This window comes from Tubulanus polymorphus, chromosome 9, assembly GCF_964204645.1.
Source record: "Tubulanus polymorphus chromosome 9, tnTubPoly1.2, whole genome shotgun sequence".
In the NCBI taxonomy this organism is placed as follows: Eukaryota; Metazoa; Nemertea; class Palaeonemertea; order Tubulaniformes; family Tubulanidae; genus Tubulanus; species Tubulanus polymorphus.
Genome location: NC_134033.1, coordinates 3,067,968 through 3,128,915, shown reverse-complemented (window position 1 = coordinate 3,128,915; position 60,948 = coordinate 3,067,968). Strand labels below are relative to the sequence as shown.

Here is a 60,948-nt window from a genome sequence, read left to right as displayed (position 1 = left end):
GGTCCAAGGCCTTTTGACAATTTAGGGGTCCCCCAAAAATTAGAATTTCTCATTTTTGGGGCCTCGGATCCGAAAAATTCTTTCAGATTTGTAATCAGCACCCCAGAATACATGTATATACTGAATTTCATCGAAATCGGAGACAAAAAATATTTGACCCCTGACCCTCATTTTGGGGGTACCTTAGATTGCCATTTCTCTGATACACTGGTAACTAGACTTAACTCTAACTCTGTATGTTTGATTGATGGCCTTAAAGCTATTAAGTTTCATGTATATTTTTAGGATGTTTGTCATCAATATGGTGGAACTATGATCAGGACTACATCAGATGGTGTGGGCAGTGTTCAAACTCAGCGACAGTATAAACAAACAAACGAACTCATATTGGGAGAACTTGACTTCAGTTATAGTGAACTTTATGTCCACGAGGACAAAATAATGACATTACTGCTGATGGGATAAATATCTGTTTGAACTAGAAACTGTAAACGGCATTCTAGATAGAAAACAAGAGGAACATAAGTTCAGGTGATATGCCATCCTATCCTCTCTATCTCTTTCTATCCTCTCTCATTCTCACTCTCTCCTCACTCTGTTTCACTCTCATCTCTCCTCACTCTGTCTCATTCTCACTCTCTCCTCACTCTGTTTCACTCTCATCTCTCCTCATTCTGTCTCATTCTCACTCTCTCCTCACTCTGTTTCACTCTCATCTCTCCTCACTCTGTCTCATTCTCACTCTCTCCTCACTCTGTTTCACTCTCATCTCTCCTCACTCTGTCTCATTCTCACTCTCTCCTCACTCTGTTTCACTCTCATCTCTCCTCACTCTCTCCTCACTCTGTCTCATTCTCACTCTCTCCTCACTCTGTTTCACTCTCATCTCTCCTCACTCTGTCTCTTTCTCATTCTCTCCTCACTCTGTTTCACTCTCATCTCTCCTCACTCTGTCTCATTCTCACTCTCTCCTCACTCTGTTTCACTCTCATCTCTCCTCATTCTGTCTCATTCTCACTCTCTCCTCACTCTGTTTCACTCTCATCTCTCCTCACTCTGTCTCATTCTCACTCTCTCCTCACTCTGTCTCATTCTCACTCTCTCTTCACTCTGTTTCACTCTCATCTCTCCTCACTCTGTTTCACTCTCATCTCTCCTCACTCTGTCTCATTCTCACTCTCTCCTCACTCTGTTTCACTCTCATCTCTCCTCACTCTCTCCTCACTCTGTCTCATTCTCATCTCTCCTCACTCTGTCTCTTTCTCATTCTCTCCTCACTCTGTTTCACTCTCATCTCTTACTCTTCTTGTCTCATTCTCTATTACCATCTACCGGGTTGAAATGGGAACTAGTTCCTGTCTCGCCCGGTAGATGGCATTATTTTTTTGATAAAATTTGCTTAAGCAATGGATAAATATGAGTTTCTCTGTGTGCTGTCAGTACGTCCCTATAGCGTAGTAGGTAGGGTGCTGGACTGCTTAGTCGAATCATCGGTGGTTCAAATCCCATTTTAGTTGATATTAAATATTGATGTTTCAATAAAATGTTGAATTTTACTTTTGCAAACAAGCTGTAAGAAATTCCTACTTTGAATTTGGAATAAATTCTTTGATTTGTACTTTGCGTTTGTCCTTTCCTATTTGACTTTGTCCTTTCCTTGATTGTGTGAGAAGTTGTAAGCGGAAGAGTTCTTTCCGGAGCCCGAGACAGAGATTTTTAGTAAGACGAGCATTTTATGTATATGGACGTTTATTTATTTACGTTACTTTATAACATGCGGCAAAACGAAATAATGACGGAGTAGAGTCTGCGTCTCGAGGTTTGGAGATGGTGCTTTAGTCGGAGTAGAGTCTGCGTCTCGAGGTTTGGAGATGGTTCTGTAGTCCGAGTAGAGTCTGCGTCTCGAGGTTTGGAGATGGTTCTGTAGTCTGAGTAGAGTCTGCGTCTCGAGGTTTGGAGATGGTGCTTTAGTCGGAGTAGAGTCTGCGTCTCGAGGTTTGGAGATGGTGCCTTAGTCGGAGTAGAGTCTGCGTCTCGAGGTTTGGAGATGGAGTGGAGTCTGCATCTCGAGGTTTGGAGATGGTGCTTTAGTCGGAGTTGAGTCTGCGTCTCGAGATTTGAAGATGTTGCTGTAACTCAAATATAGCCGGCTGAAAAACAAATCGGATAATCGTCAAGCTATTGAAGAAGATTGAATATGCAAAATGTAAGGATGGGTGTAGTTTAATATAATTACCTTATCTTAATGTAAAGATACCGAAACAGCAAAATGTGGGTTGATGCGGTTCCCAATGCAGCAGCAGCAGCAGACTAGTTAGGACGTTGCGACAAACGAGTTGTGTACATGTAGTTGTCAGTAGTAGCGAACTGGTTTCGGTTTAACCCTAAAAAGACACAATATTCATAATGTATGAATGTGCGCGAAATAGAACATCGGAAATCAGCGACAACAGCAACTAGTCTTCATCAGCAAATTAGCCGTAATCTGTTTGTAGTTGAAATCAGACATCAACAGCAGCAGCAGCAGTATCGGGATCTCCACCGCAATCATCAGCATCAACAGCCGCCAGTCTCATCTTGCGTTCTCAATCGCAAGGCGTCACAAATTCCTTCACGTTCCAGTCTCTCCTAACATCATCAGCCGCTTATCAGTAGGTTGTTTGCTTGAAGCCACACGTTCTTCACGCCTTGTTGCAGAGCTCTTATAGGTCGACCTTCATCACTGGACATCGGTTCTCGGACTGGCACCGGGCGGCTCGAACCGCGCTTCTAATACCTACGTCAACCAATCAACGACGGTGCATAATCGATGCGACCGGAATGGATCAATCAGAAAGCTCGATCGCGCATTCCTGTGACAGACCCGAGTCCGTGACGCTAATCCGAAAGAACTATTCAATTCGTGCCAAACATTTTCAATGGGGCCTACAGGTCATCGAGTTTAATTCGACTATTCATAGAGGCACATATTGTTTAAGATAGAAATATCGAATGCTTCGATTTTTGCCTAAAATTGTAAGCTGAAATTTTATCTAAACTATCCAACAAACTTTAGTGTAGATTTCCCTTCTATTTACGTCTGGTTTTGAACTATAATACCGGCTCAATTTTACTATTTTCGAGTTTTGCTTTAGGATATCGAAGTTTGCTTAAGGGTTTGTGCAGTGACGCGGCACTATTGTGTAGTAGAGCGTATGGCAGGTCTCCAGTGAGTGATTCTCTATTGGATAGAGTCGTTTTGAATCCGAATTTATACACAAGTTCACCAGACATCGCCGCGTACACATCTTCTTTAACCGAAATCTGGTGAAGTTAAAAAAATTATCAAAGTTTTATCATCAGTTGAGAAAGAACTGTGATTGATCACCGCGTGCGCTGCTTGTACCGAATAGTCGCTTGGATTTCTTCAGTTCGAGGAATTGAATAAATATAAAAAAATTTCCCAAACCCTCACCACTAAACTTAAAATAACAAACTAATATTGTAAAAAAGTCGAAGGTCCCTGGGGGAATTACTCCGCAGCCTGGACCGGTATTGTGGGATAAATAAATAATTCAGCCAGAAACGACTGAATTAAACATAATTTACCCCACACCAGTTATTTTGTAGGACTCACGCATTAGCAACCTCATTCCAGGGAGGACAGTACTCTCGACTCGCCCGCTTACCGGAGATCATTTGCCACATCCTGACCCGCCTCCTCCGAGACTCGAACCCGGGCCACAGCGGTGACACGCTAGTCGCCGACCGACTAAGCCATCCGGTCCGCCCGATTGTGATTGGAAAACATTCTAACATGTAACTACGTGTAACCATGTTACATGTAAATGTAACCATCGATTTCAAATTTGATTCATGCAACTGATTTCATGATGCTGTATTTTGTCGAGATACATTTGGTTGACGAAAAGTGGCTTAATTACATCAGCAAACTGCAGAATTTCTTTTCTATTGCGTCTGGCAAATCCGGTAAAATCCACCGAATTACTCATTAATTCGTGTAATTTGTATTTATCTCGGATTTAGCTTTAACTCACAACTGTGCCACTGGGTCCAGCATGTTTATCCCCGTATCAACGCGGCGAACCATTCGTTTCGGGATTCGAACCCAACGGTAGAGTAGAAATTTTGAATTATTTCTGTTTAGGAAATTAAGGTTAGGTTAGGTTTAAGCTTAGTCGAAGAAATGACGGACCCTCGTTATAGCAAACTGAAATACAGTGGACTCAATCTTAACTCGAATCGATTGTGATATCAGTGATTTGTGTTTGAATTCCAATTAAACAACGGAAATCTGATTGCCAGCATCGAATGCAAGTATTCCAATATTTGTTTTCGGAGTTTCAATGCTTATTCGACTTCGAGTAAGAGATTCGAGTAACGAGTAATCTAACGATTTATCAGATATAAACAATCGAAAACATTTGTTTCATTGCATATTGGGTCATACAATCCACATCGTATATGTTGTAACCGCTTTAATCGTCTGACACTCAAACCATTCTAGATTCTGTATTTAGACGCGAGACAAATATGAAAATTATTGAGAAATAACTAAAATTGTGGCTTTGTCACCTGACACTCAATAACACAAAACTTTTGCAGGGATTTACTGAAACTGAAGTGTCCGTTCAAACTTTTAAATTGGCTTTAAGTGCAAAATATAAAACCAATTCTAAACACATTTGACCTGGTCCAGAGTTGATACGGGCAATTCGGCAGTATAGGAAGGTTGGCTAGACTATAACGGGCACCGAGGAGTCGAGTAAAGGTTTGTGAAAGGTTGCCAATATATATATATATTTGAATGAAGTGTGGGTTTGACTATTTCACGGAATGGCTTCTTATTGTATTAATGTTATAAATGTGTAAGTCACCGGTTCCGGAGATTGTGGTTCTAAACAACGCAACAGATGTCGCCTTCGCTAATTTACACTTGTCGTAGAGTTTTCTCAGGAGACTCACGAGATTAGCTCGGTGGGCACAGGACGGCGCTCCGGCCCACAGACTGATGGAGGTTAGAAACTGACTTTCACTGAGATGGTTATTGCGCTTTGCGTCCTGTCAGCGGTCAACTTCGCTCACAGATCCTCAAGCTCGTGCCACTAATTTCCCTATTAACTGAATTAATTACTGTAGAGATTGATTTAAAAGTTGAAATAATGTGCCTATAAGTGGTATCTGGCTGATGAATGGAGATGTCATCAACTTTAGCGAGCAGAGCCTCATCGGAAATGATTTTGTCCCAGAAACCGTTTTTACATTCGAATAAACTTTGTACAATTTTGAATAAAAGTCATGTAGGAATCAAGGTTTCAAATTGGTCATTTTATTTAAATCTGCAACAAGTGTAAATTACGAGTCTCCTTTATTTTAATAATTCTTGCTCAGTCAAACGTATAAAACCAATAAACGAAATACAATACATCGAAATAGTGAAGCTGATCTTTGAGTGTATACCTGGCTTAGTTGAATAAAAAGTTTTATAATCAGTTTATTATCTTCGGTTATGAATATATCCAAAAAATGACATCTGTTGAACCACCCGGTAGAGTTTGGATGGTGTAACGACGCTTTGCTCATCCGCTGGTGCTGTATAAGGACTTCTCTCCGCTGCTGGTTCAAGGTTCCGATAATGATACATTTGACAATGTCGCGTTCCTCTAGGTAAGTGAAGTGTTTAGCGATTTGAAATAGTCAAAACCAAGATAGAAACTTTCGAAATAATGCATTTATCTATAACCATTTCGAATTCTCTTGAACTTCGAGTGTTTGGTGTGTTGACGAAACCCGTTATTTCGGTATTTCTATGAAAAGTTCTTAAACCCGACCTAAATTGCAGAAATCGAATCCTTTATTTCAAACACTTTATTTTCATTGAACACACACGCAATGAATTTCAGTATTTACACCTCGCATATCTTCAGGTATTCCACCTCCTCACAGCGTTATTCACTTATACTACGACACCCTACAAAACAAATAGCATCAACATTTTAAAAATATGCAGGGCATATTTATGAAAAGGTGGTTGTGGTTGTTAGGCTTTAGACACGTCAGTGATACCTTTTCAACGTGTATTTCTAACTCAAATTCGTTTTAACAGTGTCTTAATCTCTAAACCTAACCCTAAGCAGAACGCCGTCCCCAAATGTGTGGAACTGCATCACGAAACGGCCTAGATAGTGGAAGGCGATGGAGGGAGACGTGTTCGCGCCGGTGGAGGGAGACTCCGACTATTTCGTGTTCACTCAAGGAACAACTCGAAAAAACTTCGTATCAATTGCATCAGGTCATTTTCAGCTTCACTTCAATGTATTTTACTGTTTTTATACGTGTGACTGAGCAAGAACAATAAGAGAATAAGTAATTTACACTTGTCGCAGATTCAACCAAAATTACGAACTTAAAACAGAACATAATAACATGATATGATTTATTTGTCACTTAAAGATAACAATGAAATAAAGAATGCCGAGTTAACATCAATAAGTGAGGGTGCAGTCACAGAGCTCGCAGGCTGTAACAACTTAGGACCAAGCCAAGTGGTTTCCACAATGGTTTACCACGGTAATTTTATTCAAAATCTGCCATCATTTTTTCTAAGAATACTCTCACTAGCTTTATTTACTTGCAGAAGCCGATTCGTCGCTGGAGACCAGAAAGGGCCATCACAAAATAGCTATGTCTTCATTCATTCGGCTCGGAGAAAGTAAAGTCAACATCGCTTAAGTCCTCTTTAGTTGGGAGAATCGTTAAGATGATGACTTACCGAAAGAACGTATTACAAATTACTCCAGAGAATTGGAAATACAAATACTGATGTAGTGTGATGACTTATCTGATAATGACTTAAGCGAGGTTGAGTGTGTAGTGGCAAGGTGTTAGGTATGGTAAACGAGGGGATCATCTGTTGGTCGGAAATTGAAATAACCATTTTAGTAAAAAAGTCTATTTCTGTCATGAATTCGCCGGTGGGCCGGAGCGCCGTCCTGTGCCCAACGAGCTAACCTCCTCGGTCTCCTGAGAAAACTATACGACAAGTGTAAATTAAGCGAAGGCGACATCTGTTGCATTTTTCAGAACCACTCTTCGTAGTAACCGCGATCCCCAGACCCGGAAACTTACATATTTATACGCATTATTACAATACGAAGCCATTCCGTGAAATAGTCAAACCCGAAATTCATATGACTATTAAATCTACTCGTTATAACCGGATTAATCGTCCTTGACTGATCAGAGATTCCATTCTTAACTCCAGGCAAGCAGACGATCAAAACTAATTTGAATCAATGATTTAGAACAAAATTGCGATATATGTTTGATAAATGCGACCACCTTCCCAAGCCTATAGCTCGACTACTCTCAGGTGCTGTATAAATGTCTCGGACGATTGAACCGGTTACAAGTCGGTTTTACAAGTAATATTTCATTATCCAGTTTTATGGAATAAATTTCAAGATTGCTTTATCTGATAAATTGTTTCACATAGGACTCCTCTTAACTCAAATTTGTCAAAACCGGCAAGTGGAATTATCATTTCAAACTTTAATACACATAATTTAGAACCATTACAACAAAAGAATATCAAGAATATCAATCAGGTTTTTCTAACACCTCAAACATTAATCACTGGTCAGAAATTAATTCGAGTTAAGAGGAATTTTAGGAGTCTAATGTATCTGAAATTGCTGTAACGAGGACCAATCTGTTTGATAGATAGGCTTAAACTCGACCTAACCTAAGTTTCCTATACGAAAAACTATTAGAAATTCTACTCACCAATTCATGGATTACTTCGATCAGTTATCTGTTTGTTTCTTAGAAGATATGACATCCAAGCAGGCTACAACATTCTACTGGTCTGTTGGTCCAGGTTGGTAAAGTCCAGCACGCAGACAGCAATCGGGTCTGGAGTAATCGAGGAATGTCTGAATTCCAATTATGCATTTGTTGATTTAGTCCGCAGCAGGTATTGACAGCAAACAGGTCCCGAGTAAGCGAGGAAGGCCTGAAGTCCACTGTGTATTAGTTGATTAAGTCCAGCACGCATTGACAGAGGAAGTAGAGCTCCTCTGAAAAAAACGTAATGATCACCGTTATGTTTTTTAATTTGACTCCATACAATCCGTTATATCCAGTATTAAAAAACCTACAAATCTACTCACCACCAATTCAATTCTGGAGAATCATAGATTATTTTGAAAACAGCGTTGTTTTAGTCAGCCCCGCGGTATTGGAAGCAATGAGGTCCTCAATGAGGAATGGCTGATCTGAAAAAGAAAACAATTTCATATTTTACAGTTTCAATTCTGACTGATGAATCAATATTCAAGTAAAGAAGCCCGAGCCCTTATAGCTTATAGATTTACAAAATCCCGTTTAAGATTCAACTCACCTAACCTCACGTAAGGACTGGACATATATGTGCGTGTATAGTGAATTCAACGTGCGTCAAGAATTAATCCTCAAAACTGGTTCAATTCAAATCGAACACGTATTACATGATTTCAAAGACCGAGGACAATAACATGACACAATATGAGCTGAGTTTGTCATAATGGGACACGAGCACCACTGACTACAAAATACCACTGAACTACAAACGCGTGGTTCTATGATAATACGTACCACAACCTCTGTACTATTCTTACAAACTGAAACATGTTCATTTCAAATACAATGAATAAGAAGTGGACCAGTGGGTATCAATAATTCATTAGCTGGAGGATACATCGGTCAAATATAAGAAGTGGACCAGTCCTCATTAGAATGCACAAGAAATATCTTAGAACAGTTCGCACTACATTCAAATAATCAATTTCCATTGTTTATGACTCGAATTGTCGCTGAATTCGAAGAGAATTCTTAGAACTATTAGCGATAGACTGTAAACTAATGCCTCGATCAAAAATCATTCCCAGGCCTAGCTCATTCTCAGACCTAGCTTATTCCTAGACCTAGCTCATTCCCACCACACCTAGCTCATTATCAGACCTAGCTCATTCCCAGACCTAGCTCATTCCCGCCAGACCTAGCTCTTTCCCGCCAGGCCTAGCTCATTCCCAGACCTAGCTCATTCCCAGACCTAGCTCATTCTCAGACCTAGCTCATCCCGCCAGCCCACGAATTGTTATCGCGGGATAAAACGAAAAACTACCGTATTATCGCGAAAATGAACCCACAACATTTCGGTTTTTACTGACAGCCAACATCAGGAATCTGTTAGAAATAAAGAGATGTCGCGCACGTAATGTCGCGCTAGAGAGTCGCCATATACGTAAACAAAAACAAAAGATAACCACAGTATTTACGAACGTTCTTAGTTAAGTTCAACTCCCAGAGTTAAGATCAGTATTTCGATACATGGATTGTCAATGTTCGAACTCAGTATGCTCGCGTTCCCAGCGGTACATGCCCTGTGGCGGTTCTCGATGAAAGTTCTGTTCTGGTTGGTGTAATAGGCCAAAAACACCGGGGTGCCTTTTGCTCAAAAGTTGATTACAGTTAACCAATGGATGGTCAGGCGTCCCGAGGAATTTTCATAGGGGTTCAAATTAGCATCAATCCAGCATCCGAGCACAATGTCTGGTTTTTGGTGGACATCCCCCTCAGTAACTGGCCCCGGAAAGTTCTCTCTCCTCTCCGATGACGAACTAATGAGAAATACACGTCTTGTCTTTCGTAAATTTGTATTTATTGATATCAGTCAGTATCGGGAGTCGTTTGAATGCAAACTGCTGGCTGCTGAACACCGAAATCTTGGTAATCCAAATCTACAAAAAAAAAATCAATTGAAAATTAACATACCGGTACGTGAACTGAACAGAGCAAGGCGCATCTTTGAACGATGGGTGTAGGTCGACCTTGCGATGCGACGAGATCGTCGCGTTGCGTCACAAGTGGCTGCACAAGTCGGTTGCGACGCGATTGTCAGCGACTGTGTGCGACTAGTTGCTCTCCAGTCGCAAGAGCACGTTGATCGGTTGCGATGGTCGCGTCGCGTCGCAGAAAGTAGAACATGTGCGACTCATTGCGACTGGCGTTGATGGCAGTCGCAAACCGTCGCTGGCAGTCGCAAGGTAGCTTAGGTCGGTTGGTCGTTGCGACGCGATCGTCGCTGGCGGTCGCAGTAAGTCGCGTCGTCGCAGTGAGTCGCAAGCCGTCGCAAGGCCGACCTACGCCCGGCTTTAGATAGCTGGGCGTAGGTCGGTCGTATTTGCCAGCGTAGTAATTAAGAATGGTATTTCCATCGAAATTGTGTTAAATAGGGCGGTAGATTTCTGACGGATCCCTGTAAGATCCGCCAACACTCACTCCAGCCGGTAGTACGGCCGATGACGTCGTAGTTGAAGATGGACTTGACCTTGACCTCGATGACGCCGTCTGCGGGTACGTCCTTCATGATGAAGAACGCGCCGTATTTAGCGCGTTCGGTCGTTCGCCACGTCTCTTCTCCCGGCCATCGGTAATTCACTTCGTAAATGGCATTTCTAAAGATAAAACTGACATGAAAGTTTATTGACGTCTTGAAGAATAACCCACATATTGCTCGATATCTTCGACAACGAATGATATACTATGAATGATATAATATCAAGGATCAAGAAAGTTCTAATTTGAATATATCCTCGACAATATTGAACGCCAACCAGTCCAGCCCCAATATCAATGACGTAGTTTACACATCCACTACCACAATATCCCGATTACCATTAAAATTCGCTATCATAAGGGTCATCTTAGTTCTATAACCAATACAATAACTTAAGGCTAGTCTCAAGATTTAGGAACACTTGTACTGAAGGTACGATGCGCAACTGATCCCGGAACGCCCCAAAACTTTTGTTGTAAAAATCTTCTTTCTTTGAATATGCTTCTACGTAAAAAATAAAACGCACAGTTATATGAAGAAAAGTCTATTTTCTTACTGCTTCGGGGTTACTCCTAAAACTCCATCATCAAAGAAACTAAAAACAAAAATGCTTCTACGTGCATCCCTCGGAAGAACTATTTCCATACCTGTAATTGTGAAATGTTAATTGCGTCCAGAATTTGTTTTTCTCGGTGAATCGGTACTGTATGTTACCGCGAACAGGACACGGCACCATTTTCCACGAATTCGGGATCCAGCCCGACGGAAGCTGCATCGCGATATCGAAACCACCTTCAACAAAAACGAAATAAACATCATCGATCTATAAAACCAGGGTAGTCTTGTTGTGGTGTTGAATTTTGAAGTTGTCCGCTTCTGTTGTGATCTCTACCACTGTTATGGTTGCGTTTCTCTACCAGCGATGTCGTGCAGGATCTGTCTTTAGGCCAGGTCTTTCTTCCCAGTTCTTGACTTTGGCTCCCGTATATAACTTAACTACTTCTTAAATTATATATTCGTTTATTATCTCTTAACTCGTTGTTTACAGATTCTTCCCCGGAGCTCAACTCCCGTGCTTACTAAAAACCCCCTTATTTATCTAACTTTCTCTTGTATAACCGGTGCAGGAGCTCTTCTATACATGGCTTGGAATTCATTGCTTGTGATGTATTTATACGTCACAACATTCCTCCCTATTTATATAACTTTAACGTGTGCAGGTCCTCTTCCACACATGGCTTGGAATTCATTGCTTGTGGCGTATTTATACGTCACAACATTTCTTCCATCCATGTATGGGCGCTGACGTATCTGCACACGTCATAATTTTCTATAAATATATTTCCGCACTCAACGGAGCGCATAACCGGACCATATTAGCTCTTCCTACGTTGACACATACGTCACTTCCAGACTTGTTTATTTATATAATTTCTATTTATGTTTATGTACGACGTACATATCCAGGCAGGTTGTCTGGTAACTGCACTGCTGGCCATGAACTCCCGCTTCTGTATATTACTTGTTGATTTTGTTTAAATGCTGACAACTGAAACCTACTAATGTGTTTCCTAAAGGCTTGTTGATATAATTTCATAGATCTACTTAGAAGCTAATATTTTCATTAATTATTTCATCAAAGTCTCCATAATAGTCCCTCTAGACCCATTACTGTTAACTGTAAACCCTGCGATTAAAAAAGCCGCCATTTGGTTCACATAAACGACACTATTCCTCGGTGGCAGCACCGTACGGTCTAAATCAATGCAAATGTACTATATTGATAAAGACGAATGGAAGCAAGCGGGTTCGTAATGGGAGATACTTTTCCGAGTTTTTGAGCTGGTAAGTGATTTAGATATTCATTCATTACAATTGAAATTATGATAAATTTCGCTAGATGTTATTAAACGTCGAAGTTCCTAATTTACATAAACTTCATAAAATCTACTGAAAACGCTCTTAAAGATTTTTCTTCCAATTAACATGGATGATAATTCGGGTTATAGACAATGAAAATTCGATTTAATGAAAGTATTGCAAACTAGTGTTTCATCTAATTCATGCTATTTTCAAAAGGATTTGAGGCGTTGCATAAATATATCATTTCAACGCGATCTACTTCGTACATTAGTGAAATATATTCGCTAAGATATTGAAGTTAAGATGTACAGGGTCAGCCTGGTATTATATCTAGCCAATGGTGGTCGTCGTGTCCATTGAACCATGACGTAATCTGTTTATATCGTGTCCTGTTATTATTGTCCTCGGTCTTTGAAATCACGAAATTGAATTGAATTGTAAACCGTTCGATTCGAAGTGAATCAGTTCGAGGATCAATCCTACTAAACATTGGTCAAATCCAGCTTACAAATAGTTAGGTGTTGCACAAGTTGAGCACTTTGACCACAATCTAAAGTTACTGTAGCGGATACTGACGTATTCAGCATTTCTACATGAAATTGAACGTCCTTGAGATCACTCGCTGGTCTAACACGCTTTGAATCGTCCGGTAGAATTTTAAGTATTTGTATATTTTTTTTATGTCGCCCTTTCGCAATTGCTCTGATTGCTACCGTGCCGATTAAACCAACCCAAATCGACCGGAAGATTCAAACTCTTCCGGAATAAACTAAGGAGCTCCACACGTCACATGAATCATAGCGAGTAGACATTTTGTGGAGTCAAAATGTCTAATCACCATGATTTAATTTCAATACACTGCAGAGCTGTAGGATAGTCAATCAAAATTTATGTTTCAAAAATGAGCGCAAATTATCGCAACAATGGGGATCTCGAGGGACCGCCACAAAATGGCGCCTAGAAACTGGAAAATTATTTATTGTGAATCATTGTATTCGTTCATCTAATGCGGTCACGTGAGTCCAAACGATGTCGAACCCAAGTTTTAGGATTTCAAAGTTCAAAACCGATTTATAGATAGGCAAACATTATAAAGGGACTCATGTCAAACTGTAGTTTATTTACTGGATGCCGTCAATCCTAGTCGTCGTTTATTGCGTTCATGAATAGATTTCATATCGATTGTAAGTATTGTATAAAGAAGCGGATTCAGAGACGAGTTGATCGGTAAAAATAGAACGGCCAGCCAAGCGGCCACCTGGTTCGGTATCTCGACCGAAAATACGGCGCAAAACTGAACGATTATTATCGGTAGCCAGCAAAATAGATTACAAAGATTGATTACTAAACTCCTTCGCGCTAAAACCAGTTCGGTAGGATCGGCTCTACCCGAGCCCGACCTACTTCCGGATACGAGTCTATACATCTGAGCGTACGTCGTCATTATCGTAGCCAATATGGCCGCATTAAACAAGGCAAAAATAGCGAATGAATAGTGCCAGCCATTGACGTCGATCGTCAGTAAATTCATAGGCAAACAGACTCCGGTTGTACCGTAAAAATTGTCTCCGAAGTAAGACGACGATGACAGCGGTAGAATAGAAACTGTGCTCATAACGAGCCAACAAATGCAGCAAATCCCGATAACGTATTTAGGAGTTATAATCGGACTTCTAGAAAACGGGTTGACGATATTTGAATATCTCTGACGCGTTAGAATCAAGAGAAAGGTCAAGGAACCTTCGCACGAAACGGTGACAATAATCCCGGCGAGACGACATAATGAGCTATCCGTCCAGGTTTCAGAATTCAGATAATAAACGCCTTTGAACACGTGGTCAGCTCCCGCGATCAGAAACAAATAGACCGACATCAGAAAATCACAACCGGCAATATTTATGATGAGGATATCTGAAGATGTGTTACGTGTTCCGGAGGATTCCATCCGTAAAGCTTGAACGCGAAATAAGATAACGATACTGTTAGCGAGAAAACTGAAAGATGCGATCATCCAGATGATGGCCCTCAGTACAGCGTTACCCATCAGGTCAGAGCAGGTGGAAAATTGATCAGCTTCGGGAAGACATCGGTCAACATTCGGTGCCATGCAGCAAAATTTGTAAGCATCCGAAGCGAGGTATTTCAATGATGTAAGATCGCCAAGGACGTTTCTTTGTACGGATATTACTTCAAAATTGTTGACAAGGTCTAAAATTTCAAGTCCAACCAATCCAGAAAAAGCAAATGTCGAAATATAATGTATTTTGTTACCGCTGATATTTAACGACTGTAATGCGGATAAACCTTTAAATACATTTTCACCGAGAACCGATATAGAAAGTGCGTGAAGATCGAGAACAGTAAGTGACGTCAGACCTCGGAAACTACCGTCTTCTAAATGTTGCAGCGGATTTCCGATAAGAAATAGTTGTTTTAAACCGATCAAACCTGCGAATGTATTAGCAGATAATGATGTTATGCGGTTGTGTGTAAGGTCTAATGTGTATAGATTGTTTAGATTAGAAAACGCGTTTGGAACGATGTAAGACAAATTATTGCCCGAAATATCGAGAAAACGAAGATAAATGAAAGAGTTGAACGTCGACTCGTTAAATACGACTCGGTTATTCGACAAAATCAAAACCCGAGTTGATTCTATAAAACGACCAGTAATATCTGATAAAAGAGCATTTTCACAATCGATGAAATGGCCCCGGCAATTACAACGCTCAGGACACGTGACCTTACAGAATGACTCGTCATCCGAGTTATGTTTACAATTTACGACTCCGTCGCAAACTTCAGATTGCGGAATACATCGGTTTTCCTGGCCACATTTAAACATTCCCGGACACGACCAAGTCTCGCAGTTTCGTTCATCTTCTGAATTAGGACAATCGGATCGACCGTCACAAACGTGTCTGATCGGTATACAGTAAGATGCCGGACATTTTACAGTACCAGCCGCGCATTCGAAGTCATTACACGCGATTATATGTTCAAGATTTCTACATACCGGGAAACCAATCGGCATCCTTTCTAAAATACACCTTTCGTGTCGGGAATAACAGCGAGGAGAATTGAACGAACATCTTTGTTCATCCGATTCCTTACACAGATCTGTGAAACGAGTCGTACAGTGAGTGTCATTATTACAGTAAACCTCGGGATTCACTGTCATATTAGTGACCAATTCGTCTTCTTCGAGACTTCCGCTACAATCCACGACACCATCCCGATACAACTGAGAACTAATACATTCACCGTCCGCGCACGAGAACCCCTGACAAAGTTCGGAAGTACATCCGATCTCATCGGAACCGTCTTTACAGTTGGCTAGTCCGTCACATCGTTTATAACTATCGATACATTGGTGATTGGAACAGCGATATTGCGTAGATAAACACGGTGGATGATAGCACGAGTTCTCATCCGAGCCATCGACGCAATCTCTCATAAAGTCACAGAAACCGCTAATCGATATAACCTGTCGATCGTTACAGCGGAACTGACTGTGTAAATTGATATCCCTACAATCGACTTCATCTTCACCGTGTTGACAGTCGTGTCTGGTATCACATAAGCGATGGTCGCTGATACATCTTTGATCGTTACATTCAAACTGCCACGATTTACAACCGCTTATAGAAGCTAACTCTTCAGCAGTTACATTATAGGTACACAACACGGAATGCACTTTATCTTTTGTATCATTGAAGGCAGTCACTGACCATTTCACTGATTGAATATAAGTAATTTCATCTCTGGTCACCAGTGGTTTGATAACTTTAAACCCGTCGTGGTCCATTGTCAGTATAGCGCCATATTGATGTCGATATTGAAATTCGCTGACCAAGTTTTTCACGTCACTTTCTGTATTTGAGGTGATTTTTACTATTTCGGCGCGGAAACTGTGACACATTTCTCTAGCACTCCGAATATTCAAACCTCGATTGTTTTTCCAGTCGGTTAGTATTTGAAAACATTGTCCAGAATTAGTTACCCAACCTCTTGGACAGGTTGAATTAATTAAAGTAATATCGGGAATCGTTTGATCTATGGTTTTATTTAAGTCTGTATTTGTTGAATTGTTCGCATCGTTTATCGTTGAATTGTGTTCATTTTTGGTGTCGATTCTCTCGGATTCACAAATGAATGTCGTGTGCGTCTCCTCGATTTGACACGGGAATCGAACCCAGTTCGCCGATCCTCGTGGATTATTCAGTATCATCGCCGTACACGGCATATTGACGTCATTTATCGGTTGTTTTCTTAGCGGAGATATCAATCCTCGAATAACTTCTGGTATCGTTTCATTAATAACAGGTTTGTACCACTCTGTGTAGCTCAATGGTTTACCGTCAGTCCACGTGTAATAACCATCATCCTGTTTCGTGAAGAAAATTAAACATATCGTAATTTTTAAAAAACCTTTATATTCTAATTCATAATTGTATACATTAGTCTTACCTGCCATTTCAATCCAATCATCATTATGAGCGCTTTTAATGTGTACACCAATCGGAGAAGTTCTGTAGCGAATAATCTTTTGATGGAAATCATTTCCTGTTCTGAGTTGATACTGAGTAGATGTCCCGCGTACTTCTGTCTACAGTATATTTCAGCGTTCTCCCAATTCAGACGTTCATCTCTGATGAATTTGATGCAAGAAATTCCGGAATCCAGAAATCCTTGTTTACAGTAGAAATCATCGAAATGTTTAATCGGTAACGACTCGTGTAACGTGTATTGTATTTGAAATATCGGAATGAAATTGTTTACTTCAAAACGCAAAGTATTATCTATTAAACTATAAAATATAAGTCCACGAACCGCATTATTTTCACATATTTTAGTTTCATGTCGAGTGTGAAAGCGTTCGTAAATTATTGATTGTTTCAAAATGATTGGATCATTCTCACCTACGCTGTTTGTTTCACATGAAATTGATCCAATGAATTTGACAATAAATCTGTAATATTGAAATATATTTTGTTGTATCGGGTTTTCAAATTTATATGAAATAGATTCTGATGTACGTACTGCCAAACCCGGGTAGTTCGGTGACTGCACGAGTCCACATGTATCTTTAGTAGTAACTGGAAGACGGGATCCAAGATATCCAAAACTAACCGCTTTTTTCACTCCTAGACATTCACGACGTAGTTTAACTATTAGTGGTTCTTGCCAGAATACAAACTCATTACCTGTGAAATCTACAGTGTTTAATACGAGACTGTTATTAAGAAACCGATTACTTAAACTCAGAAACTGTTCACATAATAATGACATCTTGAGAAAACATATATCAATTTGATATTCGTGTTCTGATAATATATGGATATTTTTCAAGCGAAGGCGTCGATTTTCAGGTGTAATCACGAGACAATGTGACGTCATATTGATGTGACGTTCTTCTTCCTGTAGAACATAACCGTCACAATCAGTAGGAGCAAATTTAAGAGATGAGCTACCAACTGTTAACTGATTGTTATAGTAATAAGCGTATGCTACTACAGTAACCGGTCCACCTGATGTAATCAGGCTGACGACAGATCGACCGGAGAATGAATCAGGACAATACGGACCATAGCGTCTAGCTGTGAAATTACTACCATCAAATATATAAAAACCAGCTCGATCACAGTTTTCTGATAGCACTGTTAGTTTCAACTGTTCTTCATAGATGTTCACTTTCCAGTTTAGTTGTAATGTCGTTACACGATACAATGTATTCTTTGTTCTCGGGAACAATCGATTATCTGATATTGAGTTTGTGAGTGAATGCTGGAATATAAGAGAATTGATTACAACATTGAACGTTTACAATACGACAATTTCAAACCAATCACAACCTGAAAATATCGATAATAGTTCTCCTTGTAATCCAAACTAAATCTAAATTCTTCCACTAATCATCATAATTACTCTGCGTAAACAACAAGTGCGTCCGAATATATTGTAATTTGGGTCACACATAACATTGTTATTCCAATTTTCTCGGTAAAGTTTCGCTGGTCAAAATCATAGATTATTACAATGATTCTATTACACGAACCTAATTTACAAATCACTGTAATAAACTTACCGATATCTGTGGCTTGTTGACGTAGACGTCTGATATTGTCATCGATTTCACTTCAAATTCTATTTTCAAATTCGATCTTAAAAAATCCGATGTCGTTAAAACGCACAGAATGACGAGAAATCCGTCTGATTTTACCCTCAGGGATTCAAGATGGTTAAAACTGAGTAAAATATCAGTTCTCACAATACGTAACCCTTCCTGTTTATATACACCAACGACACCTGGTGACGAGACGAGATCACGTGTCCAGTTGAAGACGACGTACTGCAGAACATCGACTGTGATAGACCAGCAGTATAAGTGTTTAGACTGAGTTACTATATGTGGTATTCCATCAATTGTAGTGAGCAATCCTGATTTATTATAGAATTGAATTAACGGGTTAGAGATGTTCCAATCTGATATTTTGTAAACTTGCACGAGTAACTGTGACTTAAACGACTGTCTACTTGAAATGAATTCAATACGTGCTTTATTAGTTTTAGTATAAAACGATGAAGGCGGATGTCCGGTTTGTTCTCGTGTAAGAGCTATAGGTTCACTGGTGCTGTTCCATCCGTCGTAAATTTGAGGACGAGGTTTCATCGGATCCTCACCTGGTCTTAATCTGAAATCTATCTGTAAAAACGTTAAATTCATTGCAAACCCGTCTGGCATCCCGATCCATTCTAACAACAATTTACATCGCCGGGTAGAAATCATGAATTTATAACCTGTTTGAGTTGGTAATTCTTTTACTGTATGTTTGTGACATGTATGTATGTTTTTCAAGCGACTCTGTTCTTCAAAACGATATATGATGTAAACCCGACTACCTCGCGCTCCATCGACGTTACTCCTAAATAACAACGAAATCAAACCGTTACTGCGGATATCAAGTCGTTTTCTTCCGGTAGCGCAGAGTTTGTTGTCGGACTCGCCGACGAGAAGGTAGTTTTCGTTACAGAATATCGACGGCTCGATGTCGTAGTAAACTTGAACGAGAAAACTTCCCGGTAAAGAGCTGTTGACGAACCAACGACATTCAACACCGCGCACTAACGACGGATAGTTCGGTGAAACGATGTAACCAGACGTAGAATCGACGGAGTATTGAGTGTTGTTACAAGATGAACTGACTGTAACTGACGCGGCTTCCTCGACAGAGTTTGCGCGATCAGCCCGCGTAAATATACAGTCTCCGCAAGCGATCAGTAAAACTACGAACAACGCTTTCATTCGCTGCATATTGAACACAATTCACGCTTCAAAACTAACACATTTCTAACTATTTCCAAGTTTGCGCGACATTTCTCATAAGAGTCGCTGCAAAGTAATGACGAGTTGTCAGAATGTCAGAAGTTGACGAATTGATCGAGTCCAATTATTTTGTAAAAAAATCCGCCAGTCTCGTATTTGGCGCCAGTCTCGTATTTGTGAAACTTTCATCTGTTCTCGGTTTCGCTGTAATTACCGCGGTTTCTAAATTTAGACGTGCTTCAATATATCGTGTTTATAATCATGTGCAATTATTTCTTTTAAATCATTTACTGTCGCTCCCGAACTGCGTTCAGTTTGTGATAATATTCTATGACATTTTCTATCTATACCTCGAAATATTCTGCGTCTCTGTAAAACACTTCGTCAATATCTGTTTTGGTAATTCACACTCTACAGTCAATATAATAACTGAGTTGAAGCTAAGTGAAGTGCGTGGATATCTGATTGTGGTGAGTAAGGTCTTGTTTGGTACAGATTGTTTTGAAGAAACAACAGCAACCAAGTAAGACGGGGATGACAGCGGTAGATCCGGAATCTACACCTCGGAATACATCTTCCTACCAAGTTTAGAAGGAATCAGAGAAAAAAAATTTTTCGCCGAAAAAAAAACTCCTGGACTTACACCTTAGATTTTTGCCGTTTTTAGCCAAAAAATCGAATCTGTTCGATTTGCTTAAAATTTTAGTCCTAAATATTTTCGCGGGTGCTGATTCCAAATCTGCAATCAGATTCCAAATATCTCAAAAACTCTGGGGTCCAGGGCCTTTTTTAAATTTAAGGGGTACCCCTAAGAATTCGAATTTCTCATTTTTGAGGCCTCGGATCCTAAGAATTCTTTCAGATTTGTGATCAGCACCCCAGAATACATGTCTATACTAAATTTCTCCGAAATTGGAGACAAAAAATATTTGACCCCTAACCCTCATTTTGGGGGGTACCTTAGATTGCCATTTCTATGATACACCAGTAACTAGACTTAACTCTAACATAACTCAAATTTATTAAGTTTCATGTATATTTTTAGGATGTTTGTCATCAATATGGTGGAACTATTGACGGATGTTATGGTGGTGACGATTCCCCCTTTACCTACAATCAGTAGAGAATTGATTTGAACATTATACAGACATTGATGCAGTGGAGCAGATGGACCAAGATGAACCAGGACGAACCCCAATAAACCAGGATGAACCAGGACGAACCCAGATAAACCAAAATGAACCAAGTAGAGTTGTGACTTGGAAGAAATGTTAGAAATTGATGTCTCATTTTAATAGTTATCAATAGGTACGTAGGCAATCGAGGCTGGAGACATGCTAGTACAAAGAAAATCGGATTTCTATTCTTAAGCCTAGTTACTGTGTGAAACTCCCTGGCCCTGCTCCCTCTCTCTATCAATCCCTACCCTAGCATCTAGAATGATGTTACATTGTTTACAATGTTATTATATTGTAGATAACAATGATCTGTACGTGTGGGGTAGAAATTAACATGGCTCCTTAGGTGTAGGAAACATGGACGATCAATTCTTTCCGTTTAAGGTAAGTCTCAATTTCTCAAGATTTAAAACACTCCTAAAGCACCACTCACTCAAAATTTTTGGTTTATTTCTACTAGACGGTGCAGAGTTGTCGGCTTTTAACTCAAAAACAGTAAACCTTGTCTTACTGAAACGGAGACTTGCAAAATTTATACTTGCTAAGCAAAAATCTGAGTGGAGGATCAGAAAATTCCATTAGAAAGTGAGAAAATGATTTCATTTCCGTCTGAATTCGACAAAAGTCCAGGAGTTTTTAGACATTTCCGAGTTAGATTGCTAGGTTTTAATTCTCGACCACAGAACTTGAATCATCAGTCAATGGGATATCTCTGGTATCACATTGATTCAAGTTAGGAACAGACTCTACTGTACTGTAATAACATAGCGCATCAGAAACAACATGTGTGATACTGATGCATCATAAATCCGATATCTGATATTGTAAATATGATTTCAGGTTTCGATTCCTGGGTAAGTTCAGTCAGTTCATTGCGGAGTTGATCACATGTTCGCTTTATGCAAGACTTTTATTTGATATTTAAATCTGATGCACATTTTTCACTGAAATAAATAAATTTCACAATGAATTGGTTATTCACTAATTTTGTGGTGGTTGTAACTGATTTTCTGTTCTAGTTTTAGTGGAATCTCGTTGATATGAATCTTGTGGGATACAATTGTTGAATCAAACTGGTTTCGTCTTTACACAGATTTGTCGTATTAACGATGTTCAACTGAAGTTTTTCCAGTTGTTTGCGCCAATTTGTGGTTGGGAGAGTTTTATTTTAACCCTGACCAAGAAGGGTCGACCTTAATAGGAGGTTTAATGGTTCACGTGCTGCAACTTTGATGGTAGCGTTGGATGAATGCACTTTTTTGGAGCATAAAATTTAATTTGCTTTAGATTCTGTCTGTGGCATGTGAGTATACCTCTTTACCGCTTTATGCAATTAGATTCCGTTGACAGAAGAGTTCTATCAAAAATGGCTTGAAAATCGTTTTAAAAAGAAGATCCCCTTTCCAAAAGCTTAAAAATTAATTGAATTATTCATAGAAAACGGAATCGTGGTGAATAATGAACGAAATTCGGCTAAAATAATATCTGTATTACTTGCATGCCACAGTAAGATTGCAAGGCTGGGTAAGATATCAACCGTACAGTGCTGCCCCTATGAATAACGACAGCGGAATTTCTGTGAACTAAAATAGCGCCGCCGGAATATGAATTTCCCAATTACGTACAATACGGACCAGTGTGGCACCTAATTCTATTAAATATGATACTATGAATACTCTTTAATTTTTTAATGAAATTTTCTTATTTTTTAGGTAACGATATTCAATTTTGATAGCTAAAATTCACTTTCTTATCAATTAATTAGTATTTATATTCAGAATAAGTTATTCATTTATATTTTTCAATGATAATTTATCATCTGAATTGACAAAATTTCCATATTTTTTCTTCGATATATTTTAATTGCGCGCAAATAATCAGGGAACATTCAAACACCTGTCGCTCTCTGCCAGACGATACTAAAAATATCCCGATTCAAATTTACTCTTTTAAGGTTAATTCTCTTATAGAATAATTGTTTGGTTCAAACGTTTCAGAGCAGTTGAAAGATTTTGAGAATTCCCTCGGAATTCGGCCCGCAAATCGGTAATTAGTTCGTCCACTACGGCCGTCCGAAGACTCTGGCAAGCGAGTATTAAGTTAGTTCACGTTTTCCCCGCTATCGTTATATGTAGGGGCAGCACTAGACGGTCGACATGGAAATCGCGCACTGTGGAGCACGCTCAATTCAATCTCTAATTCTTTATTTACAATGAAACTAAGTCTCTCAATTGATAAAGACTTTAAAGCCACAATGATTCCCAACGTACGAGCTTTGATATTGGTTTAAAAGATAAGAATTCATGAGATTTCGTGCCCTCACAGACACACGGACTTTACAGACACGTCCACCACAACAGGGACCTGGAGTCAGTGTTTAACGGTAACCTTGCTGTGGCCGTGGTCACTTTCACTTGGCCGTTTAAAGTAAGACATACGTAAGAATAAGAATTCACAAGATTTCATGTCCTCAGGGACACACAGGGGGACCTCACAGACACAGGGACCTCGGCACTCAGTGTCAATAACCACTTTCACTAGCCAGGCGGCGCCGCATGCGCGACATGGTGCAGGTGATAGTTTCACAAATCTTGATGAGCTGTTGTTACAATTCCTGTTAATTCCTCCTCTTTTCCACATGTTCAGCTGGTTACCATCACCAGCTGACTCAACCAGTTTCACCATCTTACTCCCACAGTGGCCGAGTATATCAGTTACGTAAAAACAATCTGTTAATCCAGTAAAGTTGTGAAAACTTTTGCATAAGCCTTTACTAGTATGTCTGAGAGTTTGAGTTTGAGTTTGTTAATGTGTTTCTCTAGAGACTGTTTCAATTTCATATTTCAGGTTTTCCTCTCTCGACTATCGTTGGTAAACTTCATCACAAATACTGGATGTGGACTTCGACTGAAATTCATCAGTTTTACTTCTTCAGTCAACTTCTTCCGGACTAGTGAACTTACCGGACTACTAGTGAACTAACCGGACTATATGTGAACTTACCGGACTACATGGGAACTACATGTGCACTAACCGGACTACTAGTGAACTAACTGGACTACATGTGAACTTACCGAACTACATGTGGACTAACTGGACTAAAAGTGGATTGATACTCGTAAAAAATAATCAGTGGTTGACTCCTGAAGGTGTGGAACTCTGTATGTGGAATTGTGGAACTCAGTGGACTATTATTACTGCTAGACAAGGGAGGAGAGACTTGTGTGAGTAGAATTTCTTTTATGTTTCAAAAACAATTATAAGAGAGCAGTTTATCTGTAAACATAGTGTTTACTGAGTATCATAAGAATTGTCAATGGAGTTATTTATAGCAGCCTGTAATTGTGTGGCAGGAATTATAATTCAGGGTTTTAGTGAGAGTATCAATTTCTGCCTTAAAAATTAATTGAATACTTGGCTTAATAGATAAAATTGTATTTTTGGACCAAATTTCATCAAAATTTGTGACGAAAATAAGGGTCAAAATACAAAATCCTGAATATCTCATTTTAGAGGCCTCAGATCCAAAAACTAACTCCATATTCGTGATCAGCACCCCAAAAAACATTTCTGTACCAAATTCTATAAAAATTAGGCCAAAAAAATATTTTGATTTGGTACCCCATTTTTGGGGTGCATATTTTGGGCATTAAAACCCTTATTTGCCAATGAAGATGAATTCCGATTCAAAATCTGATTGCATATCCGGAATCTACACCACAGAATACATCTTCCTACCAAGTTTACAAGGAATCAGAGAAAAAAAATTTTTCGCCGAAAAAAAACTCCTGGACACCTTAGATTTTTGCCGTTTTTGGCCAAAAAATCGAATCTCTTCGATTTGCTTAAAATTTTAGTCCTTATTATTTTCAGGGGCGCTGATTCCAAATCTGCAATCAGATTTTGAATATCTCGAAAATTCTGGGGTCCAAGGCCTTTTGACAATTTAGGGGTCCCCCAAAAATTAGAATTTCTCATTTTTGGGGCCTCGGATCCGAAAAATTCTTTCAGATTTGTAATCAGCACCCCAGAATACATGTATATACTGAATTTCATCGAAATCGGAGACAAAAAATATTTGACCCCTGACCCTCATTTTGGGGGTACCTTAGATTGCCATTTCTCTGATACACCGGTAACTAGACTTAACTCTAACTCTGTATGTTTGATTGATGGCCTTAAATCTATTAAGTTTCATGTATATTTTTAGGATGTTTGTCATCAATATGGTGGAACTATGATCAGGACTACATCAGATGGTGTGGGCAGTGTTCAAACTCAGCGACAGGATAAACAAACAAACGAACTCATATTGGGAGAACTTGACTTCAGTTATAGTGAACTTTATGTCCACGAGGACTAACATTACTGCTGATGGGATAAATATCTGTTTGAACTAGAAACTGTAAACGGCATTCTAGATAGAAAACAAGAGGAACATAAGTTCAGGTGATATGCAATCCTATCCTCTCTATCTCTTTCTATCCTCTCTCATTCTCACTCTCTCCTCACTCTGTCTCATTCTCACTCTCTCCTCATTCTGTTTCACTCTCATCTCTCCTCACTCTCTCTCATCTCTCCTCCTCTCTCTTACTCTGTCTCTGCCCACTCTTGTCTCATTCTCTATTACCATCTACCGGGTTGAAATGGGAACTAGTTCCTGTCTCGCCCGGTAGATGGCATTATTTTTTTGATAAAATTTGCTTAAGCAATGGATAAATATGAGTTCCTCTGTGTGCTGCCAGTACGTCCCTATAGCGTAGTGGGTAGGGTGTGGACTGCTAGTCGAATGGTTGGTGGTTCAAATCCCATTTTAGTTGATTTAAATATTGATGTTTCAATAAAATTTGAATTTTACTTTTGCAAACAAGCTGTAAGAAATTCCTACTTTGAATTTGGAATAAATTCTTTGATTTGTACTTTGCGTTTGTCCTTTCCTATTTGACTTTGTCCTTTCCTTGATTGTGTAAGCGGAAGAGTCCTTTCCGGGGCAGTGTCGAGTATGAAGTTGTGAGGGGAAGAGTCCTTTCCGGAGCCCGAGACAGAGATTTTTAGTAACACGAGCATTTTATGTATATGGACGTTTATTTATTTACGTTACTTTATAACATGCGGCAAAACGAAATAATGACGGAGTAGAGTCTGCGTCTCGAGGTTTGGAGATGGTGCTTTAGTCGGAGTAGAGTCTGCGTCTCGAGGTTTGGAGATGGTGCTTTAGTCGGAGTAGAGTCTGCGTCTCGAGGTTTGGAGATGGTGCTTTAGTCGGAGTAGAGTCTGCGTCTCGAGGTTTGGAGATGGTGCTTTAGTCGGAGTAGAGTCTATGTCTCGAGGTTTGGAGATGGTGCTTTAGTCGGAGTAGAGTCTGCGTCTCGAGGTTTGGAGATGGTGCTTTAGTCGGAGTAGAGTCTGCGTCTCGAGGTTTGGAGATGGTGCTTTAGTCGGAGTAGAGTCTGCGTCTCGAGGTTTGGAGATGGAGTGGAGTCTGCATCTCGAGGTTTGGAGATGGTGCTTTAGTCGGAGTTGAGTCTGCGTATCGAGATTTGAAGATGTTGCTGTAACTCAAATATAGGCGGCTGAAAATCAAATCGGATAATCGTCAAGCTATTGAAGAAGATTGAATATGCAAAATGTAAGGATGGGTGTAGTTTAATATAATTACCTTACCTTAATGTAAAGATACCGAAACAGCAAATGTGGATTGATGCGGTTCCCAATGCAGCAGCAGCAGCAGACTAGTTAGGACGTTGCGACAAACGAGTTGTGTACATGTAGTTGTCAGTAGTAGCGAACTGGTTTCGGTTTAACCCTAAAAAGACACAATATTCATAATGTATAAATGTGTGTGAAATTGAACATCGGAAATCAGCGACAACAGCAACTCGTCTTCATCAGCAAATTAGCCGTCATCTGTTTGTAGTTTGAAATCAGACATCAACAGCAGCAGCAGCAGCAGCAGCAGCAGCAGCAGTATCGGGATCTCCTCCGCAATCATCAGCATCAACAGCCGCCAGTCTCATCTTGCGTTCTCAATCGCTAGGCGTCACAAATTCCTTCACGTTCCAGTCTCTCCTAACATCATCAGCCGCTTATTAGTAGGTTGTTTGCTTGAAGCCACACGTTCTTCACGCCTTGTTGCAGAGCTCTTCATCACTGGACATCGGTTCTCGGACTGGCACCGGGCGGCTCGAACCGCGCTTCTAATACCTACGTCAACCAATCAACGACGGTGCATCATCGATGCGACCGGAATGGATCAATCAGAAAGCTCGATCGCGCATTCCTGTGACAGACCCGAGTCCGTGACGCTAATCCGAAAGAACTATTCAATTCGTGCCAAACATTTTCAATGGGGCCTACAGGTCATCGAGTTTAATTCGACTATTCATAGAGGCACATATTGTTTAAGATAGAAATATCGAATGCTACGATTTTTGCCTAAAATTGTAAGCTGAAATTTTATCTAAACTATCCAACAAACTTTAGTGTAGATTTCCCTTCTATTTACGTCTGCTTTTGAACTATAATACCGGCTCAATTTTACTATTTTCGAGTTTTGCTTTAGGATATCGAAGTATGCTTAAGGGTTTGTGCAGTGACGCGGCACTATTGTGTAGTAGAGCGTATGGCAGGTCTCCAGTGAGTAATTCTCTATTGGATAGAGTCGTTTTGAATCCGAATTTATACACAAGTTCACCAGACATCGCCGAGTGCACATCTTCTTTAACCGAAATCTGGTGAAGTTAAAAAAATTATCAAAGTTTTATCATCAGTTGAGAAAGAACTGTGATTGATCACCGCGCGCTGCTTGCACCGAATAGTCGCTTGGATTTCTTCAGTTCGAGGAATTGAATAAATATAAAAAAATTTCCCAAACCCTCACCACTAAACTTAAAATAACAAACTAATATTGTAAAAAAGTCGAAGGTCCCTGGGGGAATTACTCCGCAACCTGGACCGGTATTGTGGGATAAATAAATAATTCAGCCAGAAACGACTGAATTAAACATAATTTACCCCACACCAGTTATTTTGTAGGACTCACGCATTAGCAACCTCATTCCAGGGAGGACAGTACTCTCGACTCGCCCGCTTACCGGAGATCATTTGCCACATCCTGACCCGCCTCCTCCGAGACTCGAACCCGGGCCACAGCGGTGACACGCTAGTCGCCGACCGACTAAGCCATCCGGTCCGCCCGATTGTGATAGGAAAACATTCTAACATGTAACTACGTGTAACCATGTTACATGTACATATACCATGTACATGTAACCATCGATTTCAAATTTGATTCATGCAACTGATTTCATACGTCATCTGATGCTGTATTTTGTCGAGATACATTTGGTTGACGAAAAGTGGCTTAATTACATCAGCAAACTGCAGAATTTCTTTTCTATTGCGTCTGGCAAATCCGGTAAAATCCACCGAATTACTCATTAATTCGTTTAATTTGTATTTATCTCGGATTTAGCTTTAACTCACAACTGTGCCACCGGGTCCAGTATGTTTATCCCCGTATCAACGCGGCGAACCATTCGTTTCGGGATTCGAACCCAACGGCAGAGTAGAAATTTTGAATTATTTCTGTTTAGGAAATTAAGGTTAGGTTAGGTTTAAGCTTAGTCGAACAGATGATGGACCCTAGTTATAGCAAACTGAAAAACAGTAGACTCAATCGTAACTCGAATCGATTGTGATCTCAGTGATCTGTGTTTGAATTCCAATTAACGGAAATCAGATTGCCAGCATCGAATGTAAGTATTCCAATATTTGTTTTCGGAGTTTCAATGCTCATTCGACTTGAAGAGATTCGAGTAACGAGTAATCTAACGATTTATCAGATATAAACAATCGAAAACATTTTTGTTTCATTGCATATTGGGTCATATAATCCACATCGTATATGTTGTAACCCGCTTTAATCGTCTGAGACTAAAACCATTCTAGATTCTGTATTTAGACGCGAGACAAATATGAAAATTATTGAGAAATAACTAAAATTGTGGCTTTGTCACTTGACGCTCAATAACACAAAACTTTTGCAGGGATTTACTGAAACTGAAGTGTCCGTTCAAACTTTTAAATTGGCTTTAAGTGCAAAATATAAAACCAATTCTAAACACATTTAACCTGGTCCAGAGTTGATACGGGCAATTCGGCAGTATAGGAAGGTTGGCTAGACTATAACGGGCACCGAGGAGTAAAGGTTTGTGAAAGGTTGCCAATATATATATATATATTTGAATGAAGTGTGGGTTTGACTATTTCACGGAATGGCTTCTTATTGTATTAATGTTATAAATGTGTAAGTCACCGGTTCCGGAGATTGTGGTTCTAAACAACGCAACAGATGTCGCCTTCGCTAATTTACACTTGTCGTAGAGTTTTCTCAGGAGACTCACGAGATTAGCTCGGTGGGCACAGGACGGCGCTCCGGCCCACAGACTGATGGAGGTTAGAAACTGACTTTCACTGAGATGGTTATTGCGCTTTGCGTCCTGTCAGCGGTCAACTTCGCTCACAGATCCTCAAGCTCGTGCCACTAATTTCCCTATTAACTGAATTAATTACTGTAGAGATTGATTTAAAAGTTGAAATAATGTGCCTATAACTGGTATCTGGCTGATGAATGGAGATGTCATCAACTTTAGCGAGCAGAGCCTCATCGGAAATGATTTTGTCCCAGAAACCGTTTTTACATTCGAATAAACTTTGTACAATTTTGAATAAAAGTCATGTAGGAATCAAGGTTTAAAATTGGTCATTTTATTTAAATCTGCAACAAGTGTAAATTACGAGTCTCCTTTATTTTAATAATTCTTGCTCAGTCAAACGTATAAAACCAATAAACGAAATACAATACATCGAAATAGTGAAGCTGATCTTTGAGTGTATACCTGGCTTAGTTGAATAAAAAGTTTTATAATCAGTTTATTATCTTCGGTTATGAATATATCCAAAAAATGACATCTGTTGAACCACCCAGTAGAGTTTGGATGCTGTAACGACGCTTTGCTCATCCGCTGGTGCTGTATAAGGACTTCTCTCCGCTGCTGGTTCAAGGTTCCGATAACGATATACATTTGACAATGTCGCGTTCCTCTAGGTAAGTGAAGTGTTTAGCGATTTGAAATAGTCAAAACCAAGAAAGACACTTTCGAAATAATGCATTTATCTATAACCATTTCGAATTCTCTTGAACTTCGAGTGTTTGGTGTGTTGACGAAACCCGTTATTTCGGTATTTCTATGAAAAGTTCTTAAACCCGACCTAAATTGCAGAAATCGAATTCTTTATTTCAAACACTTTATTTTCATTGAACACACGCAATGAATTTCAGTATTTACACCTCGCATATCTTCAGGTATTCCACCTCCTCACAGCGTTATTCACTTATACTACGACACCCTACAAAACAAATAGCATCAACATTTTAAAAATATGCAGGGCATATTTATGAAAAGGTGGTTGTGGTTAATTAGGCTTTAGACACGTCAGTGATACCTTTTCAACGTGTATTTCTAACTCAAATTCGTTTTAACAGTGTCTTAATCTCTAAACCTAACCCTAAGCAGAACGCCGTCCCCAAATATGTGGAACTGCATCACGAGACGGCCTAGATAGTGGTAGGCGATGGAGGGAGACGTGTTCGCGCCGGTGGAGGGAGACTCCGACTATTTCGTGTTCACTCAAGGAACAACTCGAAAAAACTTCGTATCAATTGCATCAGGTCAATTTCAGCTTCACTTCAATGTATTTTACTGTTTTTATACGTGTGACTGAGCAAGAACAATAAGAGAATAAGTAATTTACACTTGTCGCAGATTCAACCAAAATTACGAACTTAAAACAGAACACAATAACATGATATGATTTATTTTTCACTTTAAGATAACAATGAAATGAAGAATGCCGAGTTAACATCAATAAGTGAGGGTGCAGTCACAGAGCTCACAGGCTGTAACAACTTTGGACCAAGCCAAGTGGTTTCCATAATGGTTTACCACGGTAATTTTATTCAAAATCTGCCATCATTTTTTCTAAGAATACTCTAACTAGCTTTATTTACTTGTAGAAGCCGATTCGTCGCTGGAGACCAGAAAGGGCCATCACAAAATAGCTATGTCTTCATTCATTCGGCTCGGAGAAAGCATAGTCAACATCGCTTAAGTCTTCTTTAGTTGGGAGAATCGTTAAGATGATGACTTACCGAAAGAACGTATTACAAATTACTCCAGAGAATTGTAAATACAAATACTGATGTAGTGTGATGACTTATCTGATAATGACTTAAGCGAAGTTGACTGTAGTGGCAAGGTGTCCAGTCTGGTTAACGAGGGGATCATCTGTTGGTCGGAAATTGCAAAAACCATTTTAGTAAAAAAGTCTATTTCTGTCATGAATTGGCCGGTGGGCCGAGCGCCGTCCTGTGCCCACCGAGCTAACCTCCTCGGTCTCCTGAGAAAACTCTACGACAAGTGTAAATTAACCGAAGGCGACATCTGTTGCATTTTTCAGAACCACTCTTCGTAGTAACCGCGATCTCCGGACCCGGAAACTTACATATTTATACGCATTATTACAATACGAAGCCATTCCGTGAAATAGTCAAACCCGAAATTCATATGACTATTAAATCTACTCGTTATAACCGGATTAATCGTCCTTGACTGATCAGAGATTCCATTCTTAACTCCAGGCAAGCAGACGATCAAAACTAATTTGAATCAATGATTTAGAACAAAATTGCGATATATGTTTGATAAATGCGACCACCTTCCGAATCCTATAGCTCGACTACTCTCAGGTGCTGTATAAATGTCTCGGACGACTGAACCGGTTACAAGTCGGTTTTACAAGTAATATTTCATTATCCAGTTTATGGAATAAATTTCAAGATTGCTTTATCTGATAAATTGTTTTACATAGGACTCCTCTTAACTCAAATTTGTCAAAACCGGCAAGTGGAATTATCATTTCAAACTTTAATACACATAATTCAGAACCATAACAACAAAAGAATATCAAGAATATCAATAGGAATTTGAGGAGTCTAATGTATCTGAAATTGCTGTAACGAGGGCCAATCCGTTTGATAGATAGGCTTAAACTCGACCTAACCTAAGTTTCCTATACTACAAACTGTTAGAAATTCTACTCACCAATTCATGGATTTCTTTCGATCGATCAGTTATCTGTTTGTTCCTTAGAAGATATGACATCCAAGCAGGCTACAACACTGAGCTCAGTTGGTCCAGGTTGGTAAAGTCCAGCACGCAGACAGCGATCGGGTCTGGAGTAATCGAGGAATGTCTGAATTCCAATTATGCATTTGTTGATTTAGTCCGCAGCAGGTATTGACAGCAAACAGGTCCCGAGTAAGAGAAGAAGGCCTGTGTATTTGTTGATTAAGTCCAGCACGCATTGACAGCAATCAGAGGAAGTAGAGCTTCTCTGAAAAAAACGTAATGATCACCGTTATGATTTTTAATTTGACTCGATACAATCCGTTATATCCAGTATTAAAAAACCTACAAATCTACTCACCACCAATTCAATTCTGTGTGGAGAATCATAGATTATTTTGAAAACAGCGTTGGTTTAATCAGCCCCGCGGTATTGGAAGCAATGAGGTCCTCAATGAGGAATGGCTGATCTGAAAAAGAAAACAATTTCATATTTTACAGGTTTCAATTCTGACTGATGAATCAATATTCAAATAAAGAAGCCCGAGCCCTTATAGCTTATAGATTTACAAAATCCCGTTTAAGATTCAACTCACCTAACCTCACGTAAGGACTGGACATATATGCGCGTGTATAGTGAATTCAACGTATGTTACGAATGAATCATCAGAATTGGTTCAATTCAAATCGAACACGTATTACATGATTTTAAAAACCGAGGACAATAACATGACACAATATGAACTGAGTTTGTCATAATGCGGTTCAATGGACACGAGAACCACTGGCTACAAAATACCACTGAACTACAAACGCGTGGTTCTATGATAATACGTACCACACCCTCTGTACTATTCTAACAAACTCAAAAATATTCATTTCAAATACAATGAATAAGAAGTTGACCAGTGGGTATCAATAATTCATTAGCTGGAGGATACATCGGTCAAATATAAGAAGTGGACCAGTCTTCATTAGAATGCACAAGAAATATCTTAGAACATTTCGCACTACATTTCAAAAAATCAAATATCCATTGTGTATGAATTGTCGCTGAATTCGAAGAAAAATCTTAGAACTATTAGCGATAGACTGTTAACTAATGCCAGATCTAGCTCATTCCCAGACCTAGCTCATTATCAGACCTAGCTCATTCTCAGAACTAGATCATTCCCAGACCTAGCTCATTCCCAGACCTAGCTCATTCCCAGGCCTAGCTCATTCCCAGACCTAGCTCATTCCAGACCTAGCTCATTCCCACCACACCTAGCTCATTATCAGACCTAGCTCATTCCCGACGGACCTAACTCATTCCCAGACCTAGCTCATTCCCGCCAGACCTAGCTCATTATCAGACCTAGTTCATTCTCAGACCTAGCTCATTCTGAGACCTAGCTCATTCCCGACGGACCAAGCTCATTATCGGACCTAGCTCATTCCCGTCAGACCTAGCTCATTATCGGACCTAGCTCATTCCCGCCAGACCTAGCTCATTATCAGACCTAGTTCATTCCCAGACCTAGCTCATTCCCGCCAGACCTAGCTCATTCTGAGACCTAGCTCATTCCCGCCAGACCTAGCTCATTATCAGACCTAGCTCATTCTGAGACCTAGCTCATTCTGAGACCTAGCTCATTAGCACAAATGGTGCAAAATTACCACATTAAAACGAGAAATTGCCACGATAAAACGAAAATGACCACGTTAAACGAGAAGAAGTCGTTCTATCGCGAAAATGAACCCACAACATTTCGGTTTTTACTGACAGCCATCATCAGTAATAGCGAGCCAGCGGGATTGACGTATCTTCGACGGGGTGTGTACGATGAATCTCTGTTTGGCAACTACTACCGAGTCACTGGTTCTGCTCTATAGGTTAGGGATAAAGAGGCGTTGCGCACGTAATGTCGCGCTAGAGAGTCGCCATATACGTAAACAAAAAAGATAACCAAAGTATTTACGAACGTTCTTAGTTAAGTGCGACTCCCAGAGTTAAGATCAGTATTTCGATACATGGATTATCAATGTTCGAACTCAGTATGCTCGCGTTCCTGGCGGTACATGCAACGGCGGTTCTCAATGAACGTTCTGTTCTGGTTGGTCTAATAGGCCAAAAACACCGGGGTGCCTTTTGCTCAAAAGTTGATTACATTTAACCAATGGATAGTCAGGCGTCCCGAGGAATTCGAATAGGGGGTTCGAATTAGCATCAATCCAGCATCCGAGCACAATGTCTGGTGTTTAGTGCACATCCCCCTCAGTAACTGGCCCCGGAATGTTCTCTCTCCTCTCCGATGACGAACTAATGAGAAATACACGTCTCGTCTTTCGTAAATTTGTATTTATTGATATCAGTCAGTATCGGGAGTCGTTTGAATGCAAACTGCTGGCTGCTGAACACCGAAATCTTGGTAATCCAAATCTACAAAAAAAAATCAATTGAAAATTAACATACCGGTACGTGAACTGAACAGAGCAAGGCGCATCTTTGAACGATGGGTGTAGGTCGACCTTGCGATGCGACGAGATCGTCGCGTTGCGTCACAAGTGGCTGCACAAGTCGGTTGCGACGCGATTGTCAGCGACTGTGTGCGACTAGTTGCTCTCCAGTCGCAAGAGCGCGTAGATCGGTTGCGATGGTCGCGTCGCGTCGCAGAAAGTAGAGCATGTGCGACTCATTGCGACTGGCGTTGCTGCCAGTCGCAACCCGTCGCTGGCAGTCGCAAGGTAGCGTAGGTCGGTTGGTCGTTGCGACGCGATCGTCGCTGGCGGTCGCAGTAAGTCGCGTCGCAGTGAGTCGCAAGCCGTCGCAAGGCCGACCTACGCCCGGCTTTAGATAGCTGGGCGTAGGTCGGTCGTATTTGGCGGCGAAGTAATTAAGAATGGTATTTCCATCGAAATTGTGTTAAATCGGGTGGTAGATTTCTAACGGATTCCTGTAAGATCCGCCTACACTCACTCCAGCCGGTAGTACGGCCGACGACGTCGTAGTTGAAGATGGACTTGACCTTGACCTCGATGACGCCGTCTGCGGGTGCGTCCTTCATGATGAAGAACGCGCCGTATTTGGCGCGTTCGGTCGTTCGCCACGCCTCTTCTCCCGGCCATCGGTAATTCACTTCGTAAATGGCATTTCTAAAGATAAAAAGAAAACTGACTTGAAAGTTTATTGACGTCTTGATAAATAACCCACATAATGCTCGATATTGTCGACAACGAATGATATACTATGAATGATATATTATCAAGGATCAAGAAAGTTATTTCTAATTTGAATATATCGACAATATTGAACGCCAACCAGTCCAGCCCCAATATCAATGACGTAGTACACACATCCACTCCCACAATATCCCGATTACCATTAAAATTCGCTATCATAAAGTTCATCTTAGTTCTATAACCAATGCAATAACTTAAGGCTAGTCTCAAGATTTAGGAACACTTGTACTGAAGGTACGATGCGCAACTGATCCCGGAACGCCCCAAAACTTTTGTTGTAAAAATCTTCTTTCTTTGAATATGCTTCTACGTAAAAAATAAAACCCACAGTTATATGAAGAAAAGTCTATTTTCTAACTGCTTCGGGGTTACTCCTAAAACTCCATCATCAAAGAAACTAAAAACAAAAATGCTTCTACGTGCATCCCTCGGAAGAACTATTTCCATACCTGTAATTGTGAAATGTTAATTGCGTCCAGAATTTGTTTTTTTCGGTGAATCGGTACTGTATGTTACCGCGAACAGGACACGGCACCATTTTCCATGAATTCGGGATCCAGCCCGACGGAAGCTGCATCGCGATATCGAAACCACCTTCAACAAAAACGAAATAAACATCATCGATCTATAAAACCAGGGTAGTCTCATTACACTTCCCTGATAAAACCAACGAGGGATTTCTGGTTAATTTTATGGGCCCAAGAGACCGGTTCCGTAGTCAGGACTTCAGACCAAAAGTGGTCATAACCCTTTGGTGCCCAACCGTTTTTCCCTCAAAAGGTCTTTTGTGCCCAAGGTATATGGCCGATGCAATTAAACAACGAGCTAGGATACTACTAAAATCATCATAACTTTTTAAAGTATGAAGATAGACAGATAATCTTTACACCAAATGAAAGGTAACTTTCACAGCTATCAGATAATGCAGAATAACATATTCCATATATATGATTACCCCAAAAATAATGACAAATCACACCTCATAAAAATTTTTAAACTTCATGAAGAAAATACAATATTTTTTTGGCAAAAGTATATCTAAATGTCAAATAAAGAAACAAATCACACAAAATGGTATATTTCCTAAGTTATATCCAAAAATCAAGCCATTTCCTCAATAAAGAAAAGGGTTAAACCTTAACACTGGTCTTAAATTATTAGATTGGCTATAGAATTAAGTTTGTCTTGGAACTGTTGTGGAGTTGCTTTCGGTTCTCCAACAATGTTGCGGGGTTGAATTTCTCAACCAATTGTTGTGGGGGCCACGTTGCGTTCTCCCCTCGTGTTGTCGTTGTTGGTTCCGATTAATCCGATAAGTGATATCCCTCTGACTCCGGAATAATAACAACTCTTCTCGTGGGTCTACGTTCTTTCTTTATTTTCCCGCACAATTCTTATTCCTTCCTACAGCTCGTATTTTTAGGCTTCTCCGCCACTCTCGCATCTCTCTCCCCCTTACTGTGCTGACCCTCCCTTTTTATCTTATTTCATGTTACTCGTGACGTATACTTCTACATATGTTATACGTCACGAGTTTATTATACTTGTTTACTTCCTAGCCATACCAGAGCTCAAGGCTGCCGCTATAACCAGCAACCATACGCAGATACTCACGTCACTTTCACCTATCTTCTATTCAGTGTCTTGTGTGCGACGTAAGCATCTACGTAGTTTGTTTACTAACTTCAGCCACTGCTCTGAACTCTGGCTTCCCTCCCTCTATGCAAACTTCTAATTTATCACCCCAATAGTATTCCATCAATTGTAGTGAGCAGTCCTGATTTATTATATACTTGAATTAACGGGTTAGAGATGTTCCAATCTGATATTTTGTAAACTTGCCAAAGTAGCTTCGACTTCAAACTACTTTCAATTTCAATACGTGCTTTGTTAGTTTTAGTATAAAACGATGAAGGCGGATGTCCGGTTTGTTCTCGTATAAGAGCTATAGGTTCACTGGTGCTGTTCCATCCGTCGGAAATTTGAGGACGAGTTTTCATCGGATCCTCACCTGGTCTTAATCTGAAATCTATCTGTATAAACGTTAAATTCATTGCAAACCCGTCTGGCATCCCGATCCATTCTAACAACAATTTACATCGGAGGGTAGAAATCATGAATTCATAACCTGTTTGAGTTGGTAATTCTTTTACTGCATGCTTGTGACATGTATATACAATTTTCAAGCGACTCTGTTCTTCAAACCGATATATGATGTTAACCCGACTACCTCGCGCTCCATCGACGTTACTCCTAAACAACAACGAAATCAAACCGTTACTGCGGATATCAAGTTGTTTTCTTCCGTTAGCGCAGAGTTTGTTGCCGGACTCACCGACTAGAAGGTAGTTTTCGTTACAGAATATCGACGGCTCGATGTCGTAGTAAACTTGAACGAGAAAACTTCCCGGTAAAGAGCTGTTGACGAAACAACGACATTCAACACCGCGCACTAACGACGGATAGTTCGGTGAAACGATGTAACCAGACGTAGAATCGACGGAGTATTGAGTGTTGTTACAAGATGAACTGACTGTAACAGACGCGGCTTCCTCGACAGAGTTTGCGCGATCAGCCCGCGTAAATATACAGTCTCCGCAAGCGATCAGTAAAACTACGAACAACGCTTTCATTCGCTGCATATTGAACACAATTCACGCTTCAAAACAAACACATTTCTAACTATTTCTAAGTTTGCGCGACATTTCTCATAAGAGTGGCTGCAAAGTAATGACGAATTCGCAAATGTTTAAAGTTGACGAATTAATTGAGTCCAATTATTTTGTATAAAAACTCTCCCATCAAACTGGCGCCAGTCTCGTATTTGTAAAACTTTCATCTGTTCTCGGTTTCGCTGTAATTACCGCGGTTTCTAAATTTAGACGTGCTTCAATATATCGTGTCTATAATCGTGTGCGATTATTTCGCTAAAAATATTTACTGTCGCTCCCGAACTGCGTTTTGATAACCGAACCAGTTTTTGATAATGTTCGATGATATTTTCTATATTTACTTCAGAATATTCTGCGTCTCTGTAAAAGACTTCGTCAATATCTGTTTTGACAATTCACACTCTACAGTCAATATAATAACTGAGTTGAAGCTAGATGAAGCGCATCGTATGGATATCTGATTGTGGCGGTAAGGTCTTGTTCTGTGCAGAGGAAACAACTCAATCCAAGTAAGACGACGATGACAGCGGTAGAATAGAAACCGTGCTTATAACGAACCAACAAATACAGCAAATACCGATAACGTATTTCGGCGTTATAATCGGACTTCTAGAAAACGGGTTGACGATATTTGAATATCTCTGACGCGTTAGAATTAAGAGAAAAGTTAACAGTGGTAGAATAGAAACTGTGCTTATAACGAACCAACAAATACAGCAAATACCGATAACGTATTTCGGAGTTATAATTGGACTTGTAGAAAACGGGTTGACGATATTTGAATATCTCTAACGCGTTAGAATTAAGAGAAAAGTTAAAGTAGCCTATATTTATTCATCTTGACTTGAATTCATAAATACAAATAACAGTATTTCCTGCTTGGCTGCTGCTGTTGCTGCTGTTGCTGGTGCTAAGACAGTTCTAGCAAGTTACATACAATGGGTATTTGATTTATTGAATGGATTGCATATTTCCTATGATGATATCATCTTAATTCATTTTATTTGATGAAATCAATTGCAAATAGTTCTAAGATTCGTGCTTGATTCCAGTGACAATTCGAGTTATAGACAATGGAAATGTAATTAACAGATTGTATTGCAAAGTGATTTTTCTGCTAATTCAATTTTGAAAGGATTTAATTTACTGTATAGAAATATCATTTTAACGAGGACTGTTAGAGAATATCTGATATTAAATCTACTTCATATATTAGTTAGGTTTCTGAAGTTAAGATACTAACAGGGCCAGTCTGGTATTATCTAGCCAGTGGTGCTCGTGTCCATTGAACCGCATTATGACAAACTCCGTTCATATTGTGGCCTGTTCTTGTCCTCGATCTTTGAAATCATGTAATACGTGTTCGATTTGAAATGAACCAATTCTGATGATTCATTCGTAACATACGTTGAATTCACTATACACGCGCATATATGTCCAGTCCTTATGTGAGGTTACGTAAGTGAAAAGGGAGATCTATAAGTTTTTTTCCACTAATTTAGAGACTAATTTGCGAAGTTGCCGAGGGATGCTTTCGACAATTCACATCTCGTGTAAAATTAGTCTACTTGACTCCCTATCTCTGGGATCTCACTCGGGCATCCAACCTAAACTTAAACATTGATTCTTCCAGTCGGAACTGAAATATGAAATTGTTGTTTTTCAGATTAGCCATTCCTCACTCAGGACCTGATTGCTGCCAATACCAGACTCCAGGCTTTTCTAAAAAATCCATGATGCTTCACACATAAATTGGTGGTGAGTAGATTTGTGGGTTTTTGATAATGGATATAACAGATTACAATGCGCATGTATCGAGTCAAATTAAAGGTTATTATTGAGATCAATACTTTTTTCAGATATGCTCTACTTCCTCGGGACCTGATTGCTGTCAAACGTGCTGGACTTAACCAACAAGACGGGACATATTTTAGTGCTGTAACTTGGGTGTCAAATCTCCCAATGAAACGATAACTGATCGTTATAATCCATGAAGTTCCACTCATGAATTGGTGAGAAGACATTTTAATTCCAATTCTAAATGTCAAACTTAAGTTAGGTCGGATTCAAGCTGATTCAAGTCAAATTAAACACCTTAGTTGCTTTTTCAGAGAAGATCTTCCTGAGCAGGATCTGATTGTTGACTAAACCGACAAATACACTTTCCAGATTCCAGAACTTCCTCACTTCATCAGGACCTGATTGCACCAAGTGTGTGCCGACAAAAACAACCTGATCTGATAGAGGACTCATGTGAGCTGAATGATAAATCTCTTCGAGGAAAAGATATTCGAAAACTGCTCACATAAATCGGTGAGTAGAAATAATAAATTATTTCTCTCTAGGAAACTGAGGTTAGGTTTAATCTTAGGGTATTTCGTGTTCACTCACGCGTGGCGAGGGTTGATATACAAACTACCATCGTCACTAATTGAATCATCCAAGAGAACTTCAAATATTGGTTTTTTTTAAATGATGCCCTTTCGCCATTTTCTCGGGACATGTTTGCTACCGTTTCGATTAAACCAACCCAAATCGCGACCGGAAGACTCAAACTCTTGCGGAATAAACTAAGGAGCTCCACACGTCACATGATTTATGGCGAGTAGACATTTTGTGGAGTCGAAATATCTAATCACCATGATTTCATTTCAATACACTGCAGAGCTGTATGATATTGTATAAAAACTTATGTTTCGCAATGAGCGCAAATTTTTCGCACCGCCACAAAATGGCGTCTAGAAACTGGAAACCTCTTTAATTGTAAATGAAAGAATGAAAAAATTAAACTAATTCGGTCATGCGATTTCAAACGAACTATACTAAGTTTCAGGATTTCAAGTTTCAACCGCGATTTATGGATATGCAAACATTATTCGGGGACTCGTGTCAAACTATCGTTTATTTACTGGATGTCGTCAACCCTAGTCGTCGTTTATTGCGTTCACGAATAGATTTCATATCGATTGTTAGTATTGTATAAAGAAGCGGATTCAGAGACGAGTTGATCGGTAAAAATAGAACGGCCAGCCAAGCGGCCACCTGGTTCGGTATCTCGACCGAAAATACGGCGCAAATCTGAACGATTATTATCGGTAGCCAACAAAATAGATTACAAAGATTGATTACTAAACTCCTTCGAGCTAAAACCAGTTCGGTAGGATCAGCCCTTCCCGAACCCGACCTACTCCCAGATACGAGTCCATACATCTGAGCGTACGTCGTCATTATCGTAGCCAATATGGCCGCATTAAACAAGGCGAAAATAGCGAATGAATAGTGCCAGCCATTGACGTCGATCGTCAGTAAATTCATAGGCAAACAAACTCCGGTTGTACCGTAAAAATTGTCTCCAAAGTAAGACGACGATGACAGCGGTAGAATAGAAACTGTGCTTATAACGAGCCAACAAATGCAGCAAATACCGATAACGTATTTCGGAGTTATAATCGGACTTCTAGAAAATGGGTTGACGATATTTGAATATCTCTGACGCGTTAGAATTAAGAGAAAAGTTAAGGAACCTTCGCACGAAACGGTGACAATAACCCCGGCCAGACGACAAAATGAGCTATCCGTCCAGGTTTCAGAACTCAGATAATAAACGCCTTTGAACACGTAGTCAGCTCCCGCGATCAAAAACAAATAGACCGACATCAGAAAATCACAACCGGCAATATTTATGATGAGGATATCTGAAGATGTGTTACGTGTTCCGGAGGATTCCATCCGCAAAGCTTGAACGCGAAATAAAATAACGAAACTGTTTGCGAGAAAACTGAAAGATGCGATCATCCAGATGATGGCTGTCAGTACAGCGTTACCCATCAGGTCAGAACAGGTGGAAAATTGATCAGCTTCGGGAAGACATCGGTCAACATTCGGTGCCATGCAGCAAAATTTGTAAGCATCCGAAGCGAGGTATTTCAATGATGTAAGATCGCCAAGAACGTTCTTTTTACAAATATCACTTCGGCATTTTTGACGAGATCTAGAATTTCAAGTCCAACCAATCCAGAAAAAGCAAATCTCGAAATGTAATGTATTCTGTTACTGCTGATATTTAACGACTGTATTGCGGATAAACCTTTAAATACATTTTCACCGAGAACCGATATAGAAAGTCCGTGGAGATCGAGAACAGTAAGTGACGTCAGACCTCGGAAACTACCGTCTTCTAAATGTTGCAGCGGATTTCCGATAAGAAATAGTTCTTTTAAACCGATCAAACCTGCGAATGTATTAGCAGATAATGATGTAATGCGGTTGTGAGTAAGGTCTAATGTGTATAGATTGTTTAGATTAGAAAACGCGTTAGGAACGATGTAAGACAAATTATTGCCCGAAATATCGAGAAAACGAAGATAAATGAAAGAGTTGAATGTCGACTCGTAAAATACGACTCGGTTATTCGACAAAATTAAAACCCGAGTTGATTCTATAAAACGACCGGTAATATCTGATAAAAGAGCATTTTCACAATCGATGAAATGACCCCGGCAATTACAACGTTCAGGACACGTGACCTGACAGAATGACTCGTCATCCGAGTTATGTTTACAATTTACGACTCCGTCGCAAACTTCAGATTGCGGAATACATCGGTTTTCCTGGCCACATTTAAACATTCCCGGACACGACCAAGTCTCACAGTTTCGTTCATCTTCTGAATTAGGACAATCGGATCGACCGTCACAAACGTGTCTGATCGGTATACAGTAAGATGCCGGACATTTTACAGTACCAGACGCGCATTCGAAGTCATTACACGCGAGTATATGTTCAAGATTTCTACATACCGGGAAACCAATCGGCATCCTTTCTAAAATACACCTTTCGTGTCGGGAATAACAGCGAGGAGAATTGAACGAACATCTTTGTTCATCCGATTCCTTACACAGATCTGTGAAACGAGTCGAACATTGATTGTCATCATTACAGTAAACCTCGGGATTCACCGTCATATAAGTGACCAATTCGTCTTCTTCGAGACTTCCGCTACAATCCACGACACCATCCCGATACAACTGAAAACTAATACATTCACCGTCCGCGCACGAGAACCCCTGGCAATTTTCGGCAGTGCATCCGATCTCATCGGAACCGTCTTTACAGTTGGCTAGTCCGTCACATCGCTTATGACTATATCGATGCATTGCTGATTGGAACAGCGATATTGCGTAGATAAACACGGTGGATGATAGCACGAGTTCTCATCCGAGCCATCGACGCAATCTCTCATAAAATCACAGAAACCGCTAATCGATATAACCTGTCCATCGTTACAGCGGAACTGACTGTGTAAATTGATATCCGTACAATCGAGTTCATCTTCACCGTGTTGACAGTCGTGTCTGGTATCACATACGCGATGGTCGCTGATACATCTTTGATCGTTACATTCAAACTGCCACGATTTACAACCGCTTACAGAAGCTGACTCTTCACCAGTTACATTATAGGTGCATAACACGGAATGCACTTTATCTTTTGTATCATCGAAAGGTTTCAATAACCATTTAAGCGATTGAATATAAGTAATTTCATTTCTGGTCACCAGTGGTTTGATAACTTTAAATGCGTCGCGGTCCATTGTCAGTATAGCGCCATATTGATGTCGATATTGAAATTTGTTGATCAAATTTTTCATATCACTTTCTATATTTAAGTTGATTCTTACTATTTCGGCGCTGATGCTGTGACACATTTCTCTGGCACTCCGAATATTCAAACCTCGATTGTTTTTCCAGTCGGTTAGTATTTGATAACATTGTCCAGAATTAGTTACCCAACCTCTTGGACAGGTTGAATTTATTAAAGTAACATCGGGAATCATTTGATCTAAGGTTTTATTTAAGTCTGTATTTGTTGAATCGTTCGCGTCGTTTATCGTTGAATTGTGTTTGTTTTTGATGTCGATTCTCTCAGATTCACAAATGAATGTCGTGTGCGTCTCCTCGATTTGACACGGGAATCGAACCCAGTTCGCTGATCCTCGTGGATTATTTAGTATCATCGCCGCACACGGCATATTGACGTCATTTATCGGTTGTTTTCTTAGCGGAGATATCAATCCTCGAATAACTTCTGGTATCGTTTCATTAATAACCGGTTTATACCACTCTGTGTAGCTCAATTTTTTACCGTCAGTCCACGTGTAATAACCATCATTCTGTTTCGTGAAGAAAATGAAATATATCATTTCTTTAAAAATCATCCTATTCTAATTCATTTTTGTATACATTAGTCTTACCTTCCATTTCAATCCAATCATTATTATGAGCGCTTTTAATGTGTACGCTATTCGGAGAAGTCGTGTAGCGAATAATCTTTTGATGGAAATCATTTCCTGTTCTGAGTTGATACTGAGTAGATGTCCCACGTACTTCTGTCTACAGTATATTTCAGCGTTCTCCCAATTCAGACGTTCATCTCTGGTGAATTTGATGCAGGAAATTCCGGAATCCAGAAATCCTTGTTTACAGTAGAAATCATCGAAATGTTTAATCGGTAACGACTCGTGTAAAGTGTATTGTATTTGAAAGGTGGGGATATTATTCTTTACTTCAAAACGCAGAGTATTATCTGTTAAACTATAAAATATAAGTCCACGAACCGCGTTATTTTCACATATCTTAGTATCATGTTGGGTTCTAATAGTTTTTCCATGTAGGAATGACTTGTAATGAATAAACTGGTTCAATATTATTGGATCATTTGCTTTTTGATTGTTTGCTTTACATGAAACCGATCCAATAAATTTGACAATAAATCTGTAATATTGAAATATATTCTGTTGTATCGGGTTTTCAAATGTATAATATTTAGATTCTGATGTACGTCCTGCCCAACTCGGGTAGTTCGGTGACTGCACGAGTCCACATTCATCATTAGTTTCCTCAAGGTTAAGTATATCGAATACGTCAACTTCCTTCACTCCTAAACATTAACGACGTAGTTTAACTATTAGCCGATACCCCCAAAATCCAAACTCATTTTCTATGAACTTAACAGTGTTTAAGGTGAGACTATTATTAAGAAACCGATTACTCAAACTCAGATAACGATTACACTCTAGTGGCGGCAACGTGATCTGACATCGGTCAATTTGATATTCGTGTTCTGATAATATGTGAATATTTTTCAAGCGAAGGCGTCGATTTTCAGGTGTAATCACGAGACAGTGTGACGTCATATTGATCTGACGTTCTTCTTCCTGTAGAACATAACCATCACAATCAGTAGGAGCAAATTTAAAATATGAGCTACCAACTGTTAACTGATTGTTATAGTAATAAGCGTATGCTACTACAGTAACCGGTCCACCTGATGTAATCAGGCTGACGACAGATCGACCGGAGTATGAACCCGGACAATACGGACCATAGCGTCTAGCTGTGAAATTACTACCATCAAATATATAAAAACCAGCTCGATCACAGTTTTCTGATAGCACTGTTAGTTTCAACCGTTTTTCATAGATGTTCACTTTCCAGTTTAGTTGTAATGTATTCACACGATACAATGTATTCTTTGAATTCGGGAACATGTTGTAATGGTGCAATGAGTTAGACTTATTAACCTGAAATACATAACATATTGATTATTCTGATTATTAAGTGATGCAGTTAAACTCAAATTCGCCCATATATAATTCTCCTTTTGAATTTATAGAAATCGATGTTATTCGAAATTTGATTTTTTAAACAAATTATGCTTTAAGAAATTCAATGAATGACTTGATCGAATTTCACTACATCGTGTCTTTGATGAAATGTTATTAATTGAAATCATAGATTTTCCTTATCATACAAACTGATTTACATGTGTGTTCGAATATATCGACAATTAATGTAGCAAATAACATGATCATTCAAAGTTTCCCTGTATTGTTGATTGGTCGAAATTGCCAAAATTTTCATAAAAATCAATGATCATTACAAACAATCTATTATAAAAAAAACTAAATCACATTAATCACTTTAACAGTCTTACCTCTATCCATGGTTTGTTGACGTAGATGTCTGATATTGTGATTGATTTCACTTCAAATTCTATTTTCAAATTCGATCTCGAATAATCCGATGTCGTTAAAACGCACAGAATCACGAGAAATCCGTCTGATTTTACACTCAGAGATTTAAGATGGTTAAAACTGAGTAAAATATCAGTTCTCACAATACGTAACCCTTCCTGTTTATATACACCAACGACACCTGGTGACGAGACGAGATCACGTGTCCAGTTGAAGACGACGTACTGCAGAACATCGACTGTGATAGACCAGCAGTATAAGTGTTTAGACTGAGTTACTATATGTGGTATTCCATCAATTGTAGTGAGCAGTCCTGATTTACCATAGACTTGAATTAACGGGTTATAGATGTTCCAATCTGATATTTTGTAAACTTGCACGAGTAACTGCGACTTAAACCAAGATCTAGTTGAAATGAATTCAATACGTGCTTTATTAGTTTTAGTATAAAACGATGAAGGTGGATGTCCGGTTTGTTCTCGTATAAGAGCTATAGGTTCATTGGTGCTGTTCCATCCGTCGTAAATTTGAGGACGAGTTTTCATCGGATCCTCACCTGGATATAATCTGAAATCTATCTGTATAAACGTTAAATTCATTGCAAACCCGTCTGGCATCCCGATCCATTCTAACAACAATTTACATCGCCAGACAGAAATCATAAATTCATAACCTGTTTCAGTTGGTATTTTGTTAACTGCATGTTTTGAACATGTATGTAAGATCTTCAAGCGACTCTGTTCTTCAAAACGATATATGATATAAACCCGACTACCTCGCGCTCCATCGACGTTACTCCTAAACAACAACGAAATCAAATCGTTACTGCGGATATCTAGTTGTTTTCTTCCGGTAGCGCAGAGTTTGTTGTCGGACTCACCGACGACAAGATAGTTTTCGTTACAGAATATCGACGGCTCGATGTCGTAGTAAACTTGAACGAGAAAACTTCCCGGTAAAGAGCTGTTGACGAACCAACGACAATCGACACCGCGCACTAACGACGGATAGTTCGGTGAAACGATGTAACCAGACGTAGAATCGACGGAGTATTGAGTGTTGTTACAAGATGAACTGACTGTAACAGACGCGGATTCCTGGACAGAGTTTGCGCGATCAGCCCGCGTAAATATACAGTCTCCGCAAGCGATCAGTAAAACTACGAACAACGCTTTCATTCGCGGCATATTGAACGCAATTCACGCTTCAAAACAAACACATTTCTAACTATTTCTAAGTTTGCGCGACATTTCTCATAAGAGTAGCTGCAAAGTAATGACGAATTCGCAAATGGCAGAAGTTGACGAATTGATCCAGAGTCCAATTATTTTGTAAAAAAATCCGCCCATCAAACTGGCGCCAGTCTCGTATTTGTAAAACTTTCATCTGTTCTCGGTTTCGCTGTAATTACCGCGGTTTCTAAATTTAGACGTGTTTTAATATATCGTTTTTATAATCGTGTGCAATTATTTCTCTATAAAATTTTACAGTCGCTCCCGAACTGCGTTCAGTTTGTGATAATATTCTATGACATTTTCTATCTATACCTCAATATATTCTGCGTCTCTGTAAAACATTTCGTCAACATCTGTTTTGACAATTCACACTCTACAGTCAATATAATAACTGAGTTGAAGCTAAGTGAAGCGCATTGAAATCTGATTCTGGCGGGTGAGGACTTAATCGGAGAACCAACATCAACCAAGTAAGACTCGGATGACAGCGGTAGAATAGAAACCGTGCTTATAACGACCCAACAAATGCAACAAATACCGATAACGTATTTCGGAGTTATAATCGGACTTCTAAAAAACGGGTTGACGATATTTAGATATATGCGATATTCAGAATTAAGAGAAAGTTAGATAGTTCTAAGACATTTCTTCGAATTCAGTGATAATTCAAGTTACAGACAATGGACATTCGATTAATTGAATTTATTGCATATTTACTATGATTATATAATGTTAATCTTATTTTTTATGATAAGATTCGTGTTTAATTTCAGTGACAATTCGAGTTGAAAATTGAAAATGTTATTTATATTACAGACAATGAAGATTTGATTAATTGAATTTATTGCATATTTCCTATGATGATATCATCTTAATTTATCTTATGTAATAATCAATTGCAAATAGTTCTAAGATTCGTGTTTGATTCCTGTGAAAATTCGAGTCATAGATAATGGAAATGTGATTGATAAATTGTGTTGCAAACTGATTTTTCTTTCAATTCAATTTTGAAAGGATTTAATTTACTGCATAGAACTATCATTTTAACGAGGACTGTTAGAGAATATCTGATATTATATCTACTTCATATATCAGTTAGGGAATTGAAGTTGAATTTATTAACAGGGTCAGTCCGGTATTATTTAGCCAGTGGTTCTCGTGTCCATTGATCCGCATATTATGTCAAACTTAGTTTATATTGTGTCCTGTTATTGTCCTCGGTTTTTGAAATAATTGAATACTTATTCGTAACATACGTTGAATTCACTATACACGCGCATATATGTCCAGTCCTTATACGTGAGGTTAGGTTAGTAAAAAGGGAGATCTATAAGCTTTTTGTCAATTATTAGGTCCAGTAATCTAAATACTAATTTTGCGAAGTTGCCGAGGGATGCTTTCGACAGTTTTCATCTCATGGATAAATTATTCTAGTTGACTCTCTGTCTCTGGGTTCTCACTCGGGCATCCAACCTAAACTTAAACATTGATTCTACCAGTCAGAACTGAAATATGAAATTGTTGTTTTTCAGATCAGCCATTGCTCACTGAGGACCTGATTGCTGTCAATACCCCGAAGCTGAGTAAACCGACGCTGTGATCTCCAAACATTTTTGAGATAATTAATGATGCTTCACACATAAATTGTTGGTGAGTAGATTTGTAGGTTTTTAATACTGGCTATAACAGATTACAATGTGCATGTATCGAGGCAAATTAAATATTATCATTGAGATTTATACTGGTACTGTTTTTCAGATAAGCTCTACTTCTCTCATGATCTGATTGCTGTCAATGTTTGCTGACTGAACCAACAAGGCCGGACAGATATTAGTGCTGTAGCTTGGGTGTCACATCTCCCAATGAAACGACAACTGATCGAAATAATCCATGAAGTTCCACTCATGAATTGGTGAGCGGACAATTTAACTTCAAATCTAAATGTAAAACTTAACATAGGTCGGATTCAAGCTGATTCAAGTCTAATTAAACGCTAGGTTGCTTTTTCAGAGACGATCTTCCTGTGTAGAATCTGATTGCCGCCAATGCGCGTTGACTAAACCGTCAAATTAATACACTTTCCAGATTCCAGAACTTCCTCACTTCATCAGGACCTGATTGCATCAAGTGTGTACTTACTAAAACAACCTGGTCTGATAGAGGACTCATATGTGAGCTGAAATCTCTTCAAGGAAAAGATAATCGAAAAACTGCTCACATAAACCGGTGAGGAGAGATTTTAAATTGTTTCTCTTTAGGACACTGACGTTAGGTTAGATTTAATCTTAGTTGGACCCTCGTTATAGCAAACTAAAATACAGTAGACTCAATCTGAACTCGGATGAAATGTGACCAGCGATTTGCGTTTGAATTTAAGCTAAACCATAGAAATTTGACTGGCATCATTGGATGTAATGATTCTAATTATTGTGTTCGAAGTGTTTATTTCCAAGAGTTACGAAGAGTCTTACGTTTTATCGGTATATAAACAACTTGACTTTGCATATTAGATCTTACAAACTACATGTATTTGTTTTAACCCGCTCTATTGTCTGAGACTAAAACCATTAGATTTTACACATATTTGGATGCGAGACGAAAATTCTTGTAATATTTATCACCCCGTAAAAAATGAACTGCACCCGACGTTAGATACATTCAATCAGCAGCCTTTCAGTAGTGATCGCTTGAAGCGATGTGGTTCCATGGATACAAACTGATACCCGCATTAAACGTACGTAATACAATGGATACTCGGTACCGTAAAACAGACGGGTTTGAACAGTTCATATGGCTGAATAACAACATCGCTTACCTAAAGGAATTTACTTGCTTATACGAAAACGGCAAAATATTTATGAAAAAGTTCTAACTTTAAATCGCGGTTGAGTTTGAATTTTTTTTCCGCATTGAAAGCGATTAAACCAAAATATTCAGTTAATGAAACTGGGTCTCTAGGAATTGGAACTCTACAAAAAACTAAAAGATGGAGCATCCATTCGGCTTCTACCCGCAAAAGTGGTTGATATGGAAAAACTATTTCCGTCATTTCCTGAGGATCGTACCAAAGCATTATCTATAGCCTAACTCTGCAAACTGTTCTTTGATAAGCCCACAGTTAGAAGAAAAACTAAGAGACGTTTTGACTCAATTCTGTGAGCCATTAAAAACAAATTTCAATTTGTTCATCGTCCAGAATTAGCGGATAGATGGAGAATTAGTGTTCTAGTATGATAACTGATTACGCGTGATCAACAACGAAAGTACCTGTCAATCCAACTGTATCGTGACCGAAATTAAACTAGGAAAAATAATCATAAACTTTAAACCTGTTGAACCCGAACGCTTCGAATCATCACCCGATTACCGAAAATGTAACTGTGGCGAGCAACGCCCCAATATACTCGAATATAGTCATCTTTCGAAATTAAATCTGATAAAGGGGTTAACATGACTAAATTGTGAGAGAAATAAATCTGCTATTCTGTTTAAATCACATATCGCGTGGTATATCCGTTGAGAGTCTGTCTCATCGGTAGCGATCATATAACCCAAGTGCATACCAGTTTTTGATACTTTGATAATATGAACTTGAAATAAAGCATTTGATTTTCAAGGATTTAATCATGCCAGGAAAGAGCAAGTAGATAGAATAGTGAATATATATAGTCTTTTAAGCATTAAACTTGACTTCGTATTCTATTGAAAATTGATTGCATATTTCAGTCATGATATTCAATGCTTATGATATTTTGCATGAGGTATATTGCACTTTATTTTACTTGGCTATTTCGTTATCCCGAATCGGTCACCATACGGTTCGGTGGTGGCTGAAAATACTTTCATTTGGTGGCATATTTAGTAAAGTAGTATAGTATTTATTTTTCATAAGGTCGTTACATTATTACATTATTGATATCGCATGATATACAGTGACAAAAATGTAACAAGAAAATGTGGGCATGCACGCACGCACGCACGCACGCACGCAACACGCACTACATCGGTGAATACATTCATAGATAAATAAGTCGTCATCTATGTAATCGTCTATTTAAATTACACTGGCCAGTAAAGGGCTCACCGAGATCTCACCCTTAAATCCACACCTGAAGTAAATACTATTGCATTCAACAAACAATCTACAATGAATCTAATAGCTACGAAAAAACACTAATTTATATGAATTGTGTAGATAAAGTAGTGATATAAAAACTGAATGGACCATGGGCCCAAAGGTCGTCGTTAATATCTGTCCTTTGTTCTTTAGATTCATTACTAGAGTTTGGTGCGCGACCATGAACACTAAAACGATTCGTTTAAAAGCTCCTTTATTGCTATTGAAGTGTTCTTAATCTACTTCTTTTGTTGACGTTTATATCTCGTTCTAATTGATTTCATGTCGATCGTCAGTATTGTATAAAGAAGCGGATTCAGAGACGAGTTGATCGGTAAAAATAGAACGGCCAGCCAAGCGGCCACCTGGTTCGGTATCTCGACCGAAAATACGGCGCAAAACTGAACGATTATTATCGGTAGCCAGCAAAATAGATTACACAGATTGATTACTAAACTCCTTCGAGCTAAAACCAGTTCGGTAGGATCGGCTCTACCCGAACCCGACCTACTCCCAGATACGAGTCTATACATCTGAGCGTACGTCGTCATTATCGTAGCCAATATGGCCACATTGAACAAGGCAAAAATAGCGAATGAATAGTGCCAGCCATTGACGTCGATCGTCAGTAAATTCATAGGCAAACAAACTCCAGTTGTACCGTAAAAATTGTCTCCGAAGTAAGACGACGATGACAGCGGTAGAATAGAAACCGTGCTTATAACGAGCCAACAAATGCAGCAAATACCGATAACGTATTTCGGAGTTATAATCGGACTTCTAGAAAATGGGTTGACGATATTTGAATATCTCTGACGCGTTAGAATTAAGAGAAAAGTTAAGGAACCTTCGCACGAAACGGTGACAATAACCCCGGCGAGACGACATAATGAGCTATCCGTCCAGGTTTCAGAATTCAGATAATAAACGCCTTTGAACGCGTGGTCAGCTCCTGCGATCAAAAACAAATAGACCGACATCAGAAAATCACAACCGGCAATATTTATGATGAGGACATCTGAAGATGTGTTACGTGTTCCGGAGGATTCCATCCGCAAAGCTTGAACGCGAAATAAAATAACGATACTGTTAGCGAGAAAACTGAAAGATGCGATCATCCAGATGATGGCCCTCAGTACAGCGTTACCCATCAGGTCAGAGCAGGTCGAAAATTGATCAGCTTCGGGAAGACATCGGTCAACATTCGGTGCCATGCAGCAAAATTTGTAAGCATCCGAAGCGAGGTATTTCAATGATGTAAGATCGCCAAGAACGTTTCTTTTTACAAATATTACTTCGGAATTGTTGACGAGGTCTAGAATTTCTAGTTTAGTCAGTCCAGAAAAAGCATAGCTAGAAATATAACGAATTCTGTTACTGCTGATATTTAACGACTGTATTGCGGATAAACCTTTAAATACATTTTCACCGAGAACCGATATAGAAAGTCGGTGAAGATCGAAAACAATCAGTGACGCCAGACCTCGGAAACTACCGTCTTCTAAATGTTGCAGCGGATTTCCGATAAGAAATAGTTGTTTTAAACCGATCAAACCTGCGAATGTATTAGCAGATAATGATGTTAAGCGGTTGTGTGTAAGGTCTAATGCGTATAGATTATTTAGATTAGAAAACGCGTTTGGAACGATGTAAGACAAATTATTGTCCGAAATATCGAGAAAACGAAGATAAATGAAAGAGTTGAACGTCGACTCGTTAAATACGACTCGGTTATTCGACAAAATCAAAACCCGAGTTGATTCTATAAACCGACCAGTAATATCTGATAATAGAGCATTTTCACAATCGATGAAATGACCCCGGCAATTACAACGCTCAGGACACGTGACCTTACAGAATGACTCGTCATCCGAGTTATGTTTACAATTTACGACTCCGTCGCAAACTTCAGATTGCGGAATACATCGGTTTTCCTGGCCACATTTAAACATTCCCGGACACGACCAAGTCTCGCAGTTTCGTTCATCTTCAGAATTAGGACAATCGGATCGACCGTCACAAACGTGTCTGATCGGTATACAGTAAGATGCCGGACATTTTACAGTACCAGCCGCGCATTCGAAGTCATTACACGCGAGTATATGTTCAAGATTTCTACATACCGGAAAACCAATCGGCATCCTTTCTAAAATACACCTTTCGTATCGGGAATAACAGCGAGGAGAATAGAACGAACATCTTTGTTCATCCGATTCCTTGCACAGATCTGTGAAACGAGTCGTACAGTGATTGTCATTATTACAGTAAACCTCGGGATTCACTGTAATATTAGTGACTAATTCGTCTTCTTCGAGACTTCCGCTACAATCCACGACACCATCCCGGTACAACTGAGAACTAATACATTTACCGTCCGCGCACGAGAACCCCTGACAAATTTCGGCAGTGCATCCGATCTCATCGGAACCGTCTTCACAGTTGGCTAGTCCGTCACATCGTTTATAACTATCGATGCATTGGTGATTGGAACAGCGATATTGCGTAGATAAACACGGTGGATGATAGCACGAGTTCTCATCCGAGCCATCGACGCAATCTCTAATAAAGTCACAGAAACCGCTAATCGATATAACCTGTCCATCGTTACAGCGGAACTTACTGTGTAAATTGATATCCGTACAATCGAGTTCATCTTCACCGTGTTGACAGTCGTGTCTGGTATCACATACGCGATGGTCGCTGATACATCTTTGATCGTTACATTCAAACTGCCACGATTTACAACCGCTTATAGAAGCTAACTCTTCACCAGTTACATTATAGTTACACAACACGGAATGCACTTTATCTTTTGTATCGAAAGGTTTCAATAACCATTTAACCGATTGAATATAAGTAATTTCATTTCTGGTCACCAGTGGTTTGATAACTTTAAATGCGTCGCGGTCCATTGTCAGTATAGCGCCATATTGATGGCGATATTGAAATTTGTTGATCAAATTGTTCATATCACTTTCTATATTTAAGTTGTTTCTTACTATTTCGGCGCGGATGCTGTGACACATTTCTCTAGCACTCCGAATATTCAAACCACGATTGTTTTTCCAGTCGGTTAGTATTTGATAACATTGTCCGGAAATAGTTACCCAATCTCTTGGACAGGTTGAATTAATCAGAGTATTATCGGGAATCATTTGATCTATGGTTTTATTTAAGTCTGTATTTGTTGAATTGTTCGCATCGTTTATCGTTGAATTGTGTTTGTTTTTGAAGTCGATTCTCTCAGATTCACAAATGAATGTCGTATGCGTCTCCTCGATTTGACACGGGAATCGAACCCAGTTCGCTGATCCTCGTGGATTATTCAGTATCATCGCCGAACACGGCATATTGACGTCATTTATCGGCTGTTTTCTTAGCGGAGGTATCAATCCTCGAATAACTTCTGGTATCGTTTCATTAATAACAGGTTTATACCACTCTGTGTAGCTCAATGGTTTACCGTCAGTCCACGTGTAATAACCATCATTCTGTTTCGTGAACAAAATGAAACATATCATAATCTTTAAAAATCATCCTATTCTAATTCATATTTGAATACATTAGTCTTACCTTCCATTTTAATCCAACCATTATTATGAGCGCTTTTAATGTGTACGCCATTCGGAGAAGTTCTGTAGCGAATAATCTTTTGATGGAAATCATTTCCTGTTCTGAGTTGATACTGAGTAGATGTCCCGCGTACTTCTGTCTACAGTATATTTCAGCGTTCTCCCAATTCAGACGTTCATCTCTGATGAATTTGATGCAGGAAATTCCGGAATCCAGAAATCCTTCTTTACAGTAGAAATCATCGAAATGTTTAATCGGTAACGACTCGTGTAAAGTGTATTGTATTTGAAATGTCGGAATGAAATTGTTTACTTCAAAACGCAAAGTATTATCTGTTAAACTATAAAATATAATTCCACGAACCGCGTTATTTTCACATGTTTTCGTTTCACGTTGAGTTTCTATGGTTTTGAAATATTTCCCATTAAGAAATGGTTCGTAATTTATTGATTGTATCAAAATGATCGGATCATTTCGACCGAATCTGTCTGTTTCACATGATACGGGTCCAATGAATTTGACGATAAATCTGTAATATTGAAATATTTTTTGTTGTATCGGGTTTTCAAATTTATAGGAAATAGATTTTGATGTAGGGTTTGCCAAACCCGGGTAGTTCGGTGACTGCACGAGTCCACATTTATCTTTAGTAGTAACTGGGAGACGGGAACCGGCAAATCCAAAACTATCCGATTTTTTCACTCCTAGACATTTACGACGTAGTTCAACTATTAGTGGATATTGCCAGAATCCAAACTCATTACCTGTGAAATCTACAGTGTTTAATACGAGACTGTTATTAAGAAACTGATTACTCAAACTCAGAAACTGATCACATCGCAAGAACATCTTGAGAAAACATCGGTCAATTTGATATTCGTGTTCTGATAATATGTGAATATTTTTCAATCGAAGGCGTCGATTTTCAGGTGTAATCACGAGACAGTGTGACGTCATATTGATCTGACGTTCTTCTTCCTGTAGACCATAACCGTCACAATCAGTAGGAGCAAATTGTAGAGATGACCAGACAGGATCACCGACTGTTAACTGATTGTCATTGTATTAAGCGTATGCTACTACAGTAACCGGTCCACCTGATGTAATCAGGCTGACGACAGATCGACCGTAGTATGAACCAGGACAATACGGACCATAGCGTCTAGCTGTGAAATTACTACCATCAAACATATAAAAACCAGCTCGATCACATTTTTCTGATAGCACTGATAGTTTCAACTGTTCTTCATAGATGTTCACTTTCCAGTTTAGTTGTAATGTAGTTACACGATACAATGTATTCTTTGATTTCGGGAACAAGTGAACAGCCGATATTGATGTCACGCCTGCATCATTCTGAAATATAAGAGAATTGATAACAGCATTGAACGTTTACTATCAATTTTTACGTTTACAATCCCCCCCCCCATAATAAAATGTTTGTCCCTGTTTCCTCTCTGGTCAATATCACCTAGTTTTTATGTGCATTCTTGAAAATAGTTTTTAGCATAAAACCGAAAATTTGAGGTTTTGAATAAATTTTAGTAGTTTTAAAATCTGTTTTGATGCTGTGATTGTGGGACTTATATTTCATTCGTCTCTCGCGATTTATTGCGTAGTTTTATCACGTTGAACAATACAACAATTTACAATGATTCTATTACACGAACCCAATTTACAAATCATTATAACAAACTTACCCGTATCCATGGCTTGTTGACGTAGACGTCTGATATTGTCATTGATTTCACCTCAAATTCTATTTTCAAATTCGATCTTACAAAATCCGATGTCGTAAAAACGCACAGAATCACGAGAGATCCGTCTGATTTTACACTCAGAGATTTAAGATGGTTAAAACTGAGTACAATATCAGTTCTCACAATACGTAACCCTTCCTGTTTATATACACCAACGACACCTGGTGACGAGACGAGATCACGTGTCCAGTTGAAGACGACGTACTGCAGAACATCGACTGTGATAGACCAGCAGTATAAGTGTTTAGACTGAGTTACTATATGTGGTATTCCATCAATTGTAGTGAGCAGTCCTGATTTATCATAGACTTGAATTAACGGGTTAGAGATTTTCCAATCTGATATTTTGTAAACTTGCACGAGTAACTGCGACTTAACTCTACTTGACAAAAAATCAATACGTGCTTTATTAGTTTTAGTATAAAACGATGAAGGCGGATGTCCGGTTTGTTCTCGTATAAGAGCTATAGGTTCACTGGTGCTGTTCCATCCGTCGTAAATTTGAGGACGAGTTTTCATCGGATCCTCACCGGGATATAATCTGAAATCTATCTCTATAAACGTTAAATTCATTGCAAACCCGTCTGGCATCCCGATCCATTCTAACAACAATTTACATCGCCGGGTAGAAATCATGAATTCATAACCTGTTTGAGTTGGTAATTCTTTAACCGCACGCTTTGAGCATTTATGTACGATTTTCAAGCGACTCTGTTCTTCAAAACGATATATGATATAAACCCGACTACCTCGTGCTCCATCGACGTTACTCCTAAACAACAACGAAATCAAATCGTTACTGCAGATATCTAGTTGTTTTCTTCCGGTAGCGCAGAGTTTGTTTTCGGACTCACCGATGAGAAGGTAGTTTTCGTTACAGAATATCGACGGCTCGATGTCGTAGTAAACTTGAACGAGAAAACTTCCCGGTAAAGAGCTGTTGACGAACCAACGACATTCAACACCGCGCACTAACGACGGATAGTTCGGTGAAACGATGTAACCAGACGTAGAATCGACGGAGTATTGAGTGTTGTTACAAGATGAACTGACTGTAACAGACGCGGCTTCCTCGACAGAGTTTGCGCGATCAGCCCGCGTAAATATACAGTCTCCGCAAGCGATCAGTAAAACTACGAACAACGCTTTCATTCGCTGCATATTGAACACAATTCACGCTTCAAAACAAACACATTTCTAACTATTTCCAAGTTTGCGCGATATTTCTCATAAGAGTCGCTGCAAAGTAATGACGAGTTGTCAGAATGTCAGAATTGATGTTGACGAAATGACCGAGTCCAATTATTTTGTAAAAAGATCTCCCATCAAACTGGCGCCAGTCTCGTATTTCTGTTACTTTCACCTGCGCTCGGTTTCGCAATAATTACCGCGGTTTCTAAATTTAGACGTGTTTTAATATATCGTGTCTATAATCATGTGCAATTATTTCTCTAAAAATATTTACTGTCGCTCCCGAACTGCGTTCAGTTTGTGATAATATTCGATAACATTTTCTATCTTTACCTCAAAATATTCTGCGTCTCTGTAAACTATTTCGTCAACATGTTTTTACGATTCACACTCTACAGTCAATATAATAACTGAGTTGAAGCTAAGTGAAGCGCGTGGATATCTGATTGTGGCGGGTAAGGACTTGTTCGGTGCTCACTCGGAAAACCAACACTAACCAAGTAAGACGACGATGACAGCGGTAGAATCGAAACAGAGAAATGTTCGGAATCTTTAGTTAGGAAACGGTTACAATAACCCCGGCGAGAATCTGACTCGCGCACTATGATTCGGTCCGTTCTAAATTTGTCCTGTTCCGGACACGGACCCGTTTAGAACGGTCTAACTGGTTCGTAGTGTGAACGCGACGAAAGTCCAACCAATAATAAATGAGGTGAATTGATAATTCAGAAACTTATGATCATCATTTAAAAACGTTTGATTTGACTCAATCTATGTACATCCGCATTATAGTCCGTTCAGCATTTTTACTTGGGACACGGATCAGCAAAATTCATCGTACTGAATTGTTTTCATTCCTCACTCCTCTTTTCGGCACAATTTTTCGACAAAAGAAAATTCTGTTATTCCCGTCCTGGTTTCAATCCAGTAACTTATAAAAGTTATGTTCATCTTAATTTTCAATCTCATGATTTGCGAAAACTAGTTCTTTTTCATTTTTTCCATTATTTGAATCAACTTAATCACAATTTCCAATAATTTTTGTTTTTTTGCGGTCCTTTGATGTTTTTTGTGTTGAATACTCTAATAATAAAAAAAATTAATTTTTTTCCCATTTGTGTCCCTCTGTTTTGGAACGCCTACACGTATGATGGCAAAAAATGATGATCTTATATGTTCGGTCACCGATAGTTGGGGAAATGTTTGTGTGTCTTAATAATGATTATTGAGAATAAGTTGGCGCCAGCGGTAGATTCAACTTTTAAGTATCCGATATAATTTGTTCCTCTGGTACGAAATTATCGTCTTTTGATAATAGGTTTAACTCAGATATATTAAAGAACTTTTTGATATTGTATTATTTCAACACTGGTTTATAATCGGTCCGTGAAAAAGAACATATATAACGCGTTCTCAAATGTTTTGATACTTTCTCAGTTTGTATCAAAAATATTGCCGATTTTTGGTCCTTAAGTCCTGAAAAATGATAAATTTACAGTGTAAAATCGTACAAACGTGTCATCTATACCACAAAACACTTTATTTCCTGACCAATTTATGATGTTATGTGTGGGCCATAGACCTCAATATCTGCCTGTGATCTCAACTTTCAATTAAGATTACGTAAGCTACTCGTGCCCAAAACGCGGCAGGCGCACAATAGAAAGTTACGCGCAGGGTAGTTTTATTGTCGCCGACATAGAGGACCAATATTTTGCTAATTGGATTCGGGAGGTTTAAACCTCCCAAGGTCAATTTACTAAAATTGTGACCTTCAGGGAGATTCTACGAAAGGCCGATCGTTATCAATTTTTGTTGAACTTGATACCATAATGCTCACTGGTTTTAATGTCAAACCATGTAGTCCATATTTGGTAAGTTGTAAATTACGTAAAACCGAAAGAAAAACCCATTATTGGATCGAGTCTTTCCTAATTACACGAATTACTTGAAATATCTAATAAATGAAATGTATACACAATACCAATAAGAACAACCTGATTGGATTCTGTTCGGAATTCATTCCAATATTTTCGTCATAAAAATCGGAGGCAGTATTTCTCATTGATTTTTTCAATAGCGTCATTTCAGCCATGGAATGTAAAAAAACGTTACTGATTCCATGGTTAAGCTCGTTTTCGAGTAAAATATTGCATTTGCTTCATTTCTCGTTGTGGTTTTGTCAAAGCTATATTTTCACAGTCCGATCAGTGATACAAATAGCTAGTCAGTTACCAACGGTATAGCCAATAGTCTACAGAACCACCCGAACAGCGAAAATTAGCAAATTGTACCAGTGATACCAGTTTTTGTCATGATTTATCGAACATGTCATTCAATAATCGATGTGATCGGGTAAAAACTCGCCCCGTAAAGGTCCCTTTCATTAAAAAATCCCCTAGTTAAATATACCCCAAGGTAAAGGCCCCTGGTAAAAAACCCGAATAAAGATTTTTCAGTGTCTAGTTGGATGTTCTTTTCTTGTTCCTCTGTATACCTGTATACCTTCTCTATCAGATGGAAATGTTGTTAACTGCAACTATCCGTTAATCAAACTGTTGAAATATATTTGATAATCGGGAGTGATGAAAAGTTAGGAATGAAAATTAACGGTTTAGCTACTTATATTTAGTTTAAAATCATGTGTTCTGCTTTAACAAATGCACTGTTTTATCTAAAAATATTATCTGACCCGAGTGCCTCAATCAAGGCTACATCAACAGTCCATCTCACTGATAACTTCATCACAAATAATCACCAGCCATTCAAGTGTTTAATCCTCATACAATACAATACAATTATCTCAAATCTAAATTTCATGAGATAAATGCCCCTATATTTCATAGGTTTTATTCCAACTGTTGCGACAGTCATATCAAAACTGGACTATTCATATCAATAGACGTTAAACTGGACTGTTATTATATGAAAAGTCTTTAAGGCCATATCATATATCTGAAGTGCGCTATGTTTTGCCTTGCAGTAATAATTTGATTTGTCACATGATTACTCCATATCTTCATATAATTTCCAAATAAACGAATACATTTCCATTGTTATGTTAAATGACATCAGCAAAAGCAAATAGACACAAACTACTACACTACTGTGTTTAGGATGGTTTAACAGATTGGACGCCGATTGATACGAAAAGTAGATTTCATGCAATCATTTTCTTTCTTTAAAATCGTTGCGAATTAACGCGCGA

General features: G+C 39.1%; 1 protein-coding gene and 2 long non-coding RNA genes across 3 annotated transcripts; all 3 read right to left on the bottom strand.

Annotated features, from left to right (window-relative positions):
• Positions 1 to 5,314: 5,314 nt before the first annotated feature.
• LOC141911099 (uncharacterized) lies at positions 5,315 to 8,445 on the bottom strand. The gene is made up of 4 exons (XR_012619971.1): positions 8,402 to 8,445; positions 8,172 to 8,276; positions 7,786 to 8,078; positions 5,315 to 5,971 (listed from the first exon to the last, which is right to left on the bottom strand). It is a non-coding gene; the product is annotated as an uncharacterized LOC141911099 (long non-coding RNA).
• A 1,792-nt stretch (positions 8,446 to 10,237) lies between these two features.
• Positions 10,238 to 11,301, bottom strand: LOC141911226 (uncharacterized). The gene is made up of 3 exons (XM_074802207.1): positions 11,271 to 11,301; positions 11,026 to 11,170; positions 10,238 to 10,496 (listed from the first exon to the last, which is right to left on the bottom strand). The coding sequence occupies exons 2-3, from the start codon at positions 11,151 to 11,153 to the stop codon at positions 10,238 to 10,240; spliced, it is 387 nt and encodes a 128-aa protein (XP_074658308.1). The 5' UTR covers positions 11,154 to 11,170; positions 11,271 to 11,301.
• An 18,217-nt stretch (positions 11,302 to 29,518) lies between these two features.
• LOC141911109 (uncharacterized) lies at positions 29,519 to 32,586 on the bottom strand. Its single transcript, XR_012619974.1, has 4 exons — positions 32,532 to 32,586; positions 32,297 to 32,405; positions 31,912 to 32,203; positions 29,519 to 30,157 (listed from the first exon to the last, which is right to left on the bottom strand). It is a non-coding gene; the product is annotated as an uncharacterized LOC141911109 (long non-coding RNA).
• Between the last annotated feature and the right edge of the window lie 28,362 nt (positions 32,587 to 60,948).

Coding starts and splice junctions, on each gene's coding strand:
- LOC141911226 (XM_074802207.1), bottom strand. CDS start 11,153: ATGCAGCTTCCGTCGGGCTGGATCCCGAATTCGTGGAAAATGGTGCCG. Junction 10,497..11,025: donor TTAACATTTCACAATTACAG/GTATGGAAATAG, acceptor TTTTATCTTTAG/AAATGCCATTTACGAAGTGA.